The 72,089-nt window shown below is 40.5% G+C and overlaps 2 protein-coding genes across 3 annotated transcripts; both read left to right on the forward strand.

Annotated features, from left to right (window-relative positions):
- The first annotated feature begins 9,269 nt into the window (after positions 1–9,269).
- On the forward strand, positions 9,270–39,203 carry CPB1 (carboxypeptidase B1). The gene is made up of 11 exons (XM_079100714.1): positions 9,270–9,505; positions 9,614–9,689; positions 16,029–16,153; positions 21,841–21,940; positions 22,025–22,126; positions 22,968–23,069; positions 25,424–25,534; positions 25,624–25,714; positions 26,411–26,613; positions 37,042–37,126; positions 38,844–39,203. Exons 1-11 carry the CDS (start codon positions 9,435–9,437, stop codon positions 39,029–39,031), a joined length of 1,254 nt encoding a protein of 417 aa, XP_078956840.1. The 5' UTR covers positions 9,270–9,434; the 3' UTR covers positions 39,032–39,203.
- Positions 39,204–45,301: 6,098 nt separating this feature from the next.
- CPA3 (carboxypeptidase A3) lies at positions 45,302–69,942 on the forward strand. 2 transcript variants are annotated; one of them, XM_079100712.1, is made up of 11 exons: positions 45,302–45,450; positions 45,802–45,841; positions 48,441–48,565; positions 57,027–57,129; positions 57,234–57,335; positions 58,319–58,420; positions 58,970–59,080; positions 59,998–60,088; positions 61,096–61,298; positions 62,752–62,836; positions 69,371–69,942. In XM_079100712.1, the coding sequence occupies exons 1-11, from the start codon at positions 45,383–45,385 to the stop codon at positions 69,556–69,558; spliced, it is 1,218 nt and encodes a 405-aa protein (XP_078956838.1). In that variant the 5' UTR covers positions 45,302–45,382; the 3' UTR covers positions 69,559–69,942. The 2 variants fall into 2 exon arrangements, with proteins under 2 accessions (XP_078956838.1, XP_078956837.1); XM_079100711.1 differs by having other exon boundaries at positions 45,303–45,450; positions 45,802–45,877.
- Positions 69,943–72,089: the final 2,147 nt, after the last annotated feature.

A 72,089-nucleotide genomic window follows, 5' to 3' on the forward strand; every position in this document is an offset into this window, starting at 1 on the left:
CTTGTGTTTGGAGATCAAAACTCTGAGATAAAAGGAACAACCCAACAATCAAGGATTCTGGAATCATCTTTTAAGTCTCAAACAAGGTGTCAATTTAGCCATGCATTTCTCCAAGTTCTTGGGAAGGATTCTGTTACTTTAAAGCATGGTAACACAATACCTAGACCTTCAACGTTTGCATGTCCTGTAAAACATTCCAGGATTAAAATATTTCAGTCCCAAAGGGTGAAAATCCAAGTCACGACCTCTATTGTACTGACTGGATTGCTGAGTACTCAGACGCCACCTTTGAAATGTCTCCAGGAGAATCTAATGTCCACCTATTTCTCTCAAGCACCGACCCAAGTGGTCATTGCACAGTTAGACTGAAAAGTTACCGAGGGTAAAAAAGGAGAAAGAAAGGTGAAATTCTCACTGACTTAAAGCTAGAGAACAGGGGAAAATAGTCAAAATCAATCTGGGAGTTAGAACCACTTTGGCAGATGGCAGTATTGGCTGTGTTGTCTGTGTGCCTGGGGTCGCCCTTCCAAAGTAATTTTAAGAATAATTTGAATTGAGTTGAAACCACACAAAGTAGAATGCAGATCTTTTTGAAGACGCATATCAAGCAAATAGTAAACAGGTCGTCAGAAAATATCAAAATCTGAACTGATTTTATGCTCTTTTTTCTCCTATCTACAAAAGGTTATGAACATTATTTATTAAGACCCGGTCCTTTCCTCAAAAGGTTTTAAGAAGCTTCAATGTTCTGTTATAGCCTTTTAAGAACGAAAACAGTCATTTCCTCTCAAAGTAGAATTGAACAAATAGTTCTCGTGTTCAAATTAAAGGTGGAAACGTACCTCTTTTTAGGATTCGCTTCCAAGAAAGTAAAGATGTTAAATGGAAATATATGTAATTCATTTATTTCATAATTCAAAATACCTATGGATTTTTCCCTAAACTCTGCATGGTGCACAAATCAAAGATCAAAATATTAAGATGGCCTGTGAGAATGAGCAAGATACACGTAGGAACAAGAATAGGTTCCTTGGTTTGGGCCCATGCCAGCTCACCTCCTGCTCTTCTGTCCTGATTAATTGCCCTCAGCAAGGAGCTGGAGCCCAGTTAGACTGTTTTCTTAATTCCTGTTGATGGAATGTTGATACAAGCATAGAAAGAGAACCAACTGCCTTTTAACTCACCCATTCTTCATGTGTTAATCAATCATAACTTGTCCATTTTAATTATCTCCCAAATTCCAAATGGAGATATGCTTGCAGTTTCCAAATATTTGCATGATTAAGGATGTTTTCCTGGTTTCAGTGAGGAACCTCAAATTCATGACTCGGGTGGTAAGATTTATGGGATGAAGCTGTTGTGTTTATCTCCAAACTTTCAAAAATACTGGTCTGCAATTCAGTAACAATCAGCATTCCCACCAGAGATATGCAAACTCTGCCCATTAATGATGATGATCGTGTTAAAAATACATATATGCCAACAATAATAGATGCCAGGGGAAAGGAAGTCCAGCAAATGTTTACTAGCTTCCCTCTTCACATTCATAGAAGGCAGTTTATTCAAATAGCAAATATAATCATGCAAAGTTAATAGGACATAGGTGTACCCATGCAACCCTTTCAGGTTATTTCTGCCTTCCTTAGGACAATACCAGCAGATATGGTCAAAATGGGCTATATCCATCAATTTATAAAAAAATTATCCTTTGGTCCTCTAACAGTGAGGGAGAGTTTTTCAGTAATTCCTCCCACAACAGTTCCTGAAACTGAAAGAATAACCTGTCCAGAACCACCTTTGGACCCAGTTGTTAACCCAAACTCTAAAAATTCTGGCTGCCTCACAAATAACTGGACAGTTTAATAAAGAAAAGTTTATCAGAAGAATTTTCTTTGAATTGCCTGAAGCAGTTATTTTGATTGGATGTTAACAAAAACAAAAGCTCAATCTTGTCTGAAATAACTTCCCATTTAGCAGCTTCATTTCCCTATCACATAAAATCTGATTGCATTTTTTAAAAATATTTTTAGTTGTAAATGGACACAATGCCTTTATTTTATTTATTTATTTTTATGTGGTGCTGAGGATCAAACCTAGTGCCTCACACAGGCTAGGCAAGCGCTCTACCACTGAGCCACAACCCAGCCCTGCATTTTTAGCATTAGAATTAAAATAGCATTGTCCTCTCTCCATAGTTAGTGGTCAAGGAATTGATGATAGAAAATGATGATGATATAGGAGAGCAAAAATAATTTCCCTCTGCCCTTTTTTTCATGTGTTTATAACTATTTTATTTGTAATAGCCAAAATCTAGAAATAAGCCAATGTCCATTATCATATGATAATGGATATAATATGATAGACAAACCCACTTGTATCCCTCTACCCTTTCTGAATTTTTAGTTGGGATGAAGCCCCATAACAAAAGACAGATTAATGCTAAGAAAACAAATAGAAGTTTATTAATATGTGTTCCTCGTGTATACACAAAAGATGCCCAAGAGAAATAAGAGCAAATCTCTGAAAGCTGTCTTAAATACCATCTGCTGAAACAAAGAAAGACCCAGAGGAGACCCAGTTACAAGACGAGCAGGAAAAGTGTTGTAAACAAAGTGCGTGGATTATTCTTCTCCTCCTGGCCTACAGAGAAGACCACACCCTGGTGAATGGAGATTTCCTTTACAGAGGTAACTTGTTCTTATGAATGGCTAACAACTATCCTGTTTCCAGTTTCTCCTGTCTGCTGTTTCACAAAAGAATCAGCTCACAATAATCTGAATGCTAAAGGGATGTTATAATCTGGACTCTTACAGTCTATTTTTTCATGGCAGTTTTAAACTACACCAGAGGATGAAGATGATGCAGGATTTCGGAAAGAATCGCTATTATGTAAAACTTTTCCCACTCAATAGTCAACAGACACATATACATGCACAATTGCTTGAGCTTCTTCAAGGAATGAGAACTGTTTTCTCTGACTTTACAGAAATGGCGTACCTCCTAACTCATCTCTCTTCCAGCTTATCCTTTGGTCCTCTAACAGTGAGGGAGAGTTTTTCAGTAATTCCTCCCACAACAGTTCCTGGAACTGAAAGAATAACCTGTCCAGAACCACCTTTGGACCCAGTTGTTAACCCCCACTCTAAAAGAAAGGAGAAAAGATACCAAGGAAACTCCTTCCTTAATATCTATGCCTAAACTGTTGTCACACATGGCAGTCGCGGATTGAAGAACACGAATGAAACCCCTTTTATCTTTGTACCCCACAGTGCTCAGCCCAGTGATAGTAACATGAGAATCACAATAATTTCTTGGGTCTTAAGCAAAACAGACCAGGAATCCACAGGGCCTGAAGTTAATGTAATGCTAGTCATGAACTCACTCTAGAGAATCCCAGAGTGTATCCCCACTCATCTGAACTGATGCTTCTGAAGACAATATTTCACAACCAAACACACCGGGATACTAGGAATGGTCCTGAGTCTTCTAATTTTACTTGGATTTGGCCATTCTGGTCTCTACTGTGAGGTGTTTAGGAATGTCATATGCTAGAGTCCCTTTTAATTTCCAATCAATACTAAGGGCCCCAAGCAGCCCTCCTCTAAAGGATTGTGTTTGTTTTAGTTTAAGGCAGACACATCTGCACTCAGAAATCTTTTCCAATTTATATCATGGAACACATTTAGGGAAATGTTCTTCAAGAAATGGAGAATCACACAGGATGGACCATAACACCATGAGCAGCTTGCAGGTTCTCCAAAACAGTGTTCCACACTGTTGCGTGAGCCACAGAAGGACACAAAGGTGCCTTTTGTCTTATTACTCACCAACACTGTGAATCAAAAAGAGGAATTTAAAAATATAAACATGAAACGAAAGGCAGAAGAAGCTTCAAAATCTATGGGGAAATTATTGCACCTAACAAAAAAAGTTAATTAATACTTAATTAATCCTGATTGCCCTCCACATGAATTCACAAAACATCAGTTGAGTAAACTCTTTTCAAAGTTTACAGCTCCAAGTACAGCATTAAAAGTCATCCACAGATGTTCTTTTATTTGTGGATATTTGCCATTCTTTTAAGGATCAAGGACCTTGAAATCAGACCAGAGACCCTGCATCTTATAGAAGAAAAAGTAGGTCCAAATCTTCACCTTGTTGGCTTAGGATCAGACTTCCTTAACAGGACTCCCATAGCACAAGAAATAAAAGCAAAAATCAACAACTGGGATAGATTCAAACTAAAAAGCTTTTTCTCAGCAAAGGAAACTATCAGCAATGTGAAGAGAAAGTCTACAGAGTGGGAGAAAATCTTCGCCACTCATACTTCAGATAGAGCGCTAATTTCCAGAATATATAAAGAACTCAAAAAACTCTACACCAAGAATACAAATAATCCAATCAACAAATGGGCTAAGGATTTGAACAGATGCTTCACAGAAGAAGATCTACAAGCAATCAACAGATTTATGAAAAAATGTTCAACATCTCTAGTAATAAGAGAAATGCAAATCAAAACCACCCTAAGATTCCATCTCACCCCAATTAAAATGGTGATTATCAAGAACACAAGCAACAATAGGTGTTGGTGAGGATGTGGGGGAAAAGGTACACTCATACATTGCTGGTGGGGTTGCAAATTAGTGCAGTCACTCTGGAAAGCAGTATGGAGATTCCTCAGAAAGCTTGGAATGGAACCACCATTTGACCCAGCTATCCCACTCCTTGGCCTATACCCAAAGGACTTAAAATCAGCATACTACAGAGATACAGCCACATCAATGTTCATAGCAGCTCAATTCACCATAGCCAGATTGTGGAACCAACCTAGATGTCCTTCAATTGATGAATGGATAAAGAAACTGTGGCATATATATACAATGGAATATTACTCTGCCATAAAGAATGATAAAATTATGGCATTTGCAGGCAAATGGATGAAATTGGAGGATATCATGCTAAGTGAGATAAGCCAATCTCAAAAAACTAAAGGATGAATGATCTCGCTGTAAGCGGATGATGACATATAATGGGGGGTGGGAGGGGTTAGCATTAGGGTTTGGGTTAGGTTTAGGGTTATGGTTAAGGAGAGGGGCAAGAATGGAGGAAGGAAGGACTGTATAGAGGGAAAAGAGGGGTGGGAGGGGTGGGGGGAAGGAAAAAAATAACAGAATGAATCAAACAACATTGCCCTATGTAAATTTATGATTACACAAATGGTATGCCTTGACTCCATGTACGAACAGAGAAATAACATGTATCCCATTTGTTTATAATAAAAAAAAGTCATCCACAGATGATTATGTTCTTTTATTTGTGGCTATTTGCCATTCTTTTAAGTCATCCATATCTGAACCCCTTCTGCAAATTTGGAGACCGCTCTAGCTAAGGAACCATAGGAAAGAGAGACCCTCCTCATTATCCAAGTTAAAAGTCAGACTCTTATTTTCCCAGCATGCCTTGTACCAAAGGCACTGACCTATGACCTTGACGCTGACTTGTGAGCTGATAACAAACAGAAGTGAGGAGGTCTCAGATCTGTCCTAGGAAGGGTGTCAGCAGCAGCAGTAGTTACTGCATTGAGTATTTTGGCTTATACTAAAGATCCAGGGGTAATCACATGACCAGACCTGACCAATCAGCATATTCCATCATCCTGACCCCTAGAATTGGCTCCAGGATAGAGAACTTCATGTCCAAAGTTAGTCCACTGAGATGCAACCTAGTGTCGGGTCAGAAATTTGTGGAGGAATACATTATCTTTCCAAAGGGGTTACTAACCCACTTAGATGTGCAACGAGAGCTATTAGCGTCCATCCTGTTATTACATAGGACAGTTGACCCAAAAGAGAGGCTCAGTAACCATTGCTTACTGGCTTGTGAAGCCAGCACTATTGCTGAACTCTTCAGCTAGATGAATAGCAAGTGTCTCATTTAGCTAGTTTAGTTTTATTTTTAGATGCAACCCAGAGGGAATTTGAGGGCATCCTAGGAAAGGGAAGGGAAGTAAATAAAGAACCCAAATCAGGATTGATGGATTGTAAAGGTTGAGGCTAGAAAGACATCAAAAAGGGCTAAATCCAAAGGCAAGGTCAATGTGAGAGAGAAAAACAAACAGAACAAATGAGTGATGGAATTTAAATCTGGAAGAATCAATAGCAGGATAAAATGTCATGTACAGAGAAGACTGGGTTAAGATAATTTAGAACAAATCTATGAATAATAAATAAATGATATGACTCACCATTTATGGGGACCAGGAGCATAGTGTAAAAAGGGTATGATAATCAGAAATTCATCCTATGTGGCACACACTTAATCATTAATTCTGAATATGGAAAGATTCTCAGAATAACACCCCCCAAGAGGAAAGTGACAATTCTCAGAATACATATGTGGTGGGGAGGATGATTCAGGTAAGGTTATAATTTTTTCCTTGATGTGACTTTTCATATAGCCATAAAACCAAAAAGGGAATTCTAGAGAGTATTTTTGCTGTTAATACAAGAAAAGATGAAAATGTGACCTTCCTAAGAAAGCAATATCTGTCTTAATATTAATATCCCTATGAGATGGTTATTGAACAATGCCAAAATAACTTGGCATTACTAGGAAAATATCGGATTGTCGTTATTTCTTCATTCTTTCCAGTCAACAAAGAAGCCTGCACCTGCTGCAAAACAAATTAAAATAAATAAGACACAGTTTGATCTCTCAAGAAGTTTGCAGTCCTAGTGGAAGAAAAAGATCCAAACTATTCGACCAGAATACAAAAATAAACAAGAAATATGCAGAGATGAAAGCAAGTCATTATAAGTGGGGGCAAAGAAGGGAGTAATTAATAATACTTGCAAAAGAGGTAGGCTTGTCAAAAGCAATGGATTGACTAAATTTTCAACTTTTTATTAAGTTGTGTTGGTAAAGTACAGATAATTTACATCCTTTATATTCAGGAAGTTATATAATTGAGATTTAATTTTTTAATTTGTTAATAAAATTGTGAAAAACAAGGAGACAAACCAAACTGACAAATTTGTACCCTTTTAAAGTATCGACATTATAAAACATAAATTTTGCAGATCTAGTTCAAATTAAAGAAGACTAAGGAGACAGCATTGATTATATGCGATCCTAGATTGGATTTCTCCCTCTCTCTCTCTCTCTCTCTCTCTCTCTCTCTCACACACACACACACACACTCACACACACACACACATCAAATGCATTAAAAACCACTTTAGTCCTAGAAGGTGTTAGGGTTAGTCCCAACTCACTGCCCAAAGTTGTTCTGGATGATAAACTTGCCATAGAGTACGTCCTCCTTACAGGCTTTGGTGGAGTTTGTGCAATAGTTAATAGATCCTGTTGTGCCCGGATTATTGACTCAGGCGAGTGGAACAGTCAATACTAAAACTTAAGGAGAAAGCTACCTAGTTCTCCAAGGTAGAAACTGATGGTTTATGCAGTTCGTTCAGCCTGTCGGATCCAGGACCCGGGGGGAGGAATGGCTGAGGTCAGTGCTATCAATGGGCCTATTGATATTGACTTCAATTCACTGCCACATTGACAAGTTGAGTGGATTTGTGTCTAGCACCTGTCAGATCAGAGTAGCATATTCATGGGAAAATTCTTTAAAGAAGGAATAGAAAGTGGTAGGTATTGTTGAGAACCAATTTCCCATAAATCCCTCTATTTTTGTATGTCTCAGGACAGCTTCTATTCTGAACTATCTTTTCAATGGTATTTGTATATAGCAGAGAGATTGGAAGGTAGAGATGTTGCCTCTCTCCAGAGCAAAAGAAAGATTTGTTCCACTCCAGGATAATGAATATAATATCTCCTCTGGGGCAAAGTTTAGGCGAATTTGCTACTATTCCCCTCTTAAGATTTGGAGTTGCCTAAGTTCAGTATATCTCAACTGTGACAAACCTATATGCACAGTATCCACCTGGGCCCACCTGCACGTCATCCATGGGACCATGGGTAATGACTGACGCAAACATGAAGCTCATGCTGCTTGCTCTGCCATGACAAATAAAGCCTTTGTTTCTGACCCAGCAGGCTCATGTCTTCCGCCAACATCTATGAGACAGTGGCAGGATAACTTGTCATCTTCCAGGTAGTTAAAATCTCAGATTCTTCACACTTTTTGAAAAATTCCAAGGTTAATGTAAACAAATACCATGCTTTTAAGTTGAAAGACTCGATGTTGTAATGATATCGGTTATTCTCAAATGGATATGTATATTTAATACAATACCAAAATCCCAGTATGATTTTTCATGGAAAGTGAAAAAATGAGACTGATATATATTATATACACACACATATGATTGTGTTCCATCAGAACAACTGGATACTGGTGAAAACTTCAAATGGTGCCGCCACTTTGGAAAAATGGTAGGTAGGTTTTTTATGTTTTGTTTTTTGTTTTGGTACTAGGATTTAATCTAGGGGCAGTTTAATAGTGAGCTACATCCTTAGTCCTTTTTATTTTAAGACAGGGTCTCTCTAAGTTGCTGAAGGCTTTGCTGAGTTGCTGAGGCCTACTTTGAACGTGAACCTCCTGACTCAGCCTCCCAAGCTCCTAGGATTACAAGTATGGGCCACCACACCCAGCATGGCAGGATCTTCTAATGCCAAACCCGTCTACATTATTGTTTAGCAGTTCCACTTAGATATTTATCCACTCCCTGTCCAAGTGAAAATACATGTCAACAAAAAGACTTGTGCAGAGATGTTTATTGCAGCTTTATTTGCAGAAACACAAAATTGGAAACATAAACATCAATCAACAGGAAAATAGCTAAGCAAATTATAATGTATTCATCCAATGGAATATTACTTATGATCAAAAGGAACAAAACAATAGTATAAACAAAAATGCTAATGAATCTTTAAAACATGAAAGAAGTCACATACAAAGGACTGTTTATGGTAAGACCTCATTTGAACAAAGTTGGGACAGGCAAACTTCTGCGCAAAGCTAGAAACTGGAGTAGTGGTTTGCAGGAGCTTGGAGCACAGAAATGGGCTGAAAAGGTGCTCAAGGAAACGTCTCAGGGTAGGAAACGTTTCATACCTTCTTTGGTACATAATATACATGTGTGTACCCATTTCTCAAGACTCATCAAACTTTATTCTTAAATCTTATGCAATTCTCAATTTAAAAAAAGAAGACGGCAACATAGATTTTATTTAAAACTCACTTTGCCCCAGACTATTCAAGGTCTAACTCCAAATTAGATCAATTTGGTCTGTTTCCACAGGTGTTGAGAGAGAGATCTTCTCAGACTTCACACCACCTCCGCCGGCACCAATGCCAGGAAAACCAGTAATCAAGATCTGATAGTTGTGTTTGCAATCTCAAAAGAACACTCTGCTTATAAAGCCAGGTGGCACTCTGAGTCACCCAACAGGCCTAGTCAGACACAATGTTGGTGTTCCTGGCTCTGGTGACCGTGGCCCTCGCATCTGCTCCTCCTTCTGGTGAGCACTTTGAAGGGTAGGTGACCAATTCCTTAAAGAGTTAGTCTTCTTCCTTGCTAGTCCAAAAGTTTGGACACATGACCCAACTTTTAATGTCCTATTCTTCTGTTATTTCACCATTTAGTCATAAGGTTCTCCGTGTCAATGTTGAAGATGAAAATCACCTTGACTTAATCCGTGAGTTGGCCAGCAACAACCAGGTAAGTTACCATTATGTAGCTTAGGTTTGCCTCACACCTGCTTTAAAAACTGATTGTACTGTGATCCCATCAAAGAAAGAATGATAGAAAGTATTAACTACAGCGATCCAGTATCAAGAAATAAAACCTTGGAAAGCACACCATGCCACCAGACCTTATTTTTCTGCCTAATTTAAATAGCCAGGAGCCCCATAGTATTTTAAATCCATGAGAACTTTTAAAAGAGCCCCATAGTATGATAAATCCATGAAAACTTTTAGAAGAGTGTGACCACTGGATGAGCGGAGGCATCTTGAAGGTCACAGAACATCTAAAGCAAGAGAGAAAAATGATCAACTTGGAAATGACTGAGAAACTGGGCATGTGTCCAACTTCAAATTCATTTCCACATCCCATGTATCATCTGTTCTCTTTGATTTTCTTTCATTCCAAATCAAACAGCTTGAGGTTTCATGACCTTGATTTTGGTCCCCTTAATGATATGATGTGCGGCAGGTGGGGTGGCGGGGGAACAAGTGAAAAAAAATACATGAGTGGTTTCCCTACTTTGATTTTGCTTTCAAGAAACTGTAATCTCTTTGCTACTTTAAGAAAATCTCTATGTGTGGGGTGGGAACCAACATTTTTAATTATGTCTGATGTGCCAGAAAATGAGTGCTGATCACAAAGTAGGTCCACTTGAACCGGTGCTGTTTCTTCATGAACATATTAGCTAGGTCCTAGCTCCCGAATATCTAGCTGTCTGTCTATCTTTCATTTTATAGCTTTGAAGTTGTGAAGAAAGAAAGAAAAGGGTAGAGTATTTCACAACATCCAAGCAGTAGTACTTTAAAACTGAAAGAGAATAGAAAGTCACCTATTCAAGTCTTCCACTCAAATTCGGAATTTCCTCCCAGGAAATGGCATCCCGTTGCTGACCCTAATAAAACCTCTTCAAGTACTTTCAGGAACAGTAGGTATACTCCTTTTTGAAATCATCAATTTGCCTTAAAAATCATCCTGTTTTCTCCCTTTTACTGAACTTCTCTAACTTTGGCCTGTTAGACCTAGCTGCACCAAATGTTATGCTACTTCTAAGATTAATCTTTTCCAGGCCGTCCATCACTTCTCTTAGCATTTGTCTACAGACTCTTGATCATTCTGGTCATTTCTGGATATAGCTCAGTCCGTCTAGACTTCCTTTTTAAAATGTGGCTACCAGAATTGACAGTGGGCCTCCAGGTACAGTCTGATTAATATGTGACACAGGACTGTTGCCTGTCTCCATTTGTAAAGCAGACATTTATTAATGGGGTCTAAGATTCTTTTTAGCATCTTGAGCCCTCATAGAACATTCTTAGATTCTATTAAAGCTGTGTTCAATCAAAATCATTAGGTTATTTTTTCTCACATGAATCACCCTCAAACAAGCTTCTCTTCCTTCTGTGCTTAATTGACTTTTTTTTTTTAACCTAAATGTGGGATTTTAGATTTATGCTGCTAAAATTTATCTTGATAGCCTGTTTTTAGCATGGTGAGATCTTTTCAAAAATGAATTCAGTCAACAAGGAAATAATTCTTCCCACTAACTTTGTATCACCTTCGAGTTTGATAAGCATCCCTTCGTGACTTTGATCACCAATAAAGAAAAATAAGTAGATCAGGGGTCAGCATAGAAAAGAGACCTCCATAATGGTTTCCTCATTCGACTCCCATGAATCAGCATCTCGGATGTGGCAGACACAGTGGTAAGCCCTGAAAGTGATCCATCAGCCTGTTCTCCTGGGGTAACTCAGCTCGACTACCCTAAGTTGGTGGGTGTTACCTAGTTAAAGTTGAGCCACTTTCCAGCTTGTAAAGTCAGTCTCGGTGCATACTTCATCAAATGCTTCAATGAGAGCAAAACTCAGTCTTCTCCAGGCAAGGGTTCTCTTCCAATAGGGAGAGGAAGTTAATTGGGCCTAACTCACTCTTGCTTGAAATCACGCTGACTCCCAGAGATCCACAGCTTCCTTTTCTGAGCACTCGTTGGCCATCTGCTTCCCGTTTACTCTGCAGCTTCGCTGGAACCCATGCCAGGCCCCAGGAGCCCCTGCTTCTGGGCTTCACCTGTTTTCCTGTTGATTAAATCCAAGACTGGCCCTCATCATTCCCCAGGGTGCCCTCCAAACTCTGAATCTTCCAATGTTACTGAGAAAGTTCTGCAATCACATCTGCAGTTTTGTTGTTGTTGTTGTTGTTGTTGTTGTTCAGGTATCTAAAATTCAGCATTTTATGGTGGTCAGAGAATCTGGTCTCAGGCTGCCTGGGCTCAATTCCTGAGCCTACCTACCACTTGCTAGCTGGGCCTCAGACAGCTGTCTGGGTCTCAAATTCCCCGTTGGCACCATGATGATAATAAGGTTACCTTCAAGGATTACTGTGAGAGTTGGTATAAGTAAAACAGGTGGGAAGAACTTAAACAGGAAGAACTGTGTAAGTGTTTGATGGTTACTATCATCAGATCTGGGTTTTGAATACAATATACAGGCCAATAGAATCAGCCATCTCCTCATCTACATTGGACCTCAGTGTTCCCTTTCCAAAGAAATCATTTCTGCTTAGATAGCATGTGTAAAAACCTTTACTTACCTTGGTGGTAATTTCCTCTCTCAGTAGAAGTATACAATACAAGGAACAGTGTTATCCCTTCTTGGAAAAGACAGAAGTCAAATAAGAGACCCAGTTTCTCTCTTCAAACATTTTGCCTTAGCTCTGAGTAGTAGGATACGAGTTTCTCCTCCTCCTCCTCCTTCTTTCTCCTTTTTTTTTTTTTTTCTTTAACTTCCAACATGATTGAAAAATCTCTTTTTTTATTCTCTCTACCAATTGTGTGTCGCAGTATATTCTGGGATGCAGCCTTCCTGATAAGATCATTACAAGGGCATCCAGCATTCTTATTCATCCTTGGCCAAGTGTCCTTCCTGCCAGCTTTTGAACGTGTCCTTTAAAAGCTGAATGTATTGGAGAGATCTGTGTTCCAACCGCCTCTCCTTTCATCTGTAATTGTGTAGGAAGAATTTTATTTACCTCCGTGCAGTCAAGGTTGTACTGGTCCCTGTACTGGAGACGTTCACCATAAAATCCACCATCGTTTCTCTGGCCTTTCTGGAAATCTGTTTTCCAAGTTTAAGGCCCGCCTTGCTCTGTCCTGTACCATCACGGTTCCCATGTTTCTTTGTTGCTGCTACACTGGGAAGTTCCTCCCAGCTGACTGAAATTAGGCCTAGAACAGAAGTTGCTTCATTTTCTAACTAGAAAGGAAAATGTCCTCAAAATAAACAGAAGGATCTATCAGATGCTCAACTCAGAGTCAAACGCAATGTGGAGAAATAGATGTGTGAAGAACCAAAGATTCTGTCACCAATATTCATTCTTTTATATGCCAGCCTTATTCCCAAAATATTTTAAGGTTTATCTTGCTCTTGTGCTAGTTTGGTGACACATTTTAGAAAAGACTCCTTAGTTATTAGCCAGCTGACTGATGTAGTTATTATTCTCACCAGATTGTCACTCAAAGGTATCCATCTACCATCTGACACACTGGATGGTTCTCTGCCACACTTATGATTTTGTAACTTCAGTTTTATAACATCTTAACATGTAATTCATTTTCCTGCATCTTGTGTATTTCACCCTTTTCCCTATTTCAGACGTAAATCTCATTCACTAGTTCCTGAAATTCATATGATCTCCTTGTGTCTTTACTTGAGTTTATCACTGGTGTCCACACTTGGCACATTGGTAAGTGGCTGAGCAGCTGTAGTTCACTGCTGACTTCCAGCTGTGTTCCTCCTGGGAGCTAAGGGACCATCTCCAGAAGACTAAGTCAATGTCACACCTGCAGCACTCCACACTGATGGATGTTAACAGATTTACTGACCCAGTTTCCCCATGTTGGAATGAAATCTTTAAGTAACCTGAGGTTAGGTGTGCAAACTTTTGTCGAACATGTTTATAACATCCCTTTCAAAGCATTCGTCATTCTTAGAGCAGAAGCTTAAAGGTAATTTAAGCTTTCATATATGATTCACATTTATTCATATATGATATTCCAGTATTTGGCAGAACCTAGACCAATGGGCTTAAGAGGTTAGAGAAGGCAACTTTCAGTTTAGTATCAGAAAGAAACCCATATTCAAGGTCATGTTAGAATCATCCACAAAAATATCATCAGGCATTTTTTGCTTTGAGTAGAATGTAGAGTCTTAATAGAGGCTCTTCCAGAATGGACCCTGAGACAAAGATGCAAGGGAAAGGGTGCCATGTAGGAATGCAGAGAGCTCTGTTGCAAAATTAATAAATAAATGAAAGTGGAAAAGGATACAGTCAAAATGCAGGGCAGCATTAATAAGCCAGCTACCACAGAGGACACCCTGAGCTTAATCCATGGGGACATTTTAAGAAAAGGTATAATATATACCTTTCAAAATGATTCCGCCTTCTCAGGTCAGGAGTTGGGAAACCTAAACTAGTGCTTTCCAAGGTCATTGCTTGAGCAAATCTCCAGAAGAGTTAGGTCCTCTGTAGCTCCCTCCTCCCCAGACCTGATATTTGGCTTCTCCTAGTCCCAGAGGAAAGTGCCCTCAGGAATAGAGCTATAGATCTTGAAAGCAGGAAGTCTGCTGAGCACACTTAGGGGTTCCAGCAATTACATAGAGGTGGACACTGTGGGGTCAGCTCCAGATAGATGCTCAAAGGACTCTTTGTGCTTTACCAATGCTACACTTCTGTGTCTCTCATAAAGTCACTCTCTCCTCCCCTGCCTCACCTCGGAATCACTGACAAGGAACACCGTCAGAAACAGCTTGGAAAAACAGCCTCTGTCCATCCATGTGCTTCTCCTCCTTGCCCTTCCCTGGACAATGCTGGCCAAATAGCCCTTGCTTCTCTGCTCTTGTCATGACACACTTTGTCCTTCCTCCACTGTGACCTAAACTCTCATCTTCTTCCTGTCATCCTGGGCATCAAGGTCACGTTCTGTAGCCAATCCTTATCCGACCATTAACACTCCATTCAACCCCTTTGTGATGACCACACTACACCTTTTCTTCTGAAATCCCTCTTGATGGAACCTCACGTTCCTGCCTGCCATTGCCCTGACATTAAGACCCCGGCTCATCACCCACTGAACTTCCACAGTGGTTTGAAGATTACCAGGACAGCATATAGGTTACTGGATTCACCCCAGGTGTATCCGAAACTGAGCCATTGACCTCCTGTTTCTCTGACCAGTCTCTAAGTCTCCCTCACTCCCTTCCAAGTTTCCAAGCAATGGTCCTAAATATCACCATCAGTCAGATCACCAGCCTGAGACTAGTTCACAAACATCTAAACAGGGACCGGATGAGATAGAGAGACAAAGAAAGATCCAATGTTAGGTTCACCTCCGGCTTCCAGGAAGCACAAGGAAGAAACAGGAGAACACAGGCCTGTAAGAGCCAGTATGCTCTGATTAATATTTTTCCACAGAAAGTGGATATTTAAAACCATACTTCCACAAATAGAAGCATTAGAGTCCTCAAATGTGGCATGCTATTGTTTTGTACTTAATTCTTCTCTAAAGTCTCCCTCATGAGACAGAGACCATGTTTGATCTGACCCCTAGGGTATCCCTGGTCTGGGCAGAGAGCCTAGAGCATAATGGGTCCTAGAAACAGGTGTCCAATAACTTAATAAATGAAAATGTCAGCACATTCCTGGATCCCCAAGAATATTTTATTCTCAAATATTTTGGTGCCAAGATACCCAGTGTGGAAGGACACTGAGTTTCTCTCTGGTATCCTCCACAGGTCAGGGACACTGTTGCTTCCACACATTACTGTGACTTGCACATAAGTCAGTTACAAGACGAACTCATAAAATCAGTCCATTAAAAAGTAAAAGGGAAAATTCAGTTTCCTTTTTTGTTTTTTTGTCAGTAGCTAGTTCATTATCATTCATTCAGATTGTTTTTCCATTGCCACCAAGATTGCCATTCCAACAAGCAAGTGCTCCAGAAAAATCAATAAATAGAAAAGAGCCTTTATGGAATATGGCAATTACATAGTATTATGGGGAATAATTATGTATTCTTAATGCGTGCTGATAACCAGTTAATGCTATGTATGTATTTGTAAACATTTTGATCAATATCTAACTTCTAGGGCCCAACATTTGTTCACTCAAAGGAGATATGTTTAAGGAACTCTCTGGATAATTTGATTTTGCAAATAACTCAATGGAGATAAGCAACAGTGTGCCTTCAGATTATAACTCACCCATTGAACTGTAGAAGTTTAGGTATTGATTAATATTGATTAATATTGATTTTGTATTCAGATTGACTTCTGGAAACCAGATGCTGTCACACAAATCCGACCTCGCAGTACAGTTGACTTCTGTATTAAAGCAGAAGATAGTGTCACTGTGGAGGACCTTCTAGATCAACATGAGCTACAATATGAGTAAGTTTATGTCTTGTAACTATTAACATTCTTTCTCATGCACGCTTTCATCTGAGCTTTGGAATAGCCCTGGGAAGGTAAAAGTGAGACCAAGAACATGTCTTCCCCATCACCCCACAAAGAGGTAAAGGCCAAGTTGGCCCTGGATTCCCATCCTGGTAGATTTTGTGTTTAGTTATTCCTCTAATGAAAACAGTGTTGATTAGTGAATCCTAATTTTTCAGCCAGATTTCTACCCTGCTACTGCTTTACGAGATACAGGCCAAAGCAAAGGGCAGAAGGTTACCAGCTAGACATGGTTTAATCCCCAAATTTCAAATTCTTCCCACATGATCACGAGATCTATCGTGAACCATAAGGACTCCTTCTGCTCCTTTAGCTTAAGAACAAGACTAGAATCTGTCTGAGGGGCCCTCCTGTTGCCTTCTTCCCAAGATTCTATCACTCTCATGGTAGGAGAAGACATGGAGAAGGACTCAAAGAAAGGGAAGCAGCTCTCCAAAGGCATACAGTAGGGTTGGCTTAGCTGATCACTCTGTGACTCCTCTCTCCAAATGTTGCTCCATCAAGGTCTTTCAAGTCTTTCTAAGAAGATATTGCCTGTATGCTTCACATGCTAAAAGTGTTAGATGTGGCCCCATCTGCTTTAGGAGAAGTGAAGACTTGAAAGGAGAAATTGCAGTCATATGATAGATATTAGGAGGGGCAGAGAAATGGAGTTTGGGGGGAATGGACCAAGTCTAGAATTCAAGGAGGGCTGCCCTACCAGAATGAGGTTTCAGCTGAGAAGCAGACAATGAACAGGAGTTAGCCAGACCAAGATAAGGAAAAACCCATGCTAGGCCGAGAACAGTCCTTATGCTGAGAGGTGGGAGAGAGCTGGTGGCCTGGAGGCATTTGCAGGAGAAAGAGAGAAGAAATGAGGTCTTCAGTACAAAGTAGAGCTCTTCTACCAGGGTTGGACCAAGAAGGAGCAAAGAAGTTCTCAAGCTCCAGTTCTGAATCCTCAAACATTTACCCAACAATCACCAACCATATGCTCAGGTCTTCATTATGCTTTTAAGAAAATATGAACCACATAATTTTAACAGTAGAAATTTTCTGTCACTTCTCACATCTTAAAAACGTCAAAGAAGAGTATCAGTGCCAGGACAGGTGTCAGAATCATCCCATATAAAGTCTGTACCAACGTCAGAATTGGTGTGGCCGAGTGCAACAAATAAATGCTTTGGAAAAACCACAGTCCAGATTCCAGTCCTGACTGTGCAACTCCCTGGCCGGGAGACCTTGGGGAATTTGCTTACCCCTCTGCGTGTCAGTTACCTTATCCATAAAATGCAGACACAATGCCACCAGCACAGGTCTGTTGTGAAAATGGAATCAAACAATATGTAAATAAGGTGCAACTAGTATCCCAACTAGCATTCCTGAGAATGCTGTTGGGGCTTACTTACTATGCTGCACAGAGGGGAAATAGATTACCCTTTTTTAAGGGTCAACAAAAACTGTTATGTTTAACCCTATTATCATGCTTCATATCACTTAGCGATCTGCTTCTGCCTGAGGGAAGTGTCAAAATGTGACCTTAAAAACTGACTGTCATCTTAAACAAAATATAACCTAGTAAATTTCAAAATGTGATTAAGATTCATGTTCCTGACACTTTGCTCTTCCTATTATCTAGAAGAATTTCTAAAATCCTAGCCTTTGGGGCCCTCAGTAACATTGAAAAAGATGAATTTTTAAGACTTCTTTAAGAAAAACAAAGAAAGAGCAGCAACCATAGACAAATAGTAGCCATCCGCACGCTGTCCCAATTGTACTCATATCTCAAAATAATGGAAAGGTTTCCAATGCCCTCTCAATCTGCATTTACTGGACCAAGTAGAAAATATACTTGTTTTTTTAATGGTAAACTTTTTGAGCATTGTGGATAAATGTTGTCTCATCTAGAACATGGGGTGTTCCCTGAGGGCTAAGATCTTGTTAATTTTTGCTTCTCTGTTCACTGCTGAACACATTTGTAGCATATAATTTTCTAAATATTAAATAATAATAAGTCCCTAGAAATCCTGGAGAAGTACTCCAGCAATATTCTTGCCAGGGGCCGCAAGCCGAAAGCAGTCCCTGTGCACACTATTATTACCTCATATGGTAACTAATTTGTATTTAGATGGTTTCCTGCTGGCATGAATTTGCATTTGTGTTTATCGATCAGGAACCATCCACTGCACAAGGTCCACAAAATAGCTTTTCAGATTTTTTGAGTAGTTCCAACCCTCTTCACCAAGACTCACATCATTTGAGAGTTTTAGTAAGATCCTGAATTATCTCTGGAAAAAATGTAAAATGTGTACCAAGAGAAAGATAACTGGTTTTAATGGCCAGGTTGCATCCTGAGATACAGGTAAACTAGGAATTAGTATATATCTCCAACTTGTGGTTTGAAGTTAAGGATGGGCAGTCTCTGCAGAATTCCTTCCTACAAAGTGCAAGGTTATCTCGGACCTGTTCAATGCAGAGAAAGGCTGTTGCTAACTGACAATAGCATCATTCTTCTGCCATATCTCAGTCACACAGGAAAGCGTCCTTGGATGGCAGTGAGTACATAGCGGTGTTCTTCAATAGTAAGGGGTGCATAGTCCAAGAACTGAACAAACGCTCCATTCTCTGGAGTCTGAAAGGGAGATAAAATTGAGTCATCTCTCTTTCTCTTTCAGACATTGTGTTACTCGCTTTGTTGGGAACCATAGTTATCTAATTTGCTTGCAAGTTTTATAAAATGAAAAAGGAGAAGAAGAAGTTGAATGGGGCTATAAAAGGAGCATATAAAAGTAGAAAATAGTGCACATCTTCTGGATTTGGGAACTGTAATGTGGTCCCTATGATATTAAGAGGCATTGTTTTAATCTTCTACAATAGTAGCTCATTATTTAGTAATAATATTTTGTAATATAGCTAAAGTAGTGCTTCATCCTAAATCCAATAAAATCAAATAATCATAAGGCTGGAAAGGATCATTTGAGGTCAATCCCCTGCCTTCAGGCTAAAGTCAACACCATATTTCAGCCTCATTCTGATGCTCTCTCCCAAGTTACTAGAGGACGCTCTCAATCTTGGGTGTCGTCTTAAATTTAACTAGCTGAATATTTTAATGCTTCTTTGTCCTGGTTATTGATGAAAATGTTTAATATTTAACACAGTAATAACTCTAAGGGAATGTCTTTTCTTTGTACCAAAAGCAACACTAGCCCCTGCACAGTCACTGATTCTTCTAAATAATTCGAACTTGAGGTTGGGTGCCGGTGAAAGGGAAGCTGTATGTTCTGGGAGTTTTGCTGCCCCTCCACCCTCAGACAGATCAGAACAGCCACGGTTATAGACTTAGATGTGGCTATCTAGTGAAAGTCTCAAGGCTGTAGATCATGGGAGCAATCAACCCATGATCTTTCCTCTGCACACTCACTAAGAAGCCATGTGACCCAGCTGATAATTCACTTGCTCACTTCCAGTGGAAAACCTTGTTAAAGTAAAAGGATACATCACTTAGGCTTCTGCCAATTTTGTTTTTAATTTTTGTTTAATTTCCATGTTCCTGTTTTGCTTATTTTGTTGTTGTTTTTAGGTTTTTTGTTTGTTTGTTTGTTTGTTTGTTTGTTTGTTTTGTTATCCTTAAAAACCATTTGCCTAGACTGTATCTATTCTAGGTTTAGTTTCCTCCATATTAATGTTTATGGAGGTGGTAACTGGGGGAAAATTTTTTTCACATAACTTGGAAGACAGGTATGTAAATGACCAAAACCCATGAATTTGAGTGAAGTCTTGCATTTCAGAATTGAAAAGCACATTGAATATCCATCAATCAAATGCCCCAATTCTAAAATTTATGAAATTAAGGCCCAGAAATTGAATGACTCTTCTAAAGTGAATTGATGAGTTGGGCCACACTGCGACATTAATGTTTTGATTTCCAATTCAGGATTCCTCCTATTTCCATCCTATGCCCTAGCAATCTAATTTGATGTTGAGTATAATTATGGCACTTGCTATAATCATTGTTCCTAACTGTAGTAGGCGGAATGACAATCCCTCCTAAAAGTCTGCATCCTCATCCCCAACATGTTTAAATGTGTTACCTTGCATGGCAAAGAGGAATCGAGATATTAGGCAGCTTAAGGATCTTAAGCAGCTGACTTTAAATAGGAAAACTACACTGGATTGTCCAGATAGGTCGACTATAATCAAGTGAGTCCTTAAAAGAGGAAGAAGGAGGTAGAAGTCAGAGGGATTGGATATGAGAAGAACTTGGTTCACTGTTGTTAGCTTGAAGGTAGAGGAAGAGGGACCAACCATGGAATATAGGTGACCTCCAGGACAAGAAAAGGGCTCAGAGAAATCAGACTCTCCCCAAGAACCTTTAGGAAGGAAGACATCCCTGTGGACACCTTGTTTTCAGCCCAATGAGACCTGCATTGGGTTTCTAGACTACAGAGCTGTAAAATGGCAAATCCACATTGCTCTCAGCTGCTAACTTTAAGCAGCCACAGAAAATTAAGACACTCACAAAGTATAGATGGCTGTTCAATGGAAAAATCTCTTTCCACAGAATAAATTCTAAGATCTGTTCCTTTTCATTCTCTTAATACCTTAAGAGAGTGAAGTCCTCAGGACAGTATTTGTCATTCGCTAGGAAGCAAATACCATTTAGTATTAATTTACTCAGTTTTCCGTGAGGTGACACCAGTTCATATCCAAGTTCCCCAAACGAAGGAGCAATCAGAGGGAGGCTCGGAGGACCTCCCTGACCGACTCTCAGAACGCCCTGGGGGCAACCGAGGAAAGGCAGGTTGGTACTGTGTGGTTGTGAGTCTCTGTGGCAGATAAAACCGTTTCAAGGATCGACTGAGGATAATAGAAGTTCCTGCAAAATGGTCTCTGTCTGTAATAGTCACAGTGCTGTGACCAAGGACTTTAATGCTTATAAAATTGTGTCCCTTCCAAACACACTGTCCACTCAAAGTGGCAAAGGGAAATGAAGGCACCCACACCCACACCTTCAGGTCCGCCGCTGTTAAGAGGACTTTCAACTGAACCGCGCATTCGCAGCAACAGGAGGGCTGCAGCTGTCCTGTCCCCGGTGTTCCCTTTACCTAGTTGCAGAACTATTATTAGATTATTTAAACCAGCCAAACAGGCAGGTAGAAACTAGTGCTTTCAGCCCAGTCTTCTTGACCTAATAAATCTTTAGCTTATTAGCATTTCTTAATTTCTGGCCACCAAGAGATTTTTCTCAAAACCTGGAGATGACTCTAGATGAGGAACTGTCCCCATTTACATGGGACTGAGCAGGTTTCTGGGAGCTGGGACTTTATTGATAAAATCAGGAAAGTCCGGAGGAGGAAAGGCCATAGATAGGACTCGAGTACATATGGTCTTGTGCCCAAGACCCTTGCCCAGAGTGTGGCAGGTCCCAGTGGAAACCGTTTCTGAGCTTAGAGTCTAAGGACACCAAATACGTGAAGCTTGGGCTGAGGAAGAGCCTGTCCTGCCAGCACCTCCGATGTCCTTGTCAGCGGCTTAGATGACAATATGTGATCCATGGGGGGTGCACAGGACCGTCTGCTGACGCAGTGGCTCTGGATTTCCGGCGTGTTTACCGGGGGGGCACCTTCTCTGGTCCATTGCAGGGTGTTGATAAGCAACCTGAGAAACGTGATGGAAGCCCAGTTTGACAGCCGAAGCCGGGCGGCGGGACACAGTTATACCAAGTACAACGACTGGGAAACGGTACGGGGTGCGGGTGGTTTTCACGTTGCTTTGGGAACTGAATCAACAATGTCACGTTAATCGGCAAATGATTCCCTTTGGTAGATAGAGGCTTGGACTCAACAAATCGCCGATGAGAATCCAGGTCTTGTCTCCCGCAGCATCATTGGAACCACCTTTGAAGGTCGCAACATGTACCTCCTCAAGGTGATGATTTTTAACCATGACCTTGCCGGGCTGAGGGCTTTAAATCAGTGAGTCCTAATGCATTAACATCTGTCTCACAGACGTGTTATCCCAAACATTGTTATAACTTTTCCTGCCTATATCCCCCAGGGAGTCGAACAGATTCCCCAGCTTCCCTTATCATATGTGGATTTTTAGATCATTATTTTGATTTATGCAAAAGGAAAATGCAATAAAATAAGAGAAGTCCTATAAATTTAACCACATTCCTGTAAGCAATGTAAATGATCGTCTACCTTGATGAAATTCCTCCCTCCCAGCTGTTCTTTGCAAATCCATTTGCTAAAGAGCTTCATAAACTTCACGTTTATCAGACGACATTACAAAGCATACCGACAATTTGTCTCTGTCATCCTCTAATGCCATTTTTGTCATGTAATTCTAATGAAGGAAATAAAAAGACGAGAAATAGTGGAGAGAAGGGAAAATTCTTACAAGATTATCAACAACCGTGATTACCTCTAATTACTCATGCACTGTCTTGGTCATATCACCTAGTAATAGCGGCTGAAAATAACCTCCACGTGAGGACCATTAAGCAGGGTAATCAGGCATCTTCTGAAAATATGAGCTTGTCAAGCTTAATAAAAATAATAAACAGCCATGTAAGCTCTCTGCTCAAACATTGTGAGTGTCTAGAGGCAAGAGCATACTGTGCTGGTATTGTGTTTTAATTTAATCATAGGATATATCACGCCACTGTCAGGTTTCACCTGTTGAATGCAAAATGCTGGTGGGTGGTGAAGGTTAACCCTGCATGCCAGGGTGTCAATCACAGCTTCCCTCTTGCTTCCGTCGCCAGGTTGGCAAAGCCAATCCAAATAAGCCCGCCATCTTCATCGACTGTGGTTTCCATGCCAGAGAGTGGATTTCTCCTGCATTCTGCCAGTGGTTTGTGAGAGAGGTCAGTTTGTGCGACGGTTTTTAGCAAATGGAAGCAGAAAGTAGTTTTTATTCCAATTAATTCCTTAGAACCTAGCAAGAAAAAAAACTGACACAGAAAAAATAATCCATAATTCCAAGTCCCTGAGTTTCAGAATTGGTGTCAAATTTCACCAACTGATCTTCATAGGGCGGGATTTCTGAGCAGTTAGAGAATTGTATTTATCTGCCTGTCACTCACCTGGACATTTTCTCACCTATCTTGGATGGGCAGGCTGACTGTTAGTGTGGTGAACCGGTCATTTAAAGTTAACGGTTATGGGTAAGCTACCAACTTGAATGTGATTGCCTGATAAACCTAAAACTTCAAGTTTTTAAATATCACTGAGTATATACTGGCATAAATAGATGACTTAATAAATACTTAGAAGGAAGGGAGGAAACAACTAATTCTTACAGAATTATATACACATTCATTATATATAATGAATGCACTATAAAATCACCTTTAGAATACCACAGTAATAATCATTTCAGGTAAATCCACAGAGGGACACAAAATGAGTGGGTAACAGTTTAAGAAGAAACAAGATATTTGCAGCATCACAAAATATCTTTCCCCTCAACCTGTATTAATTACAAAGAAAAACTTGCAATGGAAAAACCCTAGCAGAAACTACCTTAACCAAGTTGCGAAGGTAAATATCACCAGTGATACATCTGATGTATTGACATCATGTGCCCCTGATCACGTACACCAAAGAGATATGTCACCCCATGACACTCTTCCCCAAAAATGTGGAACCTCCCTCTAATCATAAAAAGTTAATGTAAAAAATCAGGCACACTCAAACTGAGGGACAGTCTGCAAAATAACCTGATAAGTGCTCTTGAACAGTGTCAATAGAAGACAAGGAAAGACTGAAGAACTATCACAGGTCAGAGAAGACTAAGGAGACAGGACAAGCAAAGTCAACGTGGGATCTGAGAAGGACCCAGAACTGAAAAAGGACATGAGTGGAAAAACATGAAATCTGAACAAAGCCTTATGTCTAATGTCTAGTCTTGTGCCCAGGTTCATTCCTTCACCTTGATAATCATACCACAGTCATATAAGGTGGTGATGTTAGGGAAAGTTGGGAGACAGGTATATGGGAGGTACCCATACTATTTGTTTTTACTGCTCCTTAGTAAATCTTAAAAGTTACATTGAAGTGTGTTAAATACAAGAATATGATGATGTACAATGTAATTTCCTTCATGTGAAGCCCTTCTGTATTTATTTGTTACAGTCATGATTTCTAGACCTGTTATGTATTCAATTAGCATCACCTAACTTCACTGGGTAACTTGCCCTTGGCCCTTTAGAAGGAGAAAATTAGATTTTATCATCATCTTCGAAGTGTAGACCATTCAAAGAACTCTTCCAACCTAAAAAGTACACACTTCATCATGCGTTATTGTAATGAATATGTGTGTATGGAATCACAAAAGGTCTATAAACCTGTTCACATATAGAAGTCGTATACCTTCTCAAGTTCTGTAAACGAGCCCAGGAAAATGCTGAATTTAAATTTACCATGATACTGCAGCAGAGCGCCTACCATGAAGAGAACAAATTAAGTGGACTTGGTGTCCTTCATTCACAGGTAAGTGTTTACCTAACAGGGACAACCAGTTCCTTAATGGGTCTCCCTCATCAAGAAAGGATGAAGCAGAGACCTCCACCATGCTGCAGTGGGCAGGGTTAGGGAGAGCTTCCCCAAGCCGTCAGTGGATTACAGAGAGACATTCTCGCTTTTCTTCCATGTTAGACACTCCCTCTAGTAATATCATCCATAAGTGTTTCCATAAACTCTATAAAGTAAGCAAATTTCCAGGCGATTTCATCAGGAACATGAATAACCACCCACAGACACTCCTTACCAGGACTAGGTCTTACAGTCATACCCTCGTAAGTTTGATGAAAAGTGCTTTTTCACTTTTTACCTCAAAGGAAGTGAATACATATGTCCTTTAAAGGTCTTTAATTTGTAGTTCAATGAGCAATAAATTTGGAATGCCATGGGGGGAAAACGTCTTAAATTTTTATTTAATTTTTTAATTAAACCTTTGTTCCTTTCTAAAGGAACAAGTTAAAAATAATAATTCCATGTGTCACATATGAATGGAACAGAAGTATCCTGGGAGCAGAGAAGAATTAGAAATAATAATTTAAAAGAAAAAGAGCTGTCATTTGCTGCTGGTTTTCTAAATATGCCTACACCAATAAGTGATATAGTTCCATTACCAAAGTCAACGTTCACCCCATCTGTCTAAATTTAGCAGCATAGTACATTCTATCCCATGAAATTCTGCTTTGTAATTCACACACAGGCAGTTCGCACCTATGGACAAGAGATCCACATGACAGAGCTTCTCAATGAATTGGACTTTTACATCCTGCCCGTGGTCAATGTTGATGGCTACGTCTACACCTGGACTAAGGTACATGAACCCATACTGAGCGGGACTGATGAATTTGAAAACAGACTGCTTCCTGTGACCCTTATTCTAACCACACAATCCACTTCCAGAACCGAATGTGGAGAAAGACCCGCTCGACTCAGGCTGGAACTTCCTGCGTTGGCACAGATCCCAACAGAAATTTTGCTGCTGGTTGGTGCGGTGAGTACCCAGCTGGCCATTTGGCACTCATCAGCCAAAACCTTAAGAGGAAAAATTAACATAAGAAAATACAACAGTGTCCAAAACAAGAAAAACTGTAAATTTTTATATTTTAGAGTTTTAACTTTCTGAAAGCACAGATAATAATTCATTTGACAAATGTGTATTGGGCACTGGGTTGCATTCCCAGCTGTGTCAGATGCTAGAAATGTAGGACTGAACACACCAGACAGAATCCTACTGCCATTGTGATGTACAGTCTAGAGAGTCAAGTCCAGAGTGTCTCGATACAGCCATTAAATTAATAATTATTTAAATAACCATGTGATGTGATTAAGAGTGATCATAGTAATGTGGAATTTTGATGGATATTGGTTTGTGCCCTGCTTATTAATTTTCTTACGCTGTATGGATCTTGCTGTGTAATACTCTACAGGACACATTGATGATTTCATGTGCAAATGTTTTATCCTGCCAGCTTAAAATCATACCAACTTAATCTTGTCAGTAAATATATGCATACTTTATAACACATGCATAGTGGAGAATCATTCAACGGAGTCGTGTGAAAACAACTTACATCGAGCTTCCTGATTTAAAAGTTTGAAGTGTTAAAACACCCCCAGGTAGCTGATAGTAGGTAGATGGCTGGCGAAGGCCACCATTGGCCATTACCAACAACGTATGTTCATCCAGAGACGGGAGCATCTACAAGTCCCTGTGCTGACACTTACTGTGGACCTGCGCCCGAGTCTGAGAAGGAGACCAAGGCTCTGGCCAACTTCATCCGCAGCCACCTCTCTACCATCAAGGCATACCTGACAATCCACTCGTACTCTCAGATGCTGCTCTATCCCTATTCCTACAGCTACAAACTGCCCGCAAACAACGTGGAGTTGGTAAGTGGACACGGCAGTGGGTGGGGAATTTCACTCTTGAGATTGTTTCCTTCTATTCCTGAAAAAAACATGTAAATTTCTGGAAGTTCCTTTATTGGTTTTTGGTAGTAGGAGTAGAAAACACTTATAGCTTTATAAAGAGTCTAGAGGTGACTGCATAAATTAACTTTAAAAAAAAATAGAATTGCATTCAGGAACAGTCTCCTTCATGTCATTTATTCACTAATCTTCAAAATGACCATAGTTCCATTTTCTCTGGCCTCTTCACAATGCTGACTGGAAGGATGATGGCAGATGTGTTTGGGACCATCACTGGAGTTCGTTCCTTGGTCTCATACACAGTATTTGTCAGAGTTGGTTTTGTCGAGTTGCCTTGAGCTGGGTTGACACAGCAGAGCATGGCAGATGCCGTTAGGAATTTGTCACATTTGGTTGAGATCAGGTTTAGTCAGGAGATTCTGAAACTGCTTATTTCAGTTTGATCGGGTGAGATTCAGAAGTGGGTCAATCAATGCGTGATTGATGTGAATGACTTTTTCTAGATTTAGGGGACAATGCAAAGAAATTTAAGTAGCCCTCGCTCAAAACACAAGCAGTCTTGTTGGAAAATCAAAATATAATCCCAGGGGCTGGGGTTGTAGCTCAGAGGCAGAGCGCTTGCCTAGCACGTGTGAGGCCCTGGGTTTGATCCTCAGCACCACATAAAAATGAAACAAATAAAAAAAAAAAGGGCATGCTGTCCATCTAAAACTACCAAAAAAATATTTTTTAAAGATATAATCACAGGAGCACTTAGATATTCATGAGTTTTATAACAGTTCACACTAACAAATATCACACATAGATTTTTAAAAGTAGGTTTGAGTCTTTCAAAAAATATTTTTTAAATTTATGAAACATCTGGTTGCCAGAAGTTGAGATCAATGACCTAAAAGAGCAAACATAAGATTTAAAGCATTTAAATTGCACCAGAAATAAAAAAGTATTCCACTTAGACAATGACACAGATATTTGGCTTACCTAAATGCTTACTCTTGAAGGCCCAGCAACTTTAAGAACTGGAAATTGTTGTTTTGCACTTTCAGATTCCATCTTTCAGAGACCAAATAAGAAATGTAATATTGTAAATATGTCATGAAAAAAAGCAAAACAGAAAAACAACCCACTCTCCCAGAAAACTGATGGCTAATAGTTGGCTGGATTCTTCTTCAAAAATTTTTTTCTTCAAAATGTTTCTCATTTTCCCTATCTGGAGCCAAAAAAGTAAAAGAAAACATCATTAGTTAGAACCACTAAATATTCAGCTTTCCAGTTATGCCCTGTCTGTACATGTTCCCAGTGGGAGTTCAGGGTCCTGTAGCCCCAGAGATGGGTGTGGTCAGCTCCTGGGTTCTGTCCTAGATTTCTGGCCACCAAAAGGAAGAAGGTTGCTTAATTCATATGAATATATTTAAATTTTTCCTACTTCCTAAGAGAAAACAAAATCCTAGAAACTAACCACTAATGAATTAATAAAAGAATTATGAAAACTAAAATTTTAAAACGCACAAAGTATATCAATCACAAATATGTCTAGCTTGCTCAGTATCTACTAGTTTTAGACATAAATTCCACAAAGTCTAATACAACCAAAAAGTTTAAAGTGTTCATGGAAATTGAACTGCTTCCACAAAGTTTGATACCTTTTTTTTAATTTGGGGGATAAATTAATCCCTCGTTAGAAATGAGATAACTTTGCATCTACTGCTGCATATGATAATAACCCAGTATTTGGGTTCTCAAAACATCTCCAAACTACTGTTTAAAAAGGAATCAAGTACTCTTGCTTTTGTTTGTTTATATGTTATAATCTTTTGCATAATTCTTGCTGCTTCCTATGGGAACTTTATCCAGGAAAACACCCAGGACTCAGAGACTCAGAATTTAATCAGCCCGTTCACTTAGGCCCAGGAGGTGAGAAAATGCACCTTTAGATTGTAAGGCACTGATATTCTTCTCAGAAATCAGTTTTTTATTTAAAATCAATGAAAAGCAGATAGCAAAAGAGACACTACTTAAAATTCTGTCTCTAGAATTGTTTTTAAATTCTAATTAACAAAGGAGTGAAATAAACAGAATTCTATTGACACAAAATATTGACCTATTCTTAAAAGAAAAAACATAAAATAATTTTATCTTAAATTATTATTTCAATATTCACAAAACTAAATTCAAGGTAAAGCACATGCCACTTCTTACCTTTTCCAGAACACTAAAAGGTAACTAGATTTATATCACACATTGACTTAAAAGATACTTTAATGTCCAATATTTTTTCTGAGATTAAACTTTTGCCTACTATCTTGAGACAAATATTTATATGCCACCAGGCTAGGAAAGCCCAGGGCAAGAGTTATTCGATTATTAGATTCATTCAGCCTCTGAATTTAGTTTGACAGCTCAAAGCAACTTTGATCTTTTGAGAGACTAGAAATTCTTTCCATTTTTTCTTATTTGGTGAAATTCCAATTCACTCACTTCTAAAGCACATTTTTCTAGAACAAGCTCAAACTACAGTGTAATTACAAAGGTATGTATAGCCAAAGGAGAATTTGAATCTCTCCCCCAAAAAAGTATATTGACATTTTCACAGTTTTTATTTGGAATGAGTATTTCAAGGGGAAAAAAGTTGTCTTGATCTAGAAGGACAAATTTTCCATTTGAATCTAGTATCTCTATGTTAATTCTTGATTAGAGAAACATGACTGCTACAGAAAACAGAAAGAGGTGAAAGATAAGAAAAATGAACGTTGGGCCTCATGCCACGTTAGAGAGCAAGGAATTTCCTTGAAGGGATAGAGCGAGGACTTTGTCTTACATAGTTTGGCCTAGTCATTGGTGTGTATATGATCTTCATTTCTCTTGATAAAATGTAAGATTATATCTGTATCAAAAAATATTCCTCCAAGATGAATAAGACTCTAGACTCAAAGAAATTATTTTATACTTATATTAGCATTTTTACACAAATTTAAGGCATGCTATGAGCAGCAATCCTTTGACATCAGAATGGTGATAAAGATTTTTGTGGCTTCCTTTCTGAAAGATCTTTTTTGGAGCTTGCCTGGTAATTGCTTATATTATGAGAAAAATTTCAGAGGAAAGATGGGCAGTGACGGGCATCCAGAAGACCAAGGAAGTAAAAGATCAGGAGAAGAGGACACAGGAGGGAGCCAGAAATGGGCCTTGGACAGAGTGGTAGGAGGTGCAGGAATATCACGATGCTTTCATGTCACAAACTGCCCTTCCATGTTATTTAAAGCAAGACTGTGAAGTGTGCTGAGTGTCCGGTGGCTTCCCCAGCATAACCTGGGTTCCCCAGTGCAGATTCTTTCAATATTGTCTACCATTATCTTCAAGGGAAGTTGTAAGGCTCAGAAAAAGAAATATTTACATTTCCAAAACTCAAAAGAATAACAAAAGAACGAATCATGTGATTTCTTTATTGTCAGAGAAACTAAAAACTAGGAGACATAGAGGACAAGACGCCCAAACCTGAGTAGGAGGCAGTTCCCAGTCCTTGATCTCCCAACGCCCAGGTGCCTGCATGACACTGTTAACAATGATCATCATCATCATCATACCACTTGGTAGCCAGGAAGCCAGAAGAGCACTCAGACAACAAGTACCTTGTCCCACTCCACAAACTGACCAAGAAGACCGCAAAGTGCCATCCAGGGCACGAGTCTTACCTGGCTTCCCTGCATGAAAAGACTAGCATGTCATGGCTGGAAAATCTAGAAAGTCTGTAGTTCTATTTCTCATTTCCCAACTGAAGCAATGAAGCCATAGCTAAGCCAACAACAGCAGTGGGGTAGAGAGCTACTGGCTCCTGAAAAATTTTCTGTGTTGCCCCAGTTTACACACACACACACACACACACACACACACACACACACACACACAGGTTTATGTGGCCACATTCAATTCTGATTTCCATGTAACTAATTTGCAGAACATTTATCAGAAAAGAAGTCTTTAATCCCACAAAAATCATATAATTACCTTTGCCACTGGTCATTACTAAGAATTTACCCCAGTTATCAGACATGACTGATTTCTCAGGGCCCAGTCTTTATGATTCTGGCCCATTCTTTTGATGAGTGTAATATATTCATTAACTAGGAGAAAGATAACAGTCATCAGAAGAAATATGCCAGTCTTTCTGAAAAATGACTAAACATGACCAAAACGTTGAAGTTCTAAAGTTTACCAGCTCTGGTCCAGCGCCACATCACTTGCCACCTCTGAGAGCTGCAATTAGTATCCCACCAAGAGAGAGACCCGCTGCCCAGGCAGGCATGTAAACAAAGTGCAAGGCCATGAATCCAGAGGGAGGACATTCTGCAATTAGGTGGTGGACAATTTCAGGTCATGTGGACACCCATCACTGCTGGCACCGTGTCCCTGACTAAAATTAGAGTCACAAGACCACAGTCCAGGTGTCAAGTGTCTACCAACAATGCAGGCTAACGGGGTCTGGGGCACAAAATTCTCAAAATTCTAATCTTGCATAAATGACAAAAAGTTCCAAATGAAACAGCAGAATGTCATTGGATAAAGAAACTGGTTGCTGCTGTACCATTATACACTTTTAATTACTCCTTGGCCTGATAAAATTCTCCTACTAGTCCTGGTCAGGACAGGGTGTATCATGTAATTGTCAGAGTTTCACTGAGCACCTAGTAAGTGCTCATCATAAACCAAGGCTCCTGCCATGGAGAACTTAGGCTCTTACTGAAATTATAAAATGCAGATACGAGAAACCATTCAAGAGAAGTAAAGACTTGGGAGTTTTTAGTTATGCACAGTTGGAGGAATTCAGGAGAGGGAGATGACAATCAACGTGTGTTAAAGCTCTTCCATGACGCTAGTGGAGGCGTGGGATTTATTTTAAGCCTGGAAGTATAGGCAGGATCTGCCTGGTAGAGGAAGGAATCAGGTATGCTGGACAGAAAAGAGAGCCAACAAATATACACCAGTAGGACTGGAAAATGGTATCGAGAAGGCAAATATAGAGGTCAGCCTGTTTCGAGAGCTCTTGCTAGGGAAGAATAGGGCACTCAATAAGGTTTTGGGGTTGGAGAGAGGCTTGGATGTCAGAATGAATCCTCCATCGCTGCTGGTCCTGCAGCAGGATGTGGTGAAGAGTATCGCCAGATCCAAGAGGAGACTTTCAGTTTAATTAGGATTTCAGAAAAACAACAAATCATTTTTAATCTAAGTACATGCCAAATATCTCATGGGACAAACTTAATGCTAAAAGAAATGTTCAAAGTTCAGCCGAAATTTAAATCTAATTGCAATGCCTGTATTTTTTTACTGAATTGGGCAACCTACTGGTAAAGTGATATTGCAGCAAGACGGACAGACCTAGCAGAAATGTTTAGGAGACCCCTATAAGGACATCAGCCGAAAAACAGGCCTTCAGAGCACCTTGAAGAACACTTTTTTTTTTTTTAATTCATTCCCTAAAGTGAATTCACATTTGCCATAATTATATCTTTTATTTCACTTTCCTTTCAACTAATTTTGCCCTGGCCCGCACCCCAAGAGGGCATTGAGCAATGATCGGAGGATGCTTTTTGATTGATGTAACTGTGGAAGTTCTTCTGGCATCTGGTGGGCAGAGGCCAGGGAAGCTGATAAACATCCTACAATACAGAACAGCCCCACACACAACAAAGAACCTTCCAGCCCAAGATGTCAAGCAAGCCGAGATTGAGAAATGCTGCTTTAAACAAAGATAAGAACAGAGTCGCATTCCTGGCCAAAGGCTCTTGGCTTCCACAGGATCTTATACCCTCCTCAAAAACAGTACACAATGTTCTGACAGTCTCAAGTGCCAGACTGGCACATCTCTATTGTATAGGGCTTATTTCTAAAATTTATTTGGGAGAAGTACCACTTCCACCAGAAACAGATTTAAATTTTTTTTTAAATCTCCAGACTGCAAAATTCAGCTGACTCACATTTCACCCTTCCCTTGAATTTGAAAAGGTTGGAAAATATGTATGCAGATGGAGCCAAAGAAAAATTTGGTTTATATCAGTGGAAGCAGTCCCACATTCCCACACTCCTGGTGGGTTCTGCAGAAAGCACAGGCCCTGCTCCCCTGAACCAAGTGCCCCAGACTCTCCCCTCCCCTCTAATCCCAGGGCCTCCTCTTTCTCAGTTCCGAGTGCTTTCTCTTCCGTGCCTGCTTCACTTTGTGCACCAACATTATCACAGTTATGTTCTCGTTGGTCCCCTGGTGTACGCTCCACGTCACCACAGGAGAGAAGGCAGGGAGCCACAGTGAAGATCCCCTGCAGGCCTCCAGAGTCACTGGCCCACAGGGATGGTTAAACTTTGGACTTGAAATTAGAGACCGAGTTCTGAAGAAAATTGCCTTTGAATCCTATGGCATCTCGCTGTCAGTTTGGGGCTTCTGTTCTCCTGTCCTGTGATAGTGACCCCTGGAGGACTGGAGCAGGCTGTCCCCCACGATGCTGGCTGCGGGATGCAGGTGGAATGTGGATTATGTGCCCATGACATAGGGGCTTCTTTATCACACCTTACCTGGAATGAGGGCCAGTGGAAAAGAACACCCACCCTCTGCGTATTCATCTCACTAGGCCCGGGGCCTAGAGCCCGGGGCAGCACGACCCTGCTTTGTCCTTTGTCTCCTGGGCTCTGGGCTGGATGTGACATTTTGGACTCTTTGTCTTTTGCTCTAGGACCAAGGCCTCTTTTTAAGGAAGAAGATGACAAAAGAGAACATGCATAAGCTGCAGTAGGAAATCCATATCTGAGGATTAGGAAAGGCCAGCCATGTTTGGCCTTGACTGAAAGTCAAGTTTGCTCTGAGGCCGATTTATATTTAGCTTCCTTCTGTTCTTTACAATTGGTAAAACCAGCTCCAGCAACACTTCTTTTGAAGTATTCAAAGGCCAAGAGGAGAAGTGAAAAAGAGCGCAGGATTTAAAGAAAGAAGAACCTAGTTCAAGTCAGCCACTGATGGAGCTGCGTGCCCTTGGACGCGCTCTTTCATCCTCTCTGAGTTTTGAGTCTTTTATCTGTAAAATGGGGATAAAAATATCTAGTGCTTATCGAGAGCTCTCTTAAAAGCGTAAGGTTTTATGTAAATGTTAGTTCTTATTTTGAACCCATTGAGCAAGAATGGAAGATTTGTTTCTCCGGTGGCAGCTCGTGTAGGAAGGGTCCTTAATGGAGATGCAGGGTGTAGACAGGGCTCTCTGCCATTAGTGCTTCTTGGTCCCTTTTTACAGAAATGCACATTTCCGTAATTGCAAAAATCACCTTTCTCTCTATCATCCCTGGCAGGGGCCAGTCACCCAGCTCGGTGGGAACATTCCCACTGAGCGTGCCGACCAACACGGCATTCCATTCTGCTCGAAAATTCTGTGGTGATGAAATGTGGACAGATACCCTTGGGAAGATAAATGAGTAACATTTGTGAAATTATTTGAACTTTTCAAAAGAAAGACCCACATGATTCCAGGGATTTTTGTTAAGATAATTGGAATTTAAAATATGGTAGTGCAGTTGATTCATGTCTGTTCTGACTTTGTTTGGTTTTTTGTCCCTTGGCTTTGGAGGGGCTCAGAGAAAGGGTCCACCAACTGTTCTTCTTTCTTTCTTTTTTAATTAATGAAATAAGTAAAAGCACGCAGAAGCTGTCAAGGTCTAAATGCAGCGACCCACCCGCCACCACTTGGAAGTCCCATCACCCTCTCCGCCAGCATCCCCATCTTCACTCAGGTGGGTCGCAGTTTGGCCTTGGAACGCTCAGCTCGTTGTGCCCCTACCCAAATCTTGCCCGTTTATATTGCCCCTGAGACCCAGCACAGGACTCTGGCAAACCCACCTTGGCTCAGGGCTGAGGCATCTGCTAAGGAGATGAAACGAAGAGACAAGAGTCCCTGCCACCTCTGGGGAGCATGGAAGCAAAAGGCAAGGGGCAGATTCACAAAGAAGATAAGTCAAAAAATGAATTTGGAAGACTCAGAGTTCTCCACGTAAGCAAAGCAGGGTCAAGGGTTCCGGTAAGGGGAGAAGGGCACCCTGCCTTTAATGGAGGTAAGAGGAGGCCCAGAGGGGCGCAGAGAAGCAGCCGCCACCAGCCCGCAGTGACAGAAAAGAGGAGGCTGGACTTGAATAGACGATTCCTGTTCAAGATAGAATACCCAGAGCCACCGAAGGTGCAGTCAGGGGACCCCCAGCCGTGAGGCAGATGTCGAGATGAGAGAGTGGGGGCTGAGGCCCAGGCTGACGTCCCCGCAGGGGTGCCAGGCACGGGAAGGAAACAGCAGCCTTTCTGAGCTGACCTCACAGGTTCTCCTTCAGCATCAAAGCCAGAGCCACGGTTTCCGGAAGACAATGCCAGCGAAACTTGGGCAGCCGTGCTGGCATTTCTCGTGCCCAGAGCTTGGTTCCAAGAAAGGCAAACAGTACATTTTTGTGTGGCCCTAACAGCAGCCATGACTAGATTGATACGTTGGAAAATCCGGAGAGATAACAGATTGGGAAGGAGCCCTTTGGTGTGGTCTGAAAATTCAACTCTTAAATAATGCCAATAAATAGGTAGAGAGACTGGAAGGACATTTGACACAGAAGTGCCAGGGAGACCAAGCCAGGACTATGAATCCTCCTACACAACTGCTCTTGAGAATTTTTCACATGTGGAACTTTTCACATTTGAAAGTAATCCTGACTAATTATATTTCTGCTAACTCAAAATAATAATTCACTGTTTAAAGAAGAAAAGAATGAGTGAAAACCAAGGAAGGCAGCTAGAGAAGCAACAGGTGTTCTTTGAGATGTGAGGTGCGGTCTTTCAAAAAAAATACCTGGCTAGAGGCTTCCTTTGATGACTGCAAGTTAAAGACACTATGGAAGAGTGAAAACACACACTGTTTGTTTAGCAAAAGGACTATTGTCTCACCACCTCCATATCTCTAAAAGGTTTTAGATCCATTATGCAATGTTTGTAGATCGTTCTGATTTCAATCAACAATAGGCCCTGTAATGTAACAGAGGAAAGAAGATCTGAGACTCCTGCCCTGGTTACCAGGCTAAGCAACCCAAGCCCCGCCTTTGCATCACAGGAGTAAAGCATCCAAGGAATGACAGGAAGCACATCTTCATTCCCCAGCTCCGACAGAGAGAAACAGAACCCTAAAACTTTCAGGTTACTGATCTAAAACTTTGAGAATAAGAAGTCAGTTCCAGGAAACTGGTTGCATCATTGCAGTAGACCAGAGCAGAAAATCATGACCTAAATTTTCTAACTCTTTGCAAATTTTCAAATTTGCCATTTGGTTGATGAAGCACTAATGCTTTGGGAGCTGGGATCCTTGAAGTCTTAAGACAGTGCCAGTCTGAGGGAAGACTCTCTGAAACCAGGTTTAATACTAGAATAAGTAGTTAGAAAGTTCCTACCCTGCAAAAAAGCAGATTTTTCTCATTTCATCACCACCCTTGCAGCTTTCCCAGCATATGTACAAGAAGCAATTATGATGCCAAAGTTTGAAATACAGCAGGTTTCATAACCAGAATGAATTATGGTTAATCCTCCTGTAGTAAACAATCCACTTTTCCAATCTGTGCTCCCCAGACAGCTGAGTCAGGCCTTGCTTTCCAAGTGCCTATTTAAACAGGCACCAGTCGGGGCAGTTTCTCGGGCCGGGCTGCTGGTGGTGCAGACAGCCTGTCTCTTAGGAGTTGCGTGCACGGGACTGGAGGGAGATGGCTCTTGTGAGAGGGTGACACTATGCTGAGGGAAATAAAGGAGGCATGTAAGTTAACATTTACTGATTTTCTAAAGTCCTAGAATTCAAATGTTCTGTCTTTTGAAATAGAATGAATGTTCTCTAACTCTTCAGTCCAAAACTCTTGCAAGCCGGAACCACCACCCACCATTAGAACTGCCAATTCCTGAGCACTTGCTTCCCTACCAGCCAATCCCTCATGCACCGCTCCTGGCCTGATTCACATGATTCCCACCGTGACTCAACCTCGGCTTCATGCCTACCATGTTGCCAAGTGGCTTTGGTTTGGTTTGGTTTTATGTCATTTTTTGCATGTGTTTGATTTTTGTGTGAGGACAGCCAGCCTCCACCAGCAGCCGTAGGACCTCCTGCCTTCTGCCTCTCTCTCACAAGCTCCAGAGAGGGGATAGCTGGAAGTTCAGATGAGCATCTGGGGGAGACGTCCTCTTGCAGGACTTGGACCACGGGACTAAGTTAGCTGAAAAAATCAAAATGGGCACTGAATAAGTTCTTAATACTGACCCCAAATGTGACAGAAATGGCCTTGAACGTGGTGTGCAGGGCGTGTGTCTGTTGACGGGGTGTCTTTGCTCAGGTGTTGCCGGTTCCTTTGCAGAACTCGCTGGCCAAGGCTGCTGTGAGGGAACTGAACTCGCTGCACGGCACCCAGTACACCTACGGCCCAGGAGCCACCACGATCTGTGAGTCTCGCCTTCCCAACGGTGGAAGAGACGCCGCGCCTTCCTTCTCCCGCCCTTTAAAGCATGTGGTTTCTGCCTCACCGTGATTATTATGGACTACGTAATCATTTTTCTGTTGAGAAAGAGAGAGAAATCTTTTTCAACCACAGCAACGTTTGCTCTCTGTCCACATCTCCTGAGCAGCTACGGTGGGGATGTGCCAGGCCCTGGGTAGGTGTGAGGAGAGAAGGGAAGGGTGCAGAGGAAGGCAGAGAAGACAGAGGGAAGGAGGGGCACCCGTGCGCTCCTCAGGGAACCCCCCGAGGGAAGCAGGAACATGGTACAGGTGCTCAGAGCTGTGACCTGGGATGCACCAGGAGAAGCACGCCGACCAGCCTGCCTTCGGGCCAGGTCACTTCCCAGGTGACAGCCTGGACCTTACCTGGAAGGACCGCTGCTGGAGAAAGCACAGGGAAAGGTTTTCTGGGCTGGACAGACTGCAGTGTGAGGGATCTGGAGGCCCAGCTGCCCTCGAGGGGGAGGGGCAGCCCCCTGACACCCCCGCTGGTGCTCCTGTGTGGAAGAGACCCAGCAAGAGGGCTGGGCAGGGCGCTCACCCCCGGCCCTGGATGCTGACTAGGGTGGGCTTCTCTGCAGCAGCCCATCCCACGGCCCCATTTTTGATTCCTATTTCTATTTTTCTCTTCCCTCCAATGATTTCTTTCTGCCCAAGGTCTGGCAGAAACAGAAATATGTACCAAAAAACAAAAGGAGGGACCCAGTCCTGTCATCAAGGGGGCCCCCAGTGCAGTTGGTCAGGCTCCAGTCCTGAGCTGCTGGGTTTTGTTAAGCTCTATCTAGAATACCAATTTCCCATATTCCCAGTTTTTAAAACTGAACATTTTAAACTTTTCCCTAAAGGAGTTCTAACAGAAATAACCCACTTACTCAAGTAACTCACTTAATCCTGTAGTGTGAACTTCCTGTCCGCTATATGCTATTCACACTAGTTCAGTGAGGTTTCTGTTTCCGTTACCCTGGGAACACTTACGGGGCGGGGCAGCATCTTTCCTTGGTCCTGGCATCTCCGGACTTGAGCACATGACCCGCCCCGTGGCGACTGCAGAGTCGTTGACTGAATAGGTAGATCAATCCATGAATGAAGGAAGATGGGGTCTATATGTTAGGGGCAGCGTAATTGTCGTTGAATGAATTACGAACTGCAGGAACACCAGCCACGTTCATTGCAGGCTCCACGTAGGCCCTACAGATAAAGAAACGAAGGCCCAGCGCGTCCCTCAAGTTACTCCCACTTCATCCTTCAGTGCAGTTTCTGGGGGGCTCGGGCCCAGTGCTCCCCGCCGCCCCCGCACCGTTTTCTTACTTTCCTGGAAGTTACACATTCTTTTCCCAAATCTTACACAGATCTGGTAATCAAACCGCATGCGATGCGGTGTCATGGACCGTAGCTCACAAGCACACCGAGAATTGTGCACTACAAATTACACACTTTCTGGAGTGTCAGACTTGTCCCTCCCACCAAATAGATCCAGAGGTACGACTGACTGATTTTTTAAAACTTTGTGATCCAGTGTACTAAAAAGTTGGTCTACCCATAATATTTCACACAGCAAAGTATTTGTAAATATAAAAGGAAACTGACAATAATTTTAACCTCCTTTCTACACGTAAAAGGGATTTTTCTTATTATTTATTTCGTGCTATTTGCTCATTTCAGACCCTGCGGCTGGTGGCTCTGACGACTGGGCTTATGACCAAGGAATCAAATATGCCTTCACCTTTGAACTCCGGGATAAAGGCAGATACGGCTTTTTGCTTCCTGAGTCCCAGATCCGCGCCACCTGTGAGGAGACCATGCTGGCCGTCAAGCATGTGGCCAGCTACGTCCTGGAACACCTGTACTAGTGGAAAATTCCAGAGCCTTCCCTCAGGACACTCACCACACATTTCTTGTCTATCCTGAATTCTTACTTTTGTTTGCCTGGAGTTTTTAAAGATCCTAATCTTTCCTTTAAACTTCTGCGTCTACTGAATACTTGGGTCTTTTACAATTGATCACAATAAAAACAAATCATTATAAAAGCAAAACATGAAAGATGGTCTACTTTGGCAGCTGGCGGGGGTCGGGTGCTGTGAATGAATGAACAAGTGTGTCACTGGGCACAGGGACACAGTGTCACCGGAGGGGACTTAAAGTCTTTGGGGAGCCGGCCAACACCAGCAGAGTGCCCAGGTTATAATGGGGGGCTTAAGAAGTAAGAAAAATAAATAGGGCAATGGAGCAAGCAAACCCTGGTGTAGCTTTTCAGCTCAGCTCGTTCAAGTTCTATAACGAGCTGCCCAGTGCCCTCAAGAACTTTGCTAAGCCTTCCAAGAAAGAACAGTGAAACAAAAAAATTGTAAGACCTCTGCCCTCATTGGGCATACAGGCTATTAGAGAAGACAGACATTAGCCAAAAAAATTTAACTAGTTAATTATTGGCTACTTAATTTACATTATGCAAATTAAATGCTTGTCACAAAAAGAACATATAAGAAGTCTCCTTCCTGATGTAGGGAGAAGACCCTCTCAAAGAAGTGCTACAACCTGCAAAATAAGTCACCGGGAGCTGGACAAACCAACTGCCTTTCTAGGTCATGGAAGGTGCAGGAAGAAAGTCACCAGGTGGAACAGGGAGAGTGGAAGGAAGAGAGGCATGGGGGGTGGGGTCAGCCTCAGGAGAGCTTAGAGGTTGTGTCCCAAGAACAATAGGAAACCACAGAAGATGTGAGGTTTAAATGACATGGGAAGAGTCTTTTCTGCACCCAGGGTGAGCAGAGCAGATTGCAAGTGAGACCTGAGCATGCCAGGCACCCTGGCTGGACCAAGAAAAAAAGCAGAAGACCCCTCCAGACTTCCGTACCACCGGGCTTGATGCCATCCAGAGTTATAAGCTGATGTGCCCATGTTGGAAAGGATTTCACCAAGTCCAATTTTTAAAATAGAATAATGTTTATTGAGGTTATAATTTGGGGGCATCTCTTACTTTAAAATCATAGGACAAAATATTAATTATTTCCTATGTAGACTCAAGGAAAATAGGATTCCGCATTGAGTATAATAGGCTAAAATATGTATAACAGTGTTCTAATTAAAAAAAATCTTTTGAAGTCTTTACAGTTTGGAAATTGTCAAGCCAAAGAATGATTAATTGCACTAATTGTCCACTAGATGGTAGCAGTGCAGCTGCTACAATTTGTCAAGCAACCATCTTCAAAATAATTCGGCAATGCATCATTTAAATAGCGAGACCTTTGTTGCAAAAAATTCCCATGAATTCTTTAGAAGCATTGATAGTAATAAAAAATAGAAGTAATTTAGTTAAGTTCTCCTTCCCCCACTCTACTTCAGTTATACTCTCATTACGATTGAAGGATAACTCCACCAATCACCTGAGTGACAATTATTCACTTCCTGTTCCATAGGACACTCCCTTACCCCATCCATATCAGATAACATCAACCCCTAACTAAGGGATGCTGTGGTCTAAAGTATGGAAAATCATGGGGAATAAATAACAACTCCCCAGAGTCCTATATGAGTACTTTAAAAATAAAGAGGGGATCTAGACAGAGTGGTGCACAACTGAAATCCCAGCTGCTTAGGAGGCTGAGGAAGGAGCATGGCACGTTCCAGGTCAGCCTAGGCAACTTAGCAAGACCCTGCCTCAAAATGAAAAATTTAGAAGGGACTGGGGAAATAGTTCAGAGGTAGAGTGCTTGCCTAGCATGTGCAAGGCTCATGTGTAAGGCTCAATCCCCAGTACTGCAAAATAAATCAATTACTTAAATAGAAATTAGGAATATCTGTAGACTTTTCTAAAATTCTAAGCACTTTTAAGGCGAAGAAAACAAAATAGGAAAACAATTATGCAAATATTCTCAGGCTCCCACGTGTCTGAGACTTCCTGCACCGAGACAGTTTTGCTAAAGCTCCTGCCCACTTACTGAAAAGTGGCTGCTGGCTGTCTAGGAGTCCCACTTGCTGAAGCTAAGCCAAGGACACAGGAAGAGCAGAGTCGGCCTCAGTCCTGCCCCATGCAGCAGAGTCTGTGCCCTCCTGCCCAGCTGACCAGAGACTGCCAAGAGCGCCACCCAAGAGCCCCAGACTCTCCTCCTCCCTCCTCTGACCCACCCGACTCTCAGAGCCAGGCCAGCAGCCTAGGGACCCTTCCTTTCATCTTCACACAGCAACAGTGAACACAGGAATGACCCCCTGAATCTTTCTTTTCTAGAAAATACCAAGAAGGATGTCATGGTTCACATGTGAGATATCCCCCAAAAGTCCTGTGTCGATGCAGGAATATCCAGGAATACTGGATTGTGAGAACTGTAACCTAATCAGTGCATCCTAGTTTGAATGGATGGACTAGGTGGTAACTGTGGGCAGGTGGGACATGGCTAGAGGAGGGGTCACTGAGGTCGTGCCCTGGAAGGGTACATCCTTCCTGCAGCCCTTTCTTTTTTTCCTCTCTCTGCTTCCCGCCTGCCAAATGTTGAGAAGTGATCCTCCATCACACCTTTCCGCCATGATGTTCTGCCTCACCTTAGGCCCAGAGCAATGGACCGGACCCACCAAGGACTGAACCTCTGGAATCATGAGTCAAAATAAACTTTGTGTTCTCTAAGTTGTCCTTGCCGGGTATTTTGGTCACAGCGACAGAAAGCTGAGGAAGACAACTGACTTGTAGGTTTCCTTTATTGAACTCCTACATGTTAAAAATTGAATGTCATGTGTTTGTCTGCTTTTTCAAGTTGACCTCTATGAATTGGTCAGTGTTTCCAGAAGGAAGAGAAGAACCATACCAAGTTACCAAGTTAATTGGGAGGTTAAGCAAGGTTTTGAGGAGTCTCTTAGGCCAGGTCATTGGACCAGGTTGGTGCTTCCCCAGTCTCACCTGACCCATGCACACATGTATGTGTCCAGAAACACCACCTTTGCTGCGCCTAATGAAGAAAACTTTCTCTGCTGCATTTACAAGGTAGTTTTATTTCAATGATAAGAATCCAACCTCTACAACTAAAAGGATCACATTTTTACTTCAACATGCCCTCAATAGTATATCTAAAGCTATTCTAGCAATTTGTTGGGTTGGATTTGAAGGAGGAGAACTGTTTGAAGATTCTATTTCCTATTAAACACAAGAAAACTTTCATTTCCATTTTCTAGGACATTTTCTTTATAGTGATAATGTTCAAAGACATATAGAAAAGTAGAGTTAAAAATAAAGTGATATTTTAAACTGTAGCTAGATAACCATCACTACTACAGAAATCCCAGGAGTGCAGAGCTCAAAAAAAAAAAAAAAAAGGAAAATTATTGCTGTGTGAAGCATTCAACTTTAAATTGCCTTTTAAAGAGATTAGGTTTTCCTATGAAACCTCACAGTCTACCTAATCCCCCTAAAATGATGCAGTGTCCAGTAACTATTCATCCTACTCCATACATGTGCCAAGAAAACCTTTTATTAGTCTTGATTTGGTAATAGAAGATTATGATGAACCTTATACGAATGCCAAGAAATAGCACCCATTCTGAGAGAAAGTTCCAGAACATTCCTGAAATCTATCTATTGTGCTTTTCAACAAAGACTAAACAGAATTGGGAGGGTAGATGTCCATATCTTATTCAGAAACAGACAACTATGAAATGCAACAAGTATTAGGAATCCAAAGATGTTCTTTTATTTATCACCAAAATCTTATCCTGAGAGACCTCAGGGTCCTTCAAACACTCATTTAGAGCCCCAAAGAAAATAGAAGAGTTCTCCCTATGCACCCCAAAAAACAGACATTGAAGCCCTCTCCATAGTATTCAAACCCCTCACACAGCAAAAGCTTCAACAAAATGTATCAGAAAGCTAGAATTAAGGGAGATTTCTATTTTTCTTCTTTTCAGCTTCCCTCTATTTTGCAAAATTATTTTCGGCGATCATTTGTAACTTTTAGAAGCTAAAAATGAAACTCCAAAAAGGAAAGTCACAGAATTAAAAAAATTTTTTTTTTTTCTTGAAAGTTGTTCACATCAAAATAAATATGGAGAGAAGTCCTCTCCTTAAGTATCACGGCCACCACACCAATCTAACTAGTGATACGTGCTGGTGATCAAAAATTCTGCACACAGCAGTCACGAGCTCTGAGTCTCTGTTCACACCTACAAAGCAAGGGCATGATTTTTAGCTCCTACCAGGTACCACTTCCCTGCTGGTGCCACCTCAGCCTCACTGCACTTGTTAGGGCCACACTAACAGGCGGCCCACTCGAGGGGCTGCAGCTGGTGTTCAGGAGCCCCCCTCTGAGGGTACAGCTGCCTGGATCCCAGCTCCACCTCTGCCTTTCCAGTGTGCCCTGGTCCAGCACACCTTCAGTCAAAGCAATGGAGCAAATTTTCGCTTCGGGGGTTTCTAGCTGATCAGCCCGGTCAAGGTCAAGCACAGGAAGGCGTTTGTAAAACCCTTCTCTTCCTTATCTTCAGGGTTGAGACCAGGAATCCCTCGTGGGGGAAGATCAGGAAGTCTGATGTTATATCACACGCCCATCAGATGAAGAGGAATGGCATTTTGTTGCTCTGCAGATAAGGGGGCATCTGCTCATTGGTATTGTTTCCATAATGAAATGCATAACCACAAGTCTAAGAAGATTCTTAGGTAGCCATCTATACCATCGCCAATGTGAAGAGATCATTTTGGAAAGGAAATGATAAACTATCTGATTTTTTAAAACTCACTTTATTCTATGAGATTATCTTGATTCTGGGAAATGATGCTATTCTTCCAAATAGTCCATAGTTGTGTTCAAGACTAAAGAAACCCTCAAATGGATTCTACATGGTAGACCAATTGATTGCATCAATTCCACTTTCAAAAAGCCTGATTATGTTTGCTTCTTTACAGAAAACTATGACAAAAATACAACCTCGTGAATACTGTGTGGGGAATATGTTTGCCTTTCCCACAGTACTTACAATATTTCAGCATATTCAAAATATCTTGTAATTAAAATGTTTTTAATTTAATGGATTATAATCTCTATTCATAAACATATCTTACATTATTAAAAACCACCCGCCCACCAAGGTTCTGTGGTCAGTTTTCCAAATTCATCTCATGTTTCAAGAGCAAATTTAAGATGAGATGTTCCTGGGACTTTCTGGAACTAAGAGGCTCAGTACCTTTTCAAACACTGTAAACAAAAACATCTCAATTTTTTAGCCCATCAGTTGATATATATACCATGTCATTTAAGGACAACAAAATTTATGTCAGGATTTTTTAAAAACATTTTTGAACTTTTGTTGAAACAGCTTGGAAACCATCAGGTTAAGAATGGACGTTCCTGACCTTTCAAATGGATGTTTTTCTCATTCTGTCTTTCCTTGTAGAGTGGCAGCATAAAATAACTTCCTCGTCCATTCTCTGCTTTTGTTAATTCTGAACATTGTATTTTGATGTCCCAGTTGGTTGTGTAGAAAAACTCAAATGACTTAAGTGAGCAATAAGACCTGTAACTCTAAAGTTACTAAACAAGACTGTATAGCATACATCATGGAGAGAAGGCAAAGATTAAGCTCTCATGAAAAAAGTTCAATTAACACGCATGTGTATGTAGGTATTGTGCATGTTGTACACACATAACATACTGCCATACTTGAAATAAACTTTTGGTATGAAAGAAAATAATATAAAAACTAAAAATTAAAGAACCCTTCTATACAAGCATGGTGGTAGGGGAGTACTTTAGAACAAAAAGAACTGGCTGATTCCATCCCGCTATGATTAGCTCTGTTACCTTGGCAAATATTGACTAAAGTGAGGCTGGGGCTGTAGCTCAGTGGTAGAGGCTTGCCTAGCACGTGTGAGGACCTGGGTTCCATCCTCAGCACCACATAAAAATAAATAGATTTTAAAAAGTTATCATGTCCATCTACAACTAAAAAAAAAAAATCTTAAAAAAAATACTGGATAAAGTAATTTGCCTTCTACCCTTTATCTCTAAAGTGAGGTTCCCTACTGTAGAAGGTAGATGAGGAGCACAGACTTATAAGGTTCATTTTCTTTCCTCCCTCCTTAATTAACATACACACACACACACGCACACACACACCATGGAGATGAAGACAGTGGGTCTCACAAAACTCTAAGAGGAAGTCAGCTGCTGCTCAAGATAAAGGCTGGGGCAGAGAGTGACAGAAGGTCTCAAGTTAAGCAAAGAGAAACCATGAGGCTCCTCCTGCCTGTGGCTCTGCTGGCTACCACCCTTGCGATTGCTCCTGTCCGATTTGACAGGTAAGGTCTACCATGCTGAGTTCCAGCCTCTGGGACTTCTCGGGATTCCAAGAAGGAAGAGATTCCAATTTTAAGAGTCCTTAGCTAGCATTCAGGGTTCTGGGCTTGCCTCCCACAAAGCCAAGTCTGCACTGCCATGTGATGGCTCTCTCTCTCTCAAACCTAAGGCCAGTTTCTTCCTTTGAAACTCTTCCTTGAGGCAGTCTCCTCTAGGGAAAACATGCTCTGCGCCAAATGGTTTCAATCCTAGCTCTGCACTCGTTCTGTGGCCGTAGGCAGTTACTAGGAGCTTCCAAGAGCACTAGGAATGTTTCTCTAGGGTTCACATGTTCGTCTTTTGTCTTCTTGAAGGGAGAAGGTGGTCCGCGTGAAGCCCCAGGATGAAAACCAAGTGAGCATCCTGAAGGATTTGGCCAAAACCAGCGAGGTAAGAGCGAGAGACATTGCACCTGATCTTTCTGTTCTCTAAGATCCTTCTTCTCTTTTCCATTTTTAATGCCCTCAGGGCTACCAGAGACTCTCCGCCATAAGGGAAATGGCGGGTGCTATTTGGTAAACCAGCAATGGCCAGTAACTCAATATTTTTTGTTTTCATGGAATACCATTTGTCTTGTCTCCCCCAAACTTTGCAAACAACACCTTTTTCCAGGTAAACTTGTAAAATAAGGGGCAGTTCAGGCCCTCTTTCTCTCCCTGCTGGTGCCTCTCCATTCTCCCCATACCCAGTCTGATCTCCCTTGGTGGCAAAATTTCTGTTACAGTATAAATTGATAATGTCCAAGTCCTGGCTGAAATCAAAGTGTGACCCTTTCCAAGAGCAAGCACACTTTAAAAAGAGACTGCAAATGAGATCAGGCCTTCAAAATCTAACGGGCTAAATTCCCCATCCTGGTAGTTGTCCCTCTGCTCTGTATCCAAGGCACCTTCCATACATCATCTAAAATGCTCCAGCAGATTTGCAATGCTATGGCCATAATTTAAAGCAATAACTGAAGTTCAAGAATGCTAAATTAAATAGTCAAGAGAATATCAGATTTAAACCCAGAACGAAATCTGGGGTTGACTCCTGTAACATCCACTGTCACCTCCACATCAGATCAATCAAAAGTCCCCCCTATTCCATGGTCAAATGTTCCCCACATACACTCTTCTTCTCCATTCCACTACCAGTGTCCTTGTCCATTCTACCACTTACTGGGACAATTTTAATTGTCCCTTATCTAACATTCAGGGTTCAGGTCACGCCTCCCACAAAGCCAAGTCTGCCTAGCACCCTGATTGCTCTCTCTCAAACCTAACAATGGCGTTTCTTCATTTGAAACTTTTCCTTGAGAGGCAGCCTTGTATTGGAAAAATATGCTCTTCAGAGCCAAATGCTTTGGTTCAAATCCCAACTCTGCACTAGTTCTGTGGCCTTGCAGGATCTCAATTTCTTCCTGGAGAAGGCTAATCATCTTACCTGTTCTGTAAGGTTTTTATCAAAATTAAGTAAGCTTTGGACAGTACTGAGAATCTGGCCCAGTCATGAGAATCTTTTCTCTTGGCATTGGTGTGGTGTTCAAAGTCTTTCATGATCTGCCAGACTGCTGCCCTTTGTAGTCTCTTGTTTGACCACACTCTTTCTTACCCTTCAAGAAATACAGATATCAAAATTTCACCCACTTGGTATACTTTTTCTCAAAAGCAATGTGTTTCCTCTTTACCTGGCTAAGTCTTCCTTATTCTTTGGGGATGGCTTAGCTGGAACTACTTCCTACAGGAAGTCCTCCCGGACATCAGTTCTCATGATCCAGTCTGGATGACTCCTTCTGCTCCTGAGATACCCTGTTCCTCATCTGGCAAAGTTTACATGTTGGACACATGCACAATGGATCTGTCTCCCACCCAACCTCTTGCTTCTTCAATAATCCCATCCAGCTCTGGGCCTGGGGTTTCAAAATAATTACAAAGTTCACTGAGCTCTAGACTCTTACTCCATATTACTTTACTAGAAGAAATTGCTCTCGTGATTTGATGGCCCTCCTAACTTGCCTTTGCCATATCCTCGTGTCTCACTCATGCTATAACCTTTTGATCAAAATTAGTTGGTTCATAACAGCCTCATAGTGTCCCATAATGGACTGTCCTAGAGCTACAGTGGAATTCAGTTGACAGATGGCCACGCACCATCTTGGTGTGACAGATGGAGCATTTCCTTCTCATCTCCCAGGTTGGGAACTTGTACTTCCTTTGGTTTCACAATGGAGTGTGATTTTGAAGAACCATGAGAATTGGAATCTTGTCAAAGTCATGTTAACCTGAATGTTATCCTTCTGGGTCCATTCACCAAATCTGATATTCTCACGCGGGAAAAAACAGAAAGAAGAAAATCGGCACTCATACGTTCCTTTATGTCTCAGACTTTGTACCATTTAATGATGGCCACAACATTCCCCGGAGAGCTCTGTTGCCCCCATTTTCTCAGGGGAGAGGACTGAAATGCAGGGTTTCAGGAACATGCCCAATAAGAACAGCTAACGAATGGGGAAACTGGGAGACTCTGCCTCCTTGTTGGACATAAAGCTTCCAGAAATTCCAGGGTTTATAGGCACATCTGGTTTTGATACCTGACTAGGGGGGAGAAAAATACATGTAAGTGTCCATTTAGAGTCATATGCTATGGCTAAATCAATGATGCGACTATCCTATTCAACTCCAAAATGATAGAAGGAAAGCAATGAACCAAAAGCTGCCTATTCTTTTTGTACAGGTAAATACAAGGTCCTGAAACAGTAATCTGTGCATACGGTTTCTTTCCCACCCCCTAACAGTCAACAGTTCTTAAATATGTTTGCCAAAATCTCATTAACTTATTAAAAGAAGAATACATACCTTAGCCACACTGAACCCCAAATTCCTTTTATGGTGCATAATACATGGTTATCTCTTTACAAATATGCCCTGGATGGGCAAATAAGCCACTGTGACTAACAGTGAACTCATCTCTGCAGCTTGATTTCTGGTATCCAGATGCCACCGACCACGTAGCTGCTAACATGACAGTGGATTTCCGAGTTCGTGGAAAGGAATTCCAATCCATCCAGTCTGTCTTGGATCAAAACAAAATGCACTATGAGTAAGTCCTTTGCTAATATTCAAATGTGTTAAAAACTCAAAGCTTCAAAAGACTTGAAATTTTAAGGAAAGTATTACAATAGAACTAGTTTTAAACTGGACCTCCCCAAAAACCAAGCTCATAAAATAAATTTCACAGTTACCTCCAAACAGACTATGGAAGCAGCCTGTAGAGGTGATAAGATCATCGGCAGCTCACCTTCCAACTGACATTTGTCCTGATCTGCAAGAATGATAATTACTACATCTGCCATTTCCAAAACCAGCATCTTGCAGAGCCCAGGACAGCAGGCCTGGACCATTTAGCCACATATTATACCACAGTGTACACTTGGCCCAGAGTTCATGAACTGTCATTGATGACCAGCACCATGTGCTTGGATTCGAATTCTCCTGCTACATACAAGGAAACCAAAGAAGTGCTCGTCTAGAAATATAAATCGGAGATATGGTACATGTAAAATTTACAATAAATAAATCGTTCTTTATAAGAGAAATTTTTCCTCAAAGAAAACAAAAAGAAAAGCAGCAGAATAAGGCTTATATCAAAGACCGGAGAATCTGAAATAGCTAAAGATTCAGAAATGAGTCATTCTGGCTCCACAGAGAAATAAGAGGAAATTAGAATTTATTGAGCAACAACCATGGGCCATGCAGTCTGGACCCTGGGGCCATGAATAAGAAGGGAACCTAGCAATGAATGTCACAAATCAATGCATAATTTAACAAACTGCGTTTTTAGACATTCAAACAGTCAGCAGTTTGATGTCCTGAGAGGTCCAGTTTTGACTTCTCCTGGCCTTATCAGCCCAGGATCCTCCTTTATTGAGATGCTCACTGTCCAAAACTGCTAAGCATGAGCTCTTTCTTTTTCCACTTGCTATCTCATGCCTTCACCTAATTTAGTGCTTTAGTTCAAAAAGTCTTCTAAGATGAAGAAAGCCTATTGAAGACAGCAAGGTCACACAGCAGAGCGAGATCAACTACTGCCCATCATGATTTGGTTATATTTATGACATTGCACAATATCACAAATAAATATAAAGGCTATTAAAACTTGCCCACAAGACAAGACAAAGAGCATTCTTTTTCACAGTTTTAAAATAGCAGGCAATTATTTGTGATGGTTATTGATCACTGTTTTTGTTTGCACTGTTCCTTCAAGAGGAGTGTGATAGAGAGGTAGAAGTTAATGAATTGAAACCAGCATTTAATCATTTTTAATTAACAGATTAAATGTGCTTTTCTATGCTTTTGTAAATGACATGCTTAAAATTGGAAATAGACATTTTATAGCTATCCCTCCAAGAGTCCAGAAATTCCTAGTACATTCCACACTGCCGGCTTAGCTAGGTTTAGATGAAGTCTTGATTCCACCCTCAGGAACCCTGGGCTCCAACTCTCCATTCCCTTCACATGACGGGCCTCTTGCTGTGTGCCTTAGTCACTACCTCCTCACCTGACCTCGTTAGTACCTGATGTGGATTCCCAGGGTCAATTCATCTTTACCCAGTATCCAGCCCAGCTAAATACAGTGGTGCTCTAGTCAAATTTTATATAAGCTGGCTTGAACAGCAGGGTAAAAAATGAGATTTCTGTTCTCCTTAACATTCTTGTAATGTAGACAAAAAGTCATTTGCTCCACCTGGGTGTGAATGCTAAAGTAAATACAGGAAGACAGCTAGGCAGGTGGACAGCACCCACACCCACCCTTCTGGTCTTGGGTCCTCTTGGCCTCTCCTGGCCTGAACCTTAGTCCCACTGGAGTCTAATCTGCATCCTCGAAAATAGTGTGTTTTTCTCTTTGTCTTACACCAAGATATTTTTTTGCTATTCACATGGAGAAGCAAAGGGTTAATCTACCTATAAAAATTAGTTTTATCTAATTAAGACATGATTTCTAGAAATTGGCCCAAATTAGCCACAGTTGTGGGAAAGCCACATAATTAGATAGTTATCTTCCTCAAAAATATAAATATGTAAAGTGATCTGTGCAGACAAGAACTATTTAAAATCTTGTCTCAAAGTACTAATTATATAGATAATTTTATTTGCATATTAATTATATGTGTTACTTGGTGTCAGTCAGTAACAGAAGAGGGTTCTAAGAACAGAAACATCTGGTTGGACTCAGGCACCGGGCTGAATAAAACCATATTAAGAGGCTGGTTTGACACAATGATTTACTTAGACACCCTTCATTAGACAGTGCATATAAACCACTATTTAGTTTAAAGCATCTGTGTGTAATATTTTTTTAATTTTCAGAAAATTGAATTACTAAGCCAGATTTGATTTTAAAGTAGCATGCTTACTTCTTTTTTATTTACACTTTTACAAAGTCATAAAGGGCCAAGTCCAAAAGCCAAATAATATGTATATACTCACAAACCCAAACAGACTGGAGAACAAATGGTGAAAGGGAAGCACACCCTTTGGACTGGGCCTTGGAGACAGGCACCATGTTACATGAAGCAGTTCAAAATCCTGGCACGTCTCCTAATTTTTTACACATAGATAGTCGATCTTCAGAACATGGTCTTTTCTTTGGTCAGAAGTTAAAATTAGAAAAGTTGTTAATGAAAGGTAATTTCAAAAAACACTATTCATATAAAAATATAGCTCAAATGGTACAACTTAGCAAAATCTTATTAAGAACCACATGAGTTGACGTGGGAAATGTAAAAGACATATAGCCCAAAGTGACTTGGTGGTGCTAATCCACACTTCAGAAGAGTGTCTGATTGCTAATAATGCTTAGCCAGGCACAAGTTCATATTCCAAGTATAAACACAGTCCTGTCAAATAAGTGAATCATCCTAATGATTTATCCCCACCTCACTTACCTGTCCATGAAATGGGGATCATGGAACCCATTTCAAAGGGGTTTCATGAAGATTGACAGGAACCTATGACTGGCTCCTTTACTTATATTAATTCAAGTAGAGAAAAGATCACTTATGCACATGCTTATATGAGTGCACACACACATACACACAACCACACATGCACCACATACACACCATACACCACAACACACACACACAGGGCAACAGGGAATAACTAGAGGCTCACACCAGATGTTTGCTTCCCTCCTAGTGAATAAATCAGTGCCTTGAAATTTATTATCCAACACATGGTATGCCTCAGATGTTGGGAAATCCATGTGGGAAAGTGTGGAGTTTGATGCCTGGTAACCCGATGAGGGAGCTACCAAATCAGATTTTGTGGAAAGCTAAACCCATACTTTTTGAAGAGCTCCTGACTTGCTGTAATGTGGGCATCAGGGGAGTCCAGACCAGCTGTATAAGACACCCTAACAATGACTCTGCCTCACGAAGCGCCTTCTCCACTGTCCGTGTGCGCGCGCGTGCACACACACACACACACACACACACACCAGAGTACATAGCGGTGGTATACACTACCCCACACAGTCCTCCAGTCCTTCTTTGATACTCTCTAAAAGCAGCCTTGAAATTGTCAAAGGATTTATCTTACTGCTTCTCCAAATCTCTCACGTGCCCCCGACCTTGAAGGACAGCACCACACAAGGGTTGGTTGGCTGGGCACACCTGGCACAGGCCTCTGAAGTCTGAGGAGAACCCGGGTCTGATGCTCCACCCAGGGGCTCGCTGATGGAGGTGCCGTGGCATAATGACCTCAGGGTGCTAAGGTCAGAAGTCAGATTCAAAGCCCAGATTCCTGTATTTCCGTGGCTATGACAATTCTGGACACAGACTTGACCTCCAGAAAGATGGGAGTGACAATGGAATTAAATTGCCATTGTTGACAATGTTGACGTGAAAAAATGTAAATGCAGAGCTGAGCAGAGTTCCCAGTACAGAAAAAAGACTCAGTAAACATCAGTCGCTTGCATTATTAAATCCTCAATGATAAGTGGTAATCCTTCCACCTACAGTTAAGGATTTTTTTTTTTTTAACAAAATAAGCCAGTGTTGGAATACTAACATAGTATCTGGGAGAAAGAAATTTGGTTTCATCGGCTTGCGCCTGGCTGCTGGATAGCGGAAGGGCTCATGAAAATAACATCTGGCCCTTGTTCCTCATTTCCCGCCTTCGGCTTAATTCTAGTCCCCATCAGCAACAATCTGGCACCATTCTGATGTCCTTGTGCCGCGGCATTTGTGGGAAGGTCGTATTTTAGCTCACATGCTTTTCTGTTTTGCTGCTGTTCTCACAAGAGCTGAATTGATGTGTGTAAGTCTCAAAATATTCTTAGATACAAGCTTCTTGTGACTAGTTCGTACTGCTGTGGGTTCTGAATCAGCCTCTGGGATCACAACATTCCTCTCTTGCCTGATTCCCCCACTTCTATTAACGCGAGTGGAGCATAAAGCTATGTGATCTCTTTAGAGCTTAAAGCAACTATTATCTGTAGTGACCACCCAAATATAATGTCAGCCCTCCTCCAGCTTCGGGCCAGCTTTTGTGAAACGTGGTCCACCTGAGTCCAGGCTGGCGGTCACACATGTGCTTTCTCAGAAATCCCAGATTCATAAGTCAAAAGCAAAGCATGCAGAGAGTTAGAGATAATGTGCATAATAATGTGCTTGTCAGTGCTGTTAATGGGAATCAATATTCATGAGCAGTACTTGGTCCCATGTGCTAAATAAACTCTAATTAGGAGTAGACCGCATTTGTGTTCCGCATCAGAACTCAGATCCGTCAGTCAATCTGCAAGAAGAAAGTAAGCAGAGAGCAGCTCTGCAGGGTCACAGTTTATTATGGTAAGAAAGTGAAGAAAGCAGAGTCAGACAGGCGCACGCCACCAAATCTGGGCTAAAGATGTGCTGCTTCTGTAAAGTGGTTGTCAGTTTCCTGACTCGACCCCACTATTCTGAGACTCCCTGGAAGCCTGGGACAGGCCAAGCTGTTCCCGGATTGCTCCTCATTCCGGCTGCAGCACAGCCCTGGATGGTCTTTTTGGTCCTCACATAACCAAGTGAAAAAACTGAGGATCAGAGAAATTCTTAAACTACCCAAGATCCCAGTAAGCATCAAGTAGCAGGACCGTAGCTCAGACTCTAGAACGCTGGCCGTGGTCCTCTGCTTCCTCCTTAGATAGATGACTAGATGACTAAATGCCTGGAGTGAATGCTAAAAGATAGACAGTATCTTCCTGCATCCAGGACTCACCGCTAACAAAAGAAAAGTGTCCGTGCATTTCCTTCCCTAAAGCAGGGCGACATCTGTATTCATATGGAATCAACAGGAAGTGAGAGGGTCCAAATAAGGAAATTGTTTAGATTCATACAGCCTCAAAAATCCGTTATTAAAAAATATTTTCTTTAAAATATCTCCATCATACTACACAGTTCTCTGTACAGTAAAATGCAATATTATGAATGCAATTTACCTTCTCTGCTAAAGAATTATAACTGTGAATGTGAATTTTCATGTTATAAGAGAGTGACATTCTTAAGGGCTGTAGAAGCGACCACAGTGCTTGGGGCCATTTGGACAGTATCAAGGGCCACTGACCCCTGTGTTTGATACATCCTTCTGTTGAGGTGGTTTCACTCTCCTTTCCTCCTGTCGTCTGTCACCTACTGACATCAGTATGCTTGCTCTCAGCCAATCATTTCCCCAGATCCAGTACGGGTCCTTGTTGGCTAAATAAGCTTAGAACTATGTGTAAAAGAAGAGGATCCAGACTCTGGGTTGGGTGTTGGTAAACCTCCTGTAACTGAACATAATATTCAAAATCTCAAGGAACATAGTGATAGTCTTCAATGCCACCTTACCTCAGTGGGAAATAATAATTAGATCACATAAATAGATATTGCCATATCAATCTCAAGTGGCATTCAATAGCATACTTCATGTTAAAAGAAGTTTTCCTGCTGGAAGAGGGGGAAAGGAATGCCCTTTTTCGTTACTATTGTTTTTATTGTTCAGATAGTTTAGTCAATGACATGAAGCAAGGGGAAAAAAGAAATAGTAAAAGGAAAAATAGAAATTATAGTTATTTGCAGAAAAAATAACTGCACAGAAAACCCTGAAGACACAACTAAATGTTTTTTTAATTGAAAAGATAGCTTTTAAGCCAATAAAGTAGCTAACAGGTATTAACAAAGCAATTTGTGTTTTTAAATATGAATAATAACCAATAGTATATTCAGGAATAATACACTCACAAGACTAAAACTACATGAATAAACAATCAAAATATACAACATTTTACTGAGGAATCAAAAAGGAACAACTATATTAGGGTCCAATATTAATAATAAAATTTTTCAATTTATCCATAATTTGATACAATTCCTATCAAAAATCTATTTTTCTGATGATTCTAGTAATTTCCAAAATGATTCTAACAAAAACATTGATTAAAGACAAAAATATTGAAAAGAACAAGGAAACATTTTATCCAATATCAAATCATACAATATTTACATATGGCTTGTTATTACATAAGAGATGGAAAACAGATTTGTGGATCTGAATAGAATATCTCAAAACAAACAAAACACATAAAAATATTTATATACATGATGAAGATGACATTTTTAAAATATAAATCTTGAAGTCAAGTATTTGGGGTCCAAATTCCCAACTCCAACATATACAAACCATAAGTACTTATGGTTTCCAAGCAATATTTCCCTATCTCTAAAATGTGATAATTTTGACAAGATTAAATAAAATCATGTGTGAAGCAGCAGCACCTGGCCCCTATTAAACAGATGCATGTCTGAGCCCAAGAGGAAATGTAAGGTAGACCGTCATGCTTGTCTGGAATTGAGAGGAGAGGCCAGACCTGGAGATTCGAGCACAGCAGGACATCAGGAAACCCTTAGAGGGGAGGGCCTCCAAGAGATGTCGCCATGATGAGACTCTGGAAGAGACAAAAACCGGAAGGTGGGGGTATGAGCCTCTGACCTCTAACCTCAGCCTCCAGGGATTTTTCCTGCCTCTTTTATCAGCCCCTCCAAACTGACCTAGCCACTTGCTAGCTTCACTGCTATAGGAAAGTTGTTTAAACATTTGTGCCTCAGTTTCCTCGTCAGAAAGATGAAGATCATGATCCCATGTGCAGAAGCGAGTTGATGTACATAAGGAGGTTAGATCAATGCACGGCACCTGGCAAATGCTGAGTACCTGGGTACTAATATCATCATTATCATTATTGTCATTCGAGTTTCTGGAGCTCTTCCAGTGTGAATTATCAAGGGATGATGGGGAAACGTGTTCAGAAAACCTCCATCGCTGCCTGCACTGTGCGTATGCGAATGTGTGGGTGCTTCGGAGAAGGATGGGGAATAGGGTAACAGCACACTGCAAGGCACATGGGAAACTCTAATATTCTAGTAGCCATTTAAGAGCGAAGAAGCAAGAGATAAAATTAATTTTAGCAATATATCTTATTTAAGCAATAATAGGTGTTGGCGAGGATGTGGGGAAAAAGGTACACTCATACATTGCTGGGGGGGCTGCAAATTAGTGCAGCCACTCTGGAAAGCAGTGTGGAGAATCCTTAGAAAGCTTGGAATGGACCCACCATTTGCCCCAGCTGTCCCACTCCTTGGTTTTCACCCAAAGGACTTAAAATCAGCACACTACAGTGACGCAGCCACATCAATGTTCATAGCAGCTCAAGTCACACTAGCTAGATTGTGGAACCAACCTAGATGCCCTTCAATTGTTGAATGGATAAAGAAACTGTGGTATATATACACAATGTGGTATGTATATTACTCAGCCATAAAGAAGAATAAAATTATGGCATTTGCAGGTAAATGGATGGAACTGGAGAATATCATGCTAAGTGAGATAAGCCAATCCCAAAAGATCAAAGGCCAAATGATTTCTCTGATAAGCCGTTGATGATACATAAGGGGGGATGGGAGGGAGGCAAGAATGGAGGAAGGATGGATGGTATAGAGGAAAAAGAGGGGTGGGAGGGGGTGGGGGAAGAAAAAATAACAGAATAAGACAAACATCATTACCCTATGTACACGTATGATTACACAAATGGTGCAACTCTACTTCGTGTACAACCAGAGAAACAACAGGTGTCCCCATTTGTGTACAATGAATCAAAACAAATTAAATATATATATATATATCATTTAATCCAATATACCCAAAGTATTACTATTTCAATATGTTATCAATGTAACACTTTTTAGTGAGATATTTCCATAGTTTTTATACTAATTCTTCAAAATTCAATATATACTTCACATGTGCCCCATTTTAAACCCTCGACAGTCACCTGCATGCAGAGACTATCGTGTTGGACAGACAGCTCTCGATAAATAGGGAGATAAGCAATCAGACACATGACTTGTCAGGAGGAGGTGGCTGGACAGGAAAGGGGGCAAGGTTGGTTAAAGATAGAGGAGAAGGAAGAGAAATTGTCTGCAAATAAAAGATAACTGTGTTTTTCTTTCCCATGATAAAATGTATACTTTATCACCCGGGTCAAACAGAATCCTGATTCATGATCTACAAGAAGAGATCGAAAAACAGTTTGATGTTAAAGAGGCTATCCCAGGCAGGCACAGTTATGCGAAGTATAATAACTGGGACAAGGTACCGTGTAAAATGCCTATTATGTTTTAAAAAGTGATCTTTATCATTTGTTTTCATATAGTGTTCCTTTGTTCTAATTCCTCAATATTGATTTCGCTCCTAAGATTGTAGCCTGGACTGAAAAAATGGTGGATAAGCACCCTGAAATGGTCTCTCGTATTAAAATTGGATCTACTTTTGAGGATAATCCCCTGTATGTTCTCAAGGTAAAAATAATTCAAGAACCACTGATTCTTATTGTTATTGAAAAAAACACATGAATTTAAATGTTACTTTGTGACACCGTTGGGCCAATTGTGAGACAGCGAAAACGTCCGATCCTCTGAAGAATACCTAAACTCTAGACATCAAATCAAGAACAGAAGTAACAAGTGATATTTTATGAAACCAAGAAAGATTCTGAATAAATTGCCAGAGGCTGCAGAGTGGACGAACCTGATAAGCATCTCATTCCACAGCTTTCTTGCAAGAGTTTGTGATGCTCTTGGCTTCTAAACTCCTTTTCCACCCACTAAATTCAAAGTGATAAATGAATGTCTTAAGGAAAAATTTAAGTGTCAGACACCCACAGAACCCCAGAACAGTACATGAGGCATCCCAACTCATGTCGATGGGGCATTTATTTTTTTCTGTAAGGGGGCTGATGATTGCCACTTAGTACTACCAGACTTCCGTGCACCCAAAGATACCCCTCCCAGAAGCATCCTTACCATGGCTGCCTTCAGTATCTCCACCACCCAAAACATATCTGAACTCTTTTTAAAAGGACAACCCTCCAAGTATCAGGCCCTGTTTTACCTCCTCATTCCTCGTTCAAAAACTGGAGCTTAATGCCCCCAGTCCATAAAAAAACAGAAAGCAAAAGGAAACAGAAGTAACTTGATAATCTACATCTCCAACAGAGAAAGTTAGCAATGAAATAAGAAAATCATAGGTTACATTTTTCTTAAATAAAAAACTGAAGCAGCTCTGACATTAGGAAAGTTTTAAAAGTTCAATGTAGCAGCGTATGGATTATGCATTAGACATTTAAGGGTAGGCGTCATGGTCCTCCCTGAGGACAGCGTGCAAACACAGCTCCCATTTTCCAACAGGGGAAGGAATTTCCCTGAGAGTATGAGTTACTGGATGACAGGGCATCTGTGTGTGAGTTCAGGCAAAATAGCATCTCAAGTTCTCTTTTCAATAGGTTGGGAAGGAAGATGGAAGAAGAAAGGCTATTTTTATGGACTGCGGCATTCATGCCCAAGAATGGATCTCCCCAGCCTTCTGCCAGTGGTTTGTCTATCAGGTGAGTGCCTGGGCGCTCGCTCGTGGCTCTCCTTTGACTCTCAAGTCCCTGCATTTTACTGAGTGGCGACCCCCCTTTCCAGATGAGAGCGGTTCCAATTTTCTGGAGGACCCTGCACTTGGTGCTGTCAAAGCAGAAACGCTCTGGATTTTATTCATCATCGAAGTTTTTATAAAACTGATACCTTCCTTCAAACTTCTCAAATCCCACCTGAAAGTTTAGGAAGCTAAAAGAAACATTTTTATTTTAGGCTATCCTATGAAAGTTTTTCCTGTAGTTAAGTATGGAAAGTCTAAAACCACTCTTATATTACACCCTGCAGATTTCAATTATTAATGTCACTAGTCTGAGGAAGTGGGACTTTTTTCTGTATCTAATCTATATGGGTCATTTATTTTGTGCAAATTCTGAAAAAAAAAATGTTTGAAATCATTTGACCTTTGAGCAAATAACAAAAGGAATGATAGCTATTACTAAATTTCCCACCAATAACTTAATTTTATTTATTTATTTATTTATTTATTTATTTATCTGTTGTTACTCCTACAGGCAACAAAAAGTTATGGAAAAAACAAAATTATGACCAAACTCTTGGACCAAATGAATTTTTATGTTCTTCCTGTGTTCAATGTGGATGGATATATTTGGTCATGGACGCAGGTACTGCTCTGTTTTCTCTTGTCTACATATAAATGATATATTATTCACTGGCTTTCGTGTACATTCATTGATGGCTATGCAGTAAGTTTAAGGTTTGGGTAGCTAGATAATTCTAATTCAGAAATGTTTATGTTTTAAATTTTAATTTCAGATTAAGTCAACTATGATTTCCTGGTTGCATAGATGTCCTTGAAATAATATGAAATTTTTGCTGCTAAAGCTAATGAATGACATGGGAAAATGAAATAAAGCACTTATTATAAAGGAAGTACATGATTATATGATATGGCAAAAGCATATTCTAGCTAAGAATAAAAGCCACTTAAAGACTTCTGTGAGCATATTGATTCTAAAGTCATTTTATTCCATCACTCTGGGTTGGAATTAGATGAAATCTAATAAAATAAAAATAAATAATAAAAATAATAATAAAAAAGAGATACAGGTATCTGTCTATCCATCTTTTAACAGGATGTTTTATTGACCTACTATTGCTAAAAAAGATTAATACTGAACTTTCAAACATGCTATCACATCAAGTTCTTTTCTGAAAATTACAGTCTAAAGGTCACAATTTAACTTGTATTTTATCTACAAATGGCAAAAGATGAAATAAAGTTATTTATATTATAGGTAATTAAAGAACAACATTGATCATTTTCTAATAGAGCTAATCGAGAGTTTACATAAACTAATTGAACTATTTCATCAAGGCCTAAGGATGTTAGTATTAAAAATCATGTTTTGGAAAATATTAGAAATTGTAAGAAAATAATATTCTTCTAGTCAAAAAGGGACTCAGGTTAACTAGATACATTTCAAGTAAAGCTGTAGACACCTGCACACAGAATGTGAGATGATCAAGTCAAAAAGTCCACAGTGATCTTGGTAAACACTTCCACCATTCAATCCCACAGAACCGCATGTGGAAAAAAAATCGTTCCAAGAACCACAACTCCAAGTGCATTGGCACTGACCTCAATAGGAATTTTAATGTGTCCTGGAACTGTGAGTAGACTTGGCCTTGAGGAAAATCACTTGCGCATTTATTCGCTGAACTGAACTGAGCCACATACTCGTTTCAGTAAGAACAGGAATTCCTGAAGGTTAATTTTCTTATCTACTAAATGCAAGCTAATCATCGCTGCTTTAGAGGGATCAGGAAAGTCCTTCTGCGGGAGGAAGTTGGGAGGAAGAGGCTGTTTACCAAGCCACCTCTTGAGGAGTATCTAGCCTACTTAAAAGCCAGGCACCATTCAGGGGTAAAGACTTCAGAGGTCCTTCCACCTCCCCTCCCCTTCCTGTTCTTGAAAATCATGAGAAATCTCAGTGGTTAAAACCAACCATCAAGTCATTCTTTAAATGCTTAGTGAAAAGAAACATCTGGTGCCAAAATTTTTTTTTTTAAGTGTAAAACTTGCTGGAAAGGCAGGGATAAGCAGAACCTGCTGCTTCGGATACAGCATGGGGGTGGGCACAACTGTGACTTTATCACTAAGACTTTCAGGAGAAGTTAAGATAGCTCCAATTCTTTTGTTTCCTCTTTGCCTAATTTGATTAAAAGCATCACCTTAGCTTTTAACTCTGTTCTGCCATAATGAGTTCAATAATCACAGCAGCTACCCCTGATTGAGAACTTCCTCCTAAAACATGTCTCAAGACAGTCAAGCTGAGAGAAGGTAGTTTACACCAGACCCTGGGAGCTAGAGCTGGGGTTGAGCTGGAACCAGGGTCTCCCTGGCTCTAGTCCCTGGGACACTCCTGATGTATTTTCCCATGGCCCTGGGAAAGGAAGAGGAAGTAAACAAGGTTAAGAGTATTGCAGTGGACCAAGTTTGCTACGATAGGCGTGTGTGCAAAGTTAGCGTGCAGGGACCGTGACCCAGAGAACTTCTGGTCGCCCTGTAAATAGGGGAGGCCAAAGAACTTTAAACATCTTGGGAGCCCACATCAGAAGAGGCAGGCTGTCCTGATGGTGGGTGGATTGTGATCTGGTCCACCCGTGTCCCCTGCAGCTTCTCCTAACACCGATAACCCATGTCAGGACACTTATCGGGGCCCGGCTCCAGAGTCCGAGAAAGAGACAAAAGCTGTCGCTGACTTCATTCGAAGTCACCTGAAATCAATCCGGGCCTACATCTCCTTCCATTCCTACTCCCAGATGCTACTGTTTCCCTATGGCTATACGTTAAAGCTGCCGCCCAACCACGAGGACCTGGTATGTAGAGAACAATCTGGTTTCTCCACAGGCATGACGTGCTGTGTGTTCTTCATTAACTTGGGTTACATTGAAGGAATTTCACGTTTCAACATGAAACTAATGAAGTTTGCTGGGGATTTGAAATTATGATCTTTAATTTTTCATCTGATAAAAGTACATAGATGACAACATAATGTGATTCTAAGAAAAAATAGGAGGAAAAAGGTTTGGCCTTCAGAGCAGAATTCCACCACTCTGCAGCTCAATATTTACCGTGGGCCATAGTGTAAAACCACACACAGCCAAAGCCCAATAGCCCTGTTCCTCAGGCACCATATTTAAGGAGATCCGTCGTATTTCTATCCTCCCAATCAAATTGTAAATGATGTTCTCCATCTAAACATTCTGAATGTTCACAACGTTCTGAATGTTGTGAAGCTTTGTCACTAAGAAGGCCCTCTTTCCTAAGCTGTGACCTCTTGAATATTATATGTCTTTCCATGAAAACTATTTGATCATGTCTGCATATGAGTTCCAATGAATCAGGGAACAGACAGGATAAATAGTGGGATAGGTAGATAAATACCTTAAATTGCTGTAGAAGAAAAGAAATAAGTAGATAAAGTTTATTGCCCCATTTCCTTTGGTGATTAGCAAATATAGCACATCCAGTAAAAGATGTGATTCAAATACTGCCTCATACAGTTAATTTAGAAATAAAAAAGAGGTTCCAATTTTTGTTTTGATCTCAGTCAACTGTCTTCAGCACACTAGCATTATTCTTAAGAAGATGTTATTAGGAATAAAACATACATGTGTATACCAACAATGACTGAGTAAAGTGAAAGTTCTCACACAGCAAACTAATTAATCACTCATCTATTTCTTAGTTATATATAGACTTAAGAATCTTCATTTTGAGTACAAATGTTAGTGACTATATTCCATTAAAGCTCATTCCAACAATAATTTTTATAACACAAAACACTAACATTTATTAAAGATCATGAAATGCCACTCTGGATGTGAAACCCTAACTCAACAGAACTGCTTTAAAGAGGAGTCAACAACCTTTCCTTCCTGGGCACAATGAAGTCAGATGAGTGGGAACTAACAGACCAAACAATGAGAAATGTGGGATCAACCAGAGACACTGACTTTGAAAGAGAAAAATATAAGAGGAAAAAAAAATCTGAGAATAAAAATGCATTCTATTAAAAATAAAGGTGGGGGCAGGGGAGGCAGAGACAGAAGAAAGACAAAAATACAAAATGAGATATGACATCACTGTCTAATTGATTTCACATTTCGAAGCCCTGGTGATGATAGCATACCTCTGCGAGGATAAATCTTTCATTTAACCATTTATTTTGATCTTCAAGTGTCAAATAACCTTTAAAATTGATTTTTGACTCCCTAGCAAATTTACATAGTTCTCCATTATTCCTGTCTAACTTTCCTTTCTCTTCAGGCCAAAGTTGCACGGATTGGCACTGATGTCCTGTCAACTCGATATGAAACCCAATACATTTACGGCCCAGTAGCGTCGACAGTTTGTAAGTTCCCATCATTTACTGAGATTTGTTCCTAACCTTTTTTTAGTAAATATGAAAGAAACTTTATTGAATTTATCAATTAGGACTAGACATCTGGAGTTGCTAACTTGAACCCGAGTTTTCAGAGGAGATTCTGAATTATGTGTGAATCTAAGGAACAGAGTGTCTGTTTCCTGGGATGAGATTTTCCTAAAACAGGCAATATGAACTTGTTTGAACTTGTACAAGGTTATGAGATTAACAGAAATTATTAACTGAATACAGATTCACAGCTTAATCCCTCCATCTTCCCGTTCCCCATCTCCACCATGAACACTTTATCTTCACAGGAACTAACAAGAATTAGTTGCAGCAAGGTCTATAGTAATTTTTTCATTATTTAATTTTAACTGGACTCTTTCTCCCTTGGTCTTATCTCCATGCAAGCACAATCTCTCCCCTAATTCCTGGTGGGAAAATGGGTACACATTCGGTTTCAGCCATTTTTAACATGGAAGCCAGTTTCTTGTCCTCCAACCTGCCTGCCCTTCCCATTAGGGTCAGTTGAAACCCATAGGCTGGACTAAGAAAGTCTACCACAGTTCTATCACCCTTGTTTTATATTATCAGTACCACATCTTGCTCTTCACTATTTTTAGAATTTCATTGTTTTTGTGTGTTCTTGAATTGCTGACTTAGACTTCTTGGCCTTGATTTTTTTTTTTTTTTTTTTTTTTTTTTTTTGTCCTTTATTCTATGCACAAGGAATTAGCAAACTTTTTCTGCAAAGGACCAGTTAGTGGTTTTGGCTTTGCTAGTAGTGTGGCCTCTATTGCAACTACTTAACTGGAGCTTTGTGCTCAGAAGCAGCCACAGATGATAAGTTAACAAATGTTCATGGCTATGCTCCCATAAAACCTCATTCACAAAGGCAGGAAAATGACCATAATTTTCCAACCCTCACACTATATACTCAACGATATCTGCAAGAGTTTATTGATACTTTCTTACAAATTAGCCCTGTGCTTAACCTTTGGATTTCATGATCTCAATTAATCTCCATGAATCCCTATAGAGTGAGCAGTACTATGTACCATTTCTAGGAATTCGCAAATCCAGTACTCAATTACAGGCTTTAGGAAATCCCAAGTCTACCAATTGACCATGGTTCATACTACTTTACCATTTGTTTTTTGTAACTGAAATGAAAAAAAAATTTTTTTGTTTTAAAGCAACAAAATCAACAACAACAACAAAAAAAGTTCACTTGATTTTCACCAAAAACCATTAATTCAGACCCTGGGAAATGAGGTCATTTCTTCTTTATAGAAACCTCTCACTGACTTAGTTTGGGAAGACTTTCGTAAAAATTACTTCTTTCTCCAAACCAAGTTCAAGATTTAGCTCTTACTACTTCCAAACTTTGGAGGAAATTCTTCTGTAAAACTGTTTACAATAAGTTTTTAACCAAACTTACCTCAGAAATAAGGACAATGCTTCCAATGTCCCTGCAGACCCGAACACACAGCCCAGAGCAGGGCATGGAACACTGCAGAATTCCCTCCCACAACTTATGCCCTGGGACGGGTGCCCGGCTTATCCAAAAGCAGTGAACACAGACTGAGACCACAACACTGGGCTGGGCTTAGCCAGTATCATTCCCCGGGGCCAACAGTAGCCAACTCTTTAAATATGAAGGTGGTTTTTAAACTTTCAAACATTTCAGGAGCATCACAACCACCACCAAACACACTCATATTCACATTGTACTTTGAGAATCTGTGGATCAAAAAAAATAATAATAATACCTATATACGGAATCCTTGTCATAATGCCACCTGGCTACTGCTTACAACAATTTCCTTTACCCATGCTAAGAGAATAAACATGAACTAATGATCTGTGTTCTCCGTAACTGCTGTGGAATTTTAAAGTGCCAGAATCATCATGTATCACTTCTAGAATCTACTCGTTCAAAGCTCCTTTGGTGGAATTGGAAAAATGACTTAAAAAAAAAAAGGCAGTCAAGTCTGATATCTCAAGAACATTCATCAGCAATCACCCATCAGTCATTGATGAAGGGATGAAGCAAAAGTGTAGTGACACGTAAGATCCCCAGCATCCAGAAAGGTCCTGCTCCCTCGAAGCCCATGCTGGGTGACATTGCACTACAGAAGAATGACCAAAAGATTTCAAAAGCAGATGACATGTACCCAGCTACACGAGTGAACAAAAAGTGAGCAAGGTAAATAACAAGGCAGACTAGAGCACCAGTTTAAATGGCTGCCTAGGTCATGGATGCTGAGAGAGAGGAGGCCAGGAAAGCCTCCCAGGCTTCAGGCATGAACCACTTCTCTGAGCAGGAAAGACACACAAAGGGTCCAAACAGGAGCAAACTTTGCAAAAGGCAGTGAGAGCATCAAAGGATTATCTGTGTGTGTGTGCGTGTGTGTGTGCACACACATGTGTGCGCACAAAGTGAAAGAACACTAGAGCCGTGAACAGCAGGCATCACCCTTGTATCACCATCTCTCAGTGAACAAGAATTGGTGGGAGGCCTACCTAAAGTCCAGCATCCTGGAGCTTCAAGGGACGGAGGAAGAGTGAAGTCCCCTGCTGCCTGGGAGGAGCAGACAGACCAGGGTGCGGAGGCACCTGTGTTCCTCCAAAGTGGGAGGAAGGCATCAAGAGGGATTACCATCCTCTACACCTGTGCGGAAGTGTCTTTTTAAATTATATTATACTAAATCCGTTTTTCAGAACTTGAGATTTGCAAAGAATTGCCTCTTTCGCATAAGGCTGCAGCAGCTCAAGAGATGTCCAAAATTTCTAGGAGTAACTGCTTTAATAAAGCATCTAATTGAATGTTAATCAAACATTCATGAGAAGCAGAGAGCAGCCAAGTAGTTGACTTGGTAAAAATAGGAAATGAATGCACCTCGTGATGGAAGTTTAGTCATTCCAATGTCCTGGTTGTCACTTAACAAGTCCCAGGATTTGGGGGAAACATCCAGCTCTTGCCAGTACTTTTCTCTGATTTGATGAGGGCAGAAGAAAAGGATCGTGAAAACATTTTTTCAACCCAAATTATGGAGAGATCTCAAGTCTTCAGGAAAAAAAAAAAGAAAGAAAGAAATATAAACTTGCAATTTGAACCTAAGAAGCAAATATATCACATAAGTTAAAATGATAAATGTTGGAATCCAGGTGGCAACTAAAGAGATGACACAGTCCCTGGTCCTCAAGTCTGACTTCCCATCAGAATCATCAGGGAGCTTGTAAATCACATGGTGACCAGGCCCTACCCCCAGAGATTCTGACTCCATCCATCCAGAGCGAAGCATATTTTTAAACTACACACAGTGATTCTAAGATGAAACTTGGGTCAGGAACTACTGATCTAGGCTCAACCCTCATTTAGAGACTGTGAAATTGAATTAGAGTAAGATTCCATTGCTTTGGGGCAGAAGAGGAACAAAAATGAGCATTTTCGGACCAGAGTGAAAATGTTACACCAACTCTTCAGCCCAAAAGTAGCCACATTTAGACAGCACCGTGTGTAAACAATGATGTTAAAAGACTGTGAGATGTCCGCATCAATATTAGCATCATATCCAATCCTCCACCATCTTAGAAATAACTACATACGGTCCCTAGTGAGCACAGACAGTTATTTGAACTGACAGGAACCAGATAGCTTGCATCATTGGTGACATCTGGCTGGGAGTCACATCAGGAATTACAAAGTTCATTCCAAAGTGCTGCTTTCTCTGTGCCCCAAAATGCTAGATCTGCTCCTCCTTCTCAGTCAGCCCTCCTTTCCAAACTCTATGCCACACTACAGTTTGAAAAGAAGAAAGTTGAAACTCATAGATAGACTAGGACACCCAATGTCTTCTTCCTAAGAGACATTCAAACTGAGATGACCTTGTGGGGCACCAGAAGGGTGAGAAAATAATTAAATTTATGCTCCTGTATCTCTGGCTTCAGCTTTGGCTTAAAATAGAATTTTCACTTAATGTTGCTATGTCAGTGCAGGCCATTATATTTAATGCATTGCAGTAATACTCGGCAAAATTTTATGATTTTCTAGAAAATTCTCTATCAAGTAGGTAGTAAACACAGCACACATTAAGTCACCGGCATCATTCTGTATGGATTCCCAGCTTGGTTCAATTTCATTTTTATTTGCTTTGATTGCACTGCACAAAGTCTCTTGCACCTAGTGTTGTGCTTTGAAAGGAGTACGAAGGGTTTCGTTTCCAGAGGTTGAGATGTTAAGAATGTGTTGTCAACAAAAAAATAAATTATCCTGTAGAACTAATAGAAGACTTTATTGGGTGGGCAATAGATTGGCACAAAGGAAGTAGTGAAATGCAATAATTAACAGCATGAACTCTGAAGATACATAGCCTGGTTTGAATTTTGATTCAAGCATCTATAAACTCTGTCTTTCAGAAGGTCCTCAATCCCTCTGTGCCTAAATTCCTCTTCTACAAAGTGGCAATTGGTACTTACATAATAAGTTAGGAGAGGAATTAATTAAATGATGTAACCGTGCAGAAAGCACTTAGAAGGGTGCCTGATATTTAGAGAAGTGATAGTTATTATATTTTATAAATATATGCTATAACTTAATGAGTACACATGGAGCTAAATAAAAGACTATCATGTTCAGCAAATTGAATTCTATAATAATATATTCTTATGAGCAAAAAGCTTTCAATATTGCCTTTATTATATGCCTTAATATAGTTTTGTTTTGCAAATTTGTCTAGAAGATGCACAAAGTGGCATCATAAAAGAAAATGTATTATACTCTATAACATCACACAATTATGAAAAATCACAAATTACATATATTCTCAGTCATCACTATTAATCTTAATGAGAAATTTCACATAAAGTAAAGCTCTGGGAATGGCATAGCCACATCTTTAACCCTTTGAAGGCACAGCAGTTTAATCAACTGCAAATGGAGAGCTGGCACAGCTAAAATCTGGTCAAGTTCATTGTACACTCTGAATTGTTACACCAGGCACAATATCTTTTGACCTTCCTTCTTCCTCCTGAACTCTTATCTTTATGTACTTACTTTCTAATGAATTTAAACCCAACTAGCTAAAAATACCAGCCTTCCAGAATCCCAGACAAGATTTTCAGCTCACATGCGCCACGATCCCCAGCAACAATGACCTCCTGGACACTTCTTTCCATTCCTCAGCTCCCTGACTTTGAACCTGCTGGTTCTCCTCCATATCCTCCTCTTTCTTCGCTCTCTGGTGACGCCTCTAAAAGTAGATATGTTCTAACAAACAGGGCATGATGCACAAGTCCTTCCCAAGACTCTCCCTCCCTGGCCTTCCTCTTCCTTCTGACCCCTTCTCACCAGGAATTGCTCTCCATCCCGTCAGGCTAGTGCCCCCCATTGGCCACCTGGAGGCACCAGGTGACCCAGCTAGGCAATCTCCATTGAAAAGCACGGGTGTGAAATGTCACCTCCTGGCCAAGCACCCTCTCTTTCTTCTTATAAATCTTTATACCATTGTTCCTTTCCTGATCTGCTCCTGTATGAACTGGCACCTCGATGTCTCTCCCCTAAGCTGTAAGTTCCCGAATAGTTTTGTGGGATAAAAGAGTCACAGAATTGGATCAAGTACTCTACGCCACCCAAGTAATGTGAGTTGGACCTATTAAATATTGACTGACTGATTTGAGAACCAACTCGCTTCTGTCCACCAAATACACCTCTTCTCTTTCTTTCCTCTTCACAGCTTTGAAATCCTACCTTCCAAACCACCACTGTTGGTATCAACTGAACTCGTTACTTGTTCTAGAGCATAATTTTACATACAAAAATACATTTTTATTACCTAAAGCTAAATATACCTAAATGAACTTACAGTATGTATATGTACTTACATATATTACGTCACCTCTATGTATATGATAGATACAATACATCTAGATGTGCATTTCTGTTTTCAATATTCTACCAAATAATAGCATCTTTAGTAAAATGTTATAAAACTTGACATGGGAAGTTTGAATTAAGGGACTAAATATCTGCCTAAAAAACGAATATACACTCTCCTGGCCTTCGACTATAAAACGATTCACCCTAGCAACATGAATATCGACAGATCTATGCTCTTACAAAGAAGGCAGTTTTGCACAGCTTGTGTGTGAAGTTGTCCTTGGTGGTTTTGAACCACCAGTGACTCGCAGTTAATTTCCTCGGCTACTTGCATTTTCTCAGAGTACCTCCAACCGCAGCTGCAACCCAGTGAGCCAGGAAACAAAGTCAATGTAGCACTGACTCAACCCAAATGTAACTTTCTAAAAGCAGCACTTATTACAATGTATAATTACAAACTCACGATTATGTTCTACCATGCACTCTGTACTATTCAGACCACTACCCTCATTCTTTACTGCAATTAACTGTACACATAATTATTTTTTATTGCTAATTTTACACCAGTGATTTCCATTTCAAGAAAAAAAATGTTAGCGTTTGATTCTAATTAAATATTTACTGCTTATGTTTTGCAGACCCAACATCAGGTTCCTCTTCAGACTGGGCTTATGATCTGGGCATCAAACACACATTTGCCTTTGAGCTACGTGATAAAGGCAGATTTGGTTTTCTCCTTCCAGAATCTCGGATAAAGTCAACCTGTAAAGAGACTATGCTGGCTGTCAAATTTATTGCCAAGTACATCCTCAAGCATACTTCCTAAATAACTGCCCTCAATTAGAATACGCCAATTAATCCAAGCATGCCTTTTGTAAGAAAGTCCATCTTCAGCTGTGCCTAGATGCAGATTCGGGTCACCTAAGTCAGTCTTTGTTGACCCAAATCCTGCATTATTTCTTTTTGCTTTTGTTGAGTCCTAGTAGCACCTTAACAAACTAGCTTTAACTGAAACTTTTAATTATTTTCTTTGTTCTAAGGAAAGTCTGAACCAGAAGAGGGTATGATTTTGAGTATTTTTAGAAAATGATATACAGTAAAACTCAGAAAAGAAATGAAAACCTTCAGTTTCTCCAGAATCTGATTGTTACCGTGTGGCTTCATCATTTCACGTGCTAATATGATAAAAATTAAAATGAAATGAAATGCATTCCAGTGCTTTACAAATGCATCTTCTGTTTTTGATAGACTATGTTCTCTGCATTTCTTTAATAGTATTAATAATCAAGAATAACGTTTCTTATTCATCTAGTTAATAAGAATACCTTCAATTTTCAAAAACATAATTTGCCCACATATTTTTTTTTTCCTGATAGAAGTAAACAGCGCTTACAGAGACGAACCTCAGTGCCTTAAACAACCAACCCAGGTCTCATGGCTATAACATGTATTAAACTCAAAACAGTTGAATTTAACCTGCTGCAATCAGAGGAACAGAGGAAACCACCCGCCAAAACATCTCTCAGCAGTTATGAGTTCAACTGTGATTTTGCCCTCCTGACAGAGAGAGGAGACCAGGAAACACATTAGGAGTTGAGAGTCTTGTCGACCAATGGCAGTCAGGGTACCATTGCTCTGTCTGTGATTGTTTAAGATGCTCTTGCAAAACACTTTCCCCCAAATATTAATCCCTTAGTCTTCTCAACACTGACCCCTTTGTCAAGTGACAAGAATGGTGGTGTCTACATTCTGGAAATCCAGAACACAAATGCCCACCACAGTCTGACCGGAATTGCAAGGACAAGAAGGGAATTCCTTGACTCCCATAAACTCACCTTTCCAAATACTCTGGATACAGATCCTGAAGACCCTGAAACTTCCTGAGACACATATTCAACAAATAACCTGGAATATTCCTCATGGATCCTTAGGGACCCTCAGAAGCATGGACACCATTAAATCTACAAGATGATGGCATTCCTGATAGTCATGGGGTAGGCAAAATTTCCCCATGCAAAATTGTCTAGGAAAAATAAATATAAACTAACAAAATTTCTTTACAGGTAGAAGAGGGGACAGTGACAGACAAGAAAGAGAAAGTCAAAACTGTGGCTGGGGGTATGTTGTCTCACAAAAATTATGATACCTAAACCTAAATATTTAGCATTCCAGACTGGTTTCAGAACATAGGAGTGTAAATTTGTTCCATTAAATATGCCATGTGGGAATCATACACTCATTCACACTTACTTACTCAACTGAGAAAGGGTTTAACTCCGCTCTCGACCTAAATTCACATACCTATCTCTAATTTCAATTGGACTTTAGATGGAGGAGGTGAGAGAGAGAATCTCTGTTGTTGAATATGTCCTATGTCCGTCCATTAAGTTTGTAGAAGACACAGAAGTTTTATACACAACTAAGTTGAGCTACTATTCAGTTTGATATTGCTTTTCTTCGAAAAAAAAAAAATTATCTGACTAGCTAAAAGTCAAAAATCCTAACAAGACCATTCCTTATCCTAATTGAATAGTTTTTTGAATGGCTTTCTAGGGTATTTTTGCCTCTTTGACTTCATAGGAAAATGAAAATAAATAGGTGAAGGAAAACATCTGCATTAAAGTTTAAAAACTCAAATTTCATTTTCATGAGAACATTTGGGCAATCCATGCTGAGTCTTCCTTTATCACTTCCCCTTCATCAGTAAAAGGGCTTCGTGCCTAAGTTATAGGTTCTGCTATATCCTATGATATTCTTGATAATACATCTTACCAAAAAAAAATCTTCTAAATCACAATTCCTTTTCCAGTTTTCCTATTAAATTCACTTGAGGGGCATTTTTTCAGATTTTTAAAATTTGTTATTTGATGGCAATGGTCTTGGGCTGAGAAACCCAGCTCTATTCCATGAGGAAATTAACCATGGTATTGACTGTTTCTTCTATGCAAATAAATGAGTTTCCAGTAAGAAACATGAGTGCAAACTGATTTTTTTAAATGTTCAATCAGAAGTTCCTCCTCATAACCCACACATGGTTCTTTAACCACAGAAATACTCATTGGCTCAGTGAACATTAGGCCTCCAGAACAGAGTTAATGTTTCTCATGGAACCCAAACACCTATGACTAATTTAAACAAAAAAGCAAACTTGTAATCTCCACAGAAATTTAGAAGGTGTTATGGAGAGCACGCAAGTTCTCTCAGGTTTCATGTTCTTCCCTGGCCACCTTACTCTCACAAAAGAAGTCTAAATTGTTTTGACCATTCCAAATGGATGGATGTCAGCCTCCCCTGGACAGGGGATAATTAATTCAAGGACAGATAACTCATCTTGATTCCACCACGTGGTTCTCACTA

This window comes from Sciurus vulgaris (assembly GCF_902686455.1).
Source record: "Sciurus vulgaris genome assembly, chromosome: 10".
NCBI classification, from domain to species: domain Eukaryota; kingdom Metazoa; phylum Chordata; class Mammalia; order Rodentia; family Sciuridae; genus Sciurus; species Sciurus vulgaris.

Bases quoted from the DNA above. Each gene is read 5' to 3' on its own strand.
- CPB1 (XM_079100714.1), top strand. From the start codon at position 9,435: ATGTTGGTGTTCCTGGCTCTGGTGACCGTGGCCCTCGCATCTGCTCCT. The intron at 9,506-9,613 runs GTAGGTGACCAA...TTCACCATTTAG, and splicing joins TCTGGTGAGCACTTTGAAGG to TCATAAGGTTCTCCGTGTCA. The intron at 25,535-25,623 runs GTACATGAACCC...ATCCACTTCCAG, and splicing joins ACGTCTACACCTGGACTAAG to AACCGAATGTGGAGAAAGAC.
- CPA3 (XM_079100711.1), top strand. From the start codon at position 45,383: ATGAGGCTCCTCCTGCCTGTGGCTCTGCTGGCTACCACCCTTGCGATT. The intron at 57,130-57,233 runs GTACCGTGTAAA...TTCGCTCCTAAG, and splicing joins AGTATAATAACTGGGACAAG to ATTGTAGCCTGGACTGAAAA. The intron at 62,837-69,370 runs GTAAGTTCCCAT...TATGTTTTGCAG, and splicing joins CCCAGTAGCGTCGACAGTTT to ACCCAACATCAGGTTCCTCT.